The sequence below is a fragment of the Vitis vinifera genome, chromosome 7 (assembly GCF_030704535.1).
Source record: "Vitis vinifera cultivar Pinot Noir 40024 chromosome 7, ASM3070453v1".
NCBI lineage: Eukaryota > Viridiplantae > Streptophyta > Magnoliopsida > Vitales > Vitaceae > Vitis > Vitis vinifera.
Genome location: NC_081811.1, coordinates 29159844 through 29223656, shown reverse-complemented (window position 1 = coordinate 29223656; position 63813 = coordinate 29159844). Strand labels below are relative to the sequence as shown.

At 34.7% G+C, this 63813-nt stretch overlaps 4 protein-coding genes, 1 long non-coding RNA gene and 1 pseudogene across 14 annotated transcripts; 2 read left to right on the top strand and 4 right to left on the bottom strand.

Annotated features, from left to right (window-relative positions):
* Positions 1–6027: 6027 nt before the first annotated feature.
* Positions 6028–16229, bottom strand: LOC100262918 (F-box protein At5g39450). Of its 6 annotated transcripts, none has more exons than XM_059738729.1 (4): positions 15715–16167; positions 15582–15625; positions 13503–15435; positions 6028–6408 (listed from the first exon to the last, which is right to left on the bottom strand). In XM_059738729.1, the coding sequence occupies exons 3-4, from the start codon at positions 15359–15361 to the stop codon at positions 6393–6395; spliced, it is 1875 nt and encodes a 624-aa protein (XP_059594712.1). In that variant the 5' UTR covers positions 15362–15435; positions 15582–15625; positions 15715–16167; the 3' UTR covers positions 6028–6392. The 6 variants fall into 6 exon arrangements, with proteins under 6 accessions (XP_059594712.1, XP_010652920.1, XP_010652921.1 ...); XM_010654619.3 differs by lacking the exon at positions 15582–15625 and adding an exon at positions 9068–9121 and having other exon boundaries at positions 6347–6408; positions 15715–16229; XM_010654617.3 differs by lacking the exon at positions 6028–6408 and adding an exon at positions 12470–13249 and having other exon boundaries at positions 15715–16168.
* A 7073-nt stretch (positions 16230–23302) lies between these two features.
* LOC100245853 (psbP domain-containing protein 2, chloroplastic) lies at positions 23303–28751 on the top strand. Of its 3 annotated transcripts, XR_009466272.1 has the most exons (4): positions 23303–23625; positions 23725–23880; positions 27651–27994; positions 28428–28751. XR_009466272.1 is itself a non-coding variant. In XM_059738727.1 (3 exons), exons 1-3 carry the CDS (start codon positions 23314–23316, stop codon positions 27909–27911), a joined length of 729 nt encoding a protein of 242 aa, XP_059594710.1. In that variant the 5' UTR covers positions 23308–23313; the 3' UTR covers positions 27912–28751. The 3 variants fall into 3 exon arrangements, 1 of the variants encoding a protein (XP_059594710.1); XR_009466271.1 differs by having other exon boundaries at positions 23308–23880; XM_059738727.1 differs by having other exon boundaries at positions 23308–23625; positions 27651–28751.
* Positions 28752–33854: 5103 nt separating this feature from the next.
* On the top strand, positions 33855–37527 carry LOC100267875 (amino-acid permease BAT1 homolog). Of its 2 annotated transcripts, none has more exons than XM_002274726.4 (7): positions 33855–34334; positions 34675–34857; positions 35002–35121; positions 35207–35398; positions 35787–36092; positions 36587–36769; positions 36952–37527. In XM_002274726.4, exons 1-7 carry the CDS (start codon positions 34242–34244, stop codon positions 37441–37443), a joined length of 1569 nt encoding a protein of 522 aa, XP_002274762.2. In that variant the 5' UTR covers positions 33855–34241; the 3' UTR covers positions 37444–37527. The 2 variants fall into 2 exon arrangements, with proteins under 2 accessions (XP_002274762.2, XP_059594709.1); XM_059738726.1 differs by having other exon boundaries at positions 34233–34334; positions 34727–34857.
* Positions 37528–37725: 198 nt separating this feature from the next.
* Positions 37726–44508, bottom strand: LOC100257796 (lipase-like PAD4). 2 transcript variants are annotated; one of them, XM_002275601.5, is made up of 4 exons: positions 42152–44508; positions 41697–42030; positions 38761–39459; positions 37726–38638 (listed from the first exon to the last, which is right to left on the bottom strand). In XM_002275601.5, the coding sequence occupies exons 1-4, from the start codon at positions 42169–42171 to the stop codon at positions 37832–37834; spliced, it is 1860 nt and encodes a 619-aa protein (XP_002275637.1). In that variant the 5' UTR covers positions 42172–44508; the 3' UTR covers positions 37726–37831. The 2 variants fall into 2 exon arrangements, with proteins under 2 accessions (XP_002275637.1, XP_010652916.1); XM_010654614.3 differs by having other exon boundaries at positions 41697–42072; positions 42152–42375.
* A 748-nt stretch (positions 44509–45256) lies between these two features.
* Positions 45257–47455, bottom strand: LOC132252584 (auxilin-related protein 2-like; annotated as a pseudogene).
* A 5132-nt stretch (positions 47456–52587) lies between these two features.
* LOC104879934 (uncharacterized) lies at positions 52588–57020 on the bottom strand. Its single transcript, XR_009466274.1, has 5 exons — positions 56329–57020; positions 55976–56018; positions 55242–55658; positions 54889–54952; positions 52588–54311 (listed from the first exon to the last, which is right to left on the bottom strand). It is a non-coding gene; the product is annotated as an uncharacterized LOC104879934 (long non-coding RNA).
* Between the last annotated feature and the right edge of the window lie 6793 nt (positions 57021–63813).

Here is a 63813-nt window from a genome sequence, read left to right as displayed (position 1 = left end):
CATTGCAGTCACTACCAACATTATTTCAAGTTTGTATAATTCCCTGCTCCATTTAGACTTGTCATCATGACTCCTCGATTTTTTTTATTGCCTTTCACCTGGTTTTCACTCTCTAATTTCTCGCCTATCATCTATTTTTTTGCTTTGAAGCAATAAAAAAACAGATATTTAGCCCTATGGGGTGTGTGAGAAATAATATTAAGGGTTTGAATGTTCCCAAACCCAAATCCTTACGTAGAAGAGATCTCAATATTTGTCGATCTTCTCCTTAATGGCTCCTTCTTTAGTCCTTGGCACATGTGTAGAGTGGATACACACCTTGAGAAGAAAGAAAGGAGGCACCTAGGAATTTGAAAGACTGATAATATGAAAAATTAGAATCTAATTTTAAACCATAGGGTTTATATTGATTGTCTTATGAGTTTAAGTGACTTTGGCCCAATATGAGTTTGAGTCACTTAATCTAAACCATATGGTTTTAATTAATTAATTAACCTTAATGTGTTTTATTTAATTAATTAAACCAATCAAGATAAACAAAAACAATTAATCATAAATCCTATGCAATGTTGCATTTTTACCAAAATGCTCTTATGCACATAAATGATTAATTCTCCATACTTTCTTAACCTTTGTACCAACAAAGAATATGAGCTCAAGTGGGAACACTAGGACCTATAAGAAAATACGAGTTCTCTCATAATCTAATTCTAAAATTAACTCAAAATTCCATTAAAGAGAGTTAAATGAACTCTAGTATTCTATTTCATTACATCAAGCTAAGAATTGATTAAATTTAATTTAATCAATTCCCCCAATGTTGACCTACTATCCATTGCATGTAGACTTCTCATGAACTAATGTCTGTAATTTAATGAGGTAGAGACTATCAACCTCTCAAGATTATCTTTATAATTCTTGAGTCTCAGATCCTCCTATTATATGATCTATTAATATACCCTAACTCACTAAAAGCATATATCAAATTCCTCTAAAGAAATTACTATAGTGCTATAGATTTCAGATCACAAGTCCTTAGGATTACTCAAAGGGACACTATCTCAAAACCATAAGATGTCATGGTATCTATCTTGAGAATACTTATTGTCACTAACCTTAATCAATAGTGACCCGATCTATAAGGAATATATGACAACATTAGGGTCTTACCCTTTGGTCAAAGTCATTATAGACTTCATCATGAGCTCAATATTCTCTCAAGGTTGAGAGTCCTTACAGTATAATAGCTTGAGGAAGTCATGACTGCTTTATAGCCAATGTCATGACCCAACGTAGATCTCATCTAATGTGTAACCATATACAGTGATGCACTTACTATAGGAAACTTATCTCAATAACCAAAAAAATCATCCCTCCAATAATAGGAGATAATCTACTATAGCCTCAAATGGATTACCTAAGTCCATAAACCGATTGTGAATAAATCATCAACTTGTAAAGAACCCATGACTTGAATATTCTATACAATTTATAATGCATCTAAGTCATGTACAATGCAAATGATGCAAAACTAAATATTCAAATAACTAGTAATGCAATTAAGGATAAAATAGTGGAAACTCAAGTCTAATTTTGTCACATCATATCTTGTTTTTAAAGGTTTTATCCTAACAAACACTTACTAGTCCTAAAAGTATACTAAGCACCATAGAAAGAATTTGCTCCATAGTTATGTCACATCTTTCAACTATCTAAAAAAATAAGTAATACTTCCTCTCTATGTGTTTTCCCTTTTTGTGATTCTTTAATTCTTTAGACTATGTCATCGTTCTACTATTATCATAAAATATGATCATGGATGATACAACCAAAGGAACTACTCTTGGTCTCATAAGGAACATCCTAAGCCAAACATTTGTTGCTTCACAAACAACAAAAACTACTTAGAGTGTACACATACCCTAGAAATAGACCTGCAAGAGTCCTCATCAAACAAAAAGTTTAAACCTTTGTACCTAAGGAGTACCAACTCATCGCAAAGACACATAAGCATATATTTTATCATTCTCGTAAGATACTTTAGTATATGTATGACATAAGTCCAATGCTCTGGTCTTGGATTGGATTGAAATCTACTCACCACCTCTACAACAAAGCAAATATCTAGTTTAACACATAGCATCGCATGCATAAGGTTACTCATTGTAGAGGCATAGGGTATTGCCTTAATGTAATCTTTCTCCTCAAATTTCTAAGAACACCAATCTTGAGAAAGGGGAACTTCATACCTAAAGGGTAGCAAACCCTCCTTAGAGTCTTGCATCATGCACTTAATCAAAAGCTTGTCAATATAGGTGGCTTTGTATGGCACATTTTCCTCATTCTTGCAATCTTTAAGTACTTTAATCTTAAGAATATATCGAGGCTTATAGATTTTTATCTAGAACTGAATAGACAACTAGATTTTGATTGATGACAATAACCTTACAACATTTTCAATGAGTAGATTATCATCTACATAAAAGATCAAGATACCATCATGCTTCCCTACGCCTTCTTTGTAAGCGTTACTAAACTAAATTTTGATGGACGTTTTATGGACTATATAAAGAAACTAAAAACTAGAGAAATGATCACAAATCATCTTGGAACACTAGTATAAGCATTCTTGAAACATGTTGGAGTAAGGCTAGCTATTGACACAAAGACTTCAACCATGTTTAAAGGCTTAAATCTAGCCAAAGTTGAGGGTCTCTTCAATCTTCTACTAGAGAGGAGATTCAACAATATCATGGATGAAAAAGAAAGAAAGAAGCTAATGGAAGTAGGATGAGTGTCACGCCCCAAAACCCACTCCAAGAGCATGACGGTGATTTCACACCTCAAGCCCAAAGGCTTAGAGTGGAAACAATACAAACAATCATATTTTAACTGGAAATTTACTAATTACCAAATTCCTGTTCAGAGTAGTAGAACAAAAATTCTAAAATCTCCAAATAACAATTTTTGAAACTAACACATCAAACCAAGTGTTATTGTCCAAATAACTCCAAACTCAAATAATTCCAATGGAAAATAAATTTTAACATCTAACAATGCTCAAAATAAAGAAAGTTTTGACAAAAGTCCTAACAAGCCAATTTCCCCTCCTAACCATCACTCCTCATCGGAACTGAGGATACCTGAAAATTATCAATGAAGGGGAATGAGCTCAAAGCCTAATAAGGAATATTAATACAATTTCATAGATCAACTAGTTTCAATCTTGCTTGTAAATATGAGATATAACATATACTTATTTTCATAAAAACTTTTGAGTTCAAAATACTAATACATTCAAACTTTTCAATAAAACTTTCTCATATCCATTTCAAAATAATTTCTCATCAAATGCATTCAAAATATTTTTACTCTGGTTATCAAATAACAAATGGTGCCCAATTAGGTGGGACTTTACAAATGAGTGACTAGTTCCAAATTTGTTCTAGTTAAGGTGAACAAAACCAAATATCAACAATTATAATCCGTTGACTAGGGCCATAAAGTCAACTATTATAACCCGTTAACTAGGGTCATATAATATCAACTATTATAACCCGTTAATTAGGGCCAAATAGGTCAACAATTATAACCCGTTGATTAAGGTCACAAAAACCAGAGTCAAACACTTTATTTCATTAATTCAAACTTGTAAAACAAAATATCATATCTCCAAAACTTTTCACTTTTCATAAATAAACAAAGAAAATTATAAAAAAAAATATATTTTTCATACAAAACACATATTTGATCCATGCGAAAAGATAAAAATAATATTTTTACACATTTCAAAATACAATATAAAAAGAAAATTATTTTCTTTTATAAAAATTTGCATTAATTTCCCTTACCTTGAAGAAGCGCTAAAAAACTTGAAGTATTTAGCTTGACGAATTTACTCCTCACCTAACATAATATCATACACAATTATTTAAAGGTAAAAATTTGACAATCTTAAAAATATTTTATTTAATATTAGGGATCCTAATTAATTTTCTCATATTAATATTATTACCATTCAATATTATTTTCAACTTCCTAAATAATAATTTTTTTTTTCTAACTTATCTAAATTAAATCTTTTAAGAATATTTATTTGCATTAAACTATTATTACTATTATTTAAGTTTCCTACTGAAACTTAACAAATACCCCATGTAGTTTTTTCTTTTTTTCAACATGCCAAATCCTTCCTATGCATCTTTCAACATTTTTATTTATTATTTTTTTTTTCTCTAAAGTCAAAACTTTTAACCTCCATACTTACAAATTTTATGTTATTTTCACATCTGAAACTATATAATTTTTTTACTTTTTTTTTTTATCTAGATCTATTCATTTGGGTAATCAAAATTTATCGATCTCCATTAATAAATCAAACTATGTTAATAAATTTTTAATCTTTTTTACCTATAAATTAATTAAACGAACTCTAATCAAAATTGAGATATTCTAAAGAATATCTAAAGTGTTCAAAAGTAATTAACCAATATAAAATATTAACTAGGGTTAGAATCTTACCTGAAAAAATCTAAACTTCAAACTCACCTCCAAACCTTTAGTCTTACGTTATCAAATTCTATGAATTTTGGTTAATAGAGTTTTCTGAATATGGAAGATAAGAGGAAAATCTAATTTATACCTAGGATTTTTAATTGTAAAAGGACTTTTTTACTTTTAATGAGTTTAATTAATTAATTAATTAATTAATTTTTAATTTATTATTTTGCCCCTCAAGTTTATTTTGGGGTGTTACAATGAGAGGTTTCAACAAATTTTTAATATTGTTTCAAAGTTGGAGTGCTCCTTCAATTGGATTCATTAATTAATCAAGTGGTAGATTCGTTAACACAAAGTCAAACATTTGATCTTCTACCACCATGAGGAATTGATATTATAGTTGTAATCATTGCCTTGCTTTTGATCAAGTCGAGATGAAATGTTTGTTTCTATTAAAAATAAATAAATAAAAATCTTTGAATCATCTTTAACTAACTTGACTTATTTTTGCAACCAAATTAGTGGACATTTGATAAAACTTAATACTTATTATTTAATGATTTAAATTGACTTTAAGTTAAATTATTCTTAAGTTGTTAACTTAAAATTAATTATTTATTTTTTACTTTAAGCATTAAATTTCTTTGATAAAATTAACTTAAAATCTATTTTAAATTATTAAATTGACATATTCACCTCATTAATTGTAATTAATATTTATTATTAAAAATTCTAACTAATATTTATTTTTATTAATTTTAAGCAATAAATTTTTTCATTAAACATTCATACTTAAAGTATTATAGATTTATAAGATAACCTTAAAATATTTACTACAAAAAATGAGTCATGAATTTGGAGTTATGATTATTAAATATATTTTTATTAGGTGAGGATAAATAAGAAAAAAAAAAAAGGATATTTTAACTTAATACTTAAAATAATTTTTAACTTTTAAGTTAAGACATTAAATTGTTTTACCAAACATTCCCAATATACTTAATAACTTAAATTAAATAATTAAATTACTTTATATCATTAAGTTGATATACCAAACATATTAGATTAACATATTTTTCAACTAGAAGTCCTAAAACTTCTATTGACTCGAACCAACTTCATCGTTAACCCAAATCAATTACTTTACTGAATCTAATTAAATATTATTTATTTAGACAACGAAAAATGAACTCTTTCAAATTTTTGAGGCAGTGAAATGCCCTTCTGCTCTTTTTTGATTTGCGACTACAAATTGAAATAACAGAACCTTAAGTAACCAGCTGAAGAAAGGTGAAGGATGACCTTCCTAGGACCCATAGTTAGAAATTGCAACAAGGAGAGAATTACAGTCCATTAAATAATGTAAAATTGTGGAATCACAAAGGAATGACTTTAGAACTTCCCGTTTGAATACAAGAAGAGAAAAGTGTATGGAATAGCATTGAGAAAAGGAAAAAAGAAAAAAGAAAAAATTTAGCTGAGAAACAAAATTGAGATAGCACAAACAACCATTCGGTTTGCAGCCAGTTTCTCTGATCCAAGTGCAAGAACCTTTATTAAGATTCAATCCTATAAATTTAACTCATTTGTAAGACACTAAATTGGGTTATACATGTCAACCGGGATGCAATTATCTAATGTTTATTTCCACAATAATTGAAATCTCACATCTCCAATCAGTTACATAGAATATCACCTCAACCCTTAGACCAGCTAGAAGAAAGAAGTTCCATGGAATTTTGAGAGAATATGATCATTGATGTGCAGCTGCAAAGACAAAGCTGAATTCCATCAAACAATCAGCAGCAATGAAGGAGCTTTGAGCTTTAGGTATTAATCAAAGCAATGGTGGCACACCACCGTCAATTCTCTTAACTCTTAAAAGACCCATCCTATAAATAATTCTGCCTGTCAAAGAGGAACATAGGTTTTCAAATTAGAGGAGCATCATCATCAATTCAACAACTTAGACAAAAGCAAATGACAAGATAAAGGAAACTAGCAATGCATTCAAGTTTAACAATGTTTAGTCCAATTAAGAACCAGGGAGAAGACTTGAACACAGATGAGTGACTCAAAAAAACTCTCTAGTTCTGACATTTATTTCAAATTTATTGTTCGACTCCATTTTCTTTTTCAGGTCTGTCACTGAAATGTTTACATATAATTATGAGATGAAAGAACCGGGGCAGTCAAGACTTTGCCCCTTAAAGAGGCCTCCGAAAAAGGTTTTTCTTTGAAGGCTATCTTTATTGCATGAGAAAACTTTTACTTCAATTTTTTTTTTTTTTTTTTAAATAATGGCTTCAAATAAAACAAACAGAGCCATGCATTAGTTTGATTCACAAGTTAATGACAGAAACAAGTCATGGTCAAAGCTTCAAGAAAACTCAAGATTAACACAGGACACAATGTAGGCATCCCTGCAAACAAAGAATGTGCAGAGGCTCAATTTTGACTTGTGAACCTTCTGTTGTGCTTATAAAATGTTCATCTATGAGATATCATCACCTTAACTAGTGTCATTTCCCAAGTAGAAAATTGACTGTTTCGGAATTAAAAAGCTGTTCTAAACAATTCTATTATCAACTGCATGGTGGACCAAATAATATCAAACATTTTGCATTTGCCCTAGGATTAAAAGAAATTTCTTTTTGAAGGAGCCAAGGAAAAAGGTTCTGTAATAATTCTACCACAAAACCGTCTATGGGTTTAGCACTCCGTATGGGTCCCTTGCAGCGCCCTGGAAAGGCTGAAATCATAAAGGGCAGTAGCATTTTTGTAGAGGCAATACTGGAAATTTTTCACCATGTAAGAAATTCATACAATCATATAGAAGAAGAGCTACTAAAAAGAGTCAAAGGGCTAGAAAACCAAAAATTGTAGGTTATCGATTAATGGAGTTTGGAAGGGGTGTGGGCTCTAGAATCAATTCAATAGGAACTTTCTGATAGGGAATCAGAGGCTGTGATCTCTTTTATGGCAAGGAGGCGGGGGGTAGGGTATGCTTCACTATGAAAGTTGACTATAGGGGGCTCATTTCCTAGTAGTCTTTCTTGTAGGCGAATCAAAGTTTTGTTTATTTTTCATGTGAAACGCAACTCAGAGCAAGATCTTTACTATTGATCAGTTGATGAGAAGAGGGAGAAGTGTTGTTCTTGTGTTGCGAGGACAAGGAGTTTACTAGCCATATCCTCCTTCATTGAACAGTTGCTCAAGCATTACATGTGTTGCTTTTCACTATCTTCAGGATATTCTGGCTTTTTTCTTGTTTTGCAAAGGATTCACATGTTAATTGGCAAAGTGGATCTGCTAGCAGGAAGATGAAATTTAGAAAGCTTTCCCCCTATGCCTGTTCTCATAACATTATTTCTGTGATCCAGGGCTTCTCTACGGGAAGAAAATTTGCCTCTTTTGGAATTTTTGGATGGTATAGTATCGGTTTGATTTGCTCATGTGGCTATTTCATCCCTATTCATTTTCCTCCTCTTGGTTTTTTGGTGCTCCTTGTACACCTCATTTGTACAAGGGGTGCCCCAATTTGGAGCCCTTCTTTACATATATTTGCTCATCAGAACAAGGGGGGCAAGCAAAACAAGAACAAGGTTGATTTCCTTTTAAGAAGAATAAATTTAGTGTTTGCTCACTAGCTCTCTTTCCTTTTTTTCTCTAAGCTGAATGGCTTTGACAGGTGTTGGTTAATGCCAGACCTTTTCCTCTTTTTGCTTTGTTGCTAGCCTCAGAGGGTGGCTGACTGGCTCTGCTTATAGTTCCTTTTTAGTATGAAATCTTTACCAGTACTCAAAGACTTAATAAATGGCTTGATGTGGCTTCACCATTTGAAAATTTCAAAGGTGTGTACTGAGCACCAAGCATAAAAAGCTCATGAGCCTGTTGAACAACTACCAAACTGAAGGGTTTTCTCTCTTTGGAGTGTCTTGGGTTCTCTCCTCTTCAATTAAGGAGACACTCCTTGGGTGGCATGGGTCCTTTGTGGGTAAAGCTTGCAAAAAGTCTTGGAAGCGGCCCCATTATGTATTTTTTGGACTCTGTGAAAGGAAAGGAACATGCTAGCTTTTGATAATGCAGAGTTTTCAATCCAAAGGATGAAAAATTCTTTTGTAGATGTGGACCCTCTTTCTCTTTTTAGCTTTATAGATTGGCTAAACTCTAAGTGAGGACAAGTGACGTTTCTTGTTTCTCTCCCTCCCCCACTTGGTTCAGCCTTTGGGTGGCCAGTGCATATTTCCGGTGTACTTTGGGATGCTGTTTTAGCATTTCCCTTTTTATATATATACTCTCTGTTTTTACCTATCCAAAAAAAAAAAAAAAAATCACACCAAACTGAGCTTGAACTTGAGTCTAAAGGCTTGATACAAGCTCACACCTAATTTGAAGAAGCTTTATTTCAACATAGCCAAGCTAGCTCAAACAGTCTAATAGTGAACTCAGTTTAGCCCATTTGCAGCCCTAAGCACATTAATTTATATTGGTTCTTGAATTGACTACCATCACAGAACAAAAGTTGAATTGCAACTGAGTCAATGCAAAGCCCAAGAGTCTTAACTGAACAGCTCAAGTTTATACAGTTTGATACACCATCTCCCCTCATCCAACCAGGCTGTTTAAATAAAAATAAAAATAAAAAGATAAACGAAAGAGAGAAAATTAATATAATGCCAAGTATATTAAATTATTACATAGCAATTAGCATGTCTACAGCCAAATGTAAGAGAATTACTGTGTTAAAACTAAAAGATCTTATAGCATGAATTCTGAGGTCTCATGATAAGAATCATTTCTTATACATATAAATTTAAAGGGGAGATTTATTCACACTATTCCAACATTAACAAATCACCAACATGTAAAATGAGTGGTCAATCTCCAGAAAGATACAAGAACTACTTGGTAAAGTCCCCACATGAAGGTTTCACACATGCCAGGGCCATAGATTATTTTTCTATTATTTGCCTGGTTAACATCTATGGACAAGGATGAAAAAATCAACACCATTGATGCCAATATTTCGTAATTTCGGTGTATGGATGTGGAAAGAGGGGGATAAATGGAAATTTGCAAAATTTCCTCAAAATATCGATATCACCATACAAGGAAAATTTAACATTAAATGTGACAAAATATTGTAAATATGTTGGAGATATTTCCAGAAAATATCGACATCACAGCTGAAGCCTCCATTTTACTATTTCAACAGTAAATTTAAACCTCTAGCAGCTAAATAGATTCCAAATTCCTTTAAATAAGCCCCTTCTCTCATTTTGCTTTCATTTATCCTCATTTCTCATTTTTCTCTCATTTGACTTTCCTTTCTCATAATCATAATTGATTGACATGAGTTTATAACTAAAGTATTTGTTTTGATAGTTTGCTTACTTCAATTTAATTGCATGATAGTCTAGTTATTTTACAATGTCACAGGTTTTATTAAGATGCAGTATTCTTATGAGTTATAGTTATTTAATATACGAACTTTGAATATTGTTTTATTTAAATGCAATCATGTAGTTTATAATTTATGTACATTAGTTTCTTAAGAAAATTTATATACATTTTTTTAATTTTTATGCAAAATATTAATTAAAAATTATGTAATTTAGTGCATTTGGATACATGTCATATTTTAAAAAATAATAATAATAAAGAAAGTACATACTTTGTGTATTTGAAAACACTTTTTTAAAATCTAAGTATAAAATTTTCTCTTCCACAAATTTTTTAAATTTTGAAAAGAGTTTTAAAGAATACAAGGTAAGTTTCTGCATTTTGTATGAAAGTTCTTATATTTTCTAGAAAAGTTTCTATTTTTAAAAATAAAAAATACGTTTATCCAAACACCACCGTAGTTGTTACTTGTAGTATACTATTCAATGTATTCACTTTCAATGTCATATTTCATTATATTATTGAGAAATGACACTAATTTTATCATTATTTCTTATTTTATGAAGTAAATTACTTTAATTTGTGAATTATTGATTATTTTATTATTTCAAAAAGTTTCATACAAAATTTTCATATTTTGAAGTCAATTTTCATCATTTCTTTTATTTTTACCCATATTGATCTCGGTGAACCACTGATATTTCCACTGAAATCAACATTTTCATCTTTGTCCACTAACATAAGAAATCCAAACCATGCATATGAAAGCACATAAACATGCACATAGAGTTGTCACTCTCATTTAATGGTTCATCTAACCTATCATTTAGTGTTTAACATTGATTTGACCTAATACTTTAAGCTTCTAAAGCAAGATAGGAAGCATCAAACATTGTGTTTGGTTTTTCAAAATCCAAGCTAGTGAAACTAGGAATTACTAGCCAATAGCCACTGCTGAAGGAAGACAATTTTCTCTAATTCGAGGCTGACCATGGCCTGAGCATGGAGGATAAGGTTTGGTTTATTGGAGGATTAGAAGCCTCAACTCAATGGATGAGACATTGTTATACATGGATATTATGTTCTTGTTTAGGTGAAAGAGAGGAGATGAGGCTTCATGGAATATCCTTACCTCATAAATGAAGTGATGAATCACTCCTTATTGATGGGGGAGATGTAAAATGGCACCATAGATCAATGGTCAAGGAAGTGAACTTCCTAACTAAGAGGAAAGCTTCCATTCTAATTCCTTTGAGGGAACATTTTTATCCTCAAGAGTTTAACTTTGGCTTTCAGTTTGTTAACTGGATCTTTATCAATGTTTTCAAATTTAGATCGGACCGACTCAACTACCAACTAATCTATTTCCGGTTAGAGTCACCTTTTTAACTCTTTTTTCTATTGAACTGGTTTCAGATGGTCTAACCTAGCGCTTAAACCGCCAAACTAGACTAAATGAGCAATTTTTGGAAAATCATCCGATTTTTATTTTGGCCTAAAATATTGTTGGACTGGAACAAATTTGAGCCGAACATACTTTCTAGGCAACTGTCTTAACAACTTCATATGCACCAATGTGTTGCAAGAGTTTTAAAGACCCCGTGAGTTTTATATTTTCTCGATGTGGGATAGTTAAAAAGATTATTGAGATGGAGTGCATTTGGGCAAAACCTTCTCTTTAGGCCACTATCCTAGCAACTTCATACTTATCAGGTTTATTATAACAGTTTTAAAGACTATGAGTTTTGTATCTTTCCAATGTGGGATTGTTAGAAAAGTAAGATTTAAAAAAATATTATTGTAGTGGAGAGGGGTTCGAGCCTTGGTCTCCAAAGAATATAAACCAAAAGATGACTGCTTGGCTACTCATCCATTTATTAGTAATGTTGCATAAAAATATATAATGTCAGATTTTTTAAATTTCCATTACTTAATATAGACATAAATATTTTATAATAATAAGTATGAAAATAATATACATTAAACAACGTAATAATTTTTAAAATTATAAAATAATAAGATATATATAACTTTTAAAATGTAAATAAAATTAAATAATATAATTTTCCTTCCATATTGAATGTATTTTCAAACTTAAATATTATACCTGTTTTATTTCATAAAATTAAAAATGTTAATATATTTATATTTATCCTTATCATGATTTAATTTGATAATGTTAGAGATACAAAATGAAATATTATTAAGTTTTTTAATTATTTAGATATATTCTTAATTTTTATCATTAATTTAAATTTTAATAATATATAAATTACATATTTATGAAGTCATATTGACATAAAAGTTTGATTATAGTTTGAACCATTGGTTTGACTAGTGAATTGTGACCCAATAACTTTTCAAATTCAATGACTGGTTTGGTTATGAAAACCTTGATCATTATGGCTCTATATTTTTTGGTTTTTTTTTTTTTTCTCCTAAAAGTCCATCATGGGCACCATCTTTCATTTTGTACTTTCTTTAATGATTCTTTAATAAACACTTTTGTTTCTTATTAGAACCATCAAAACGGTGTCATGCAGCCTATCACTACTAGAAAAAGTTTGGTTTTTATTCAAAATATATTACAAGAGAAAAATTAGCATTTGAAAAGATTTGAAATAACTTTTGTTATTGAATTTCAATTTGTAATTACATTCAATATCAAATTTGTTAATTGAAAAAATCATGAAAGAATTATTTTCGTATTTTACTATAGGCAAAATCAAGGATTTTGGTTAGAAACCAATATTTTCTACTACTTTAATATATTTTCATTTTAGTTTTATTTTTTTATTTTTTCAATCTTTATTTGCATATTTTATTATTCATAGAATGATGAATTTTGAGCACAAACCAATATTTTGTTCAATTTTATTTCATTTTTTATTTTCTATTTTTTGTTCTTATATTTTACTATTATTATTCAACACCAGTTACTTGTGCTCCAGCATACATAGCAACAAACATGAAATTTGTCATAACTCAATCCAACTCAATACAAAGTGCTATACAATCATCATTGGGTTTTTGACATATGAACTAAATAAACTTGTAAAATAAGTCTCTTCAATTCTAAAATGAAATTCATATACACAGACAGATATGTGAGTTTCAGTAAACATGCATGTCAAATAATGTCAAACAGTTAGGTTATTTACCGATAATGCAGAAAGTACAGCAAAACTTTGGTGATGAAAAAATAACCAACCAAATGCTACATATATCAAATACCCAAAAAAGGAAGAGAAACTCACTTTTAGGGGGCAAGAAGCCCTTAGAGAGAGAAAGAAGGCAACATTACAGAACGTAAGTCAACTAATGTGTGGCAAGCAATGAGTATCTAACACATGAGAAATTAAGTTAGAAGTAACCAACTATAGCTCCAAGAATAACCAGTCATGAAAGACCACCAAAACAGTATTCATTGTCACCAACTTTATGGAACAATTTTCAAGCATAATTCATGGAGTAATTTCATTAAATTACAAACATTAAATGAAGCAAGAAGATAACCAAGCGCACTATATTATTTATCTTTATACTGATGATAAAGACTACGTAAGCACTTAGTTGAGAGGTAGTAAAAGACAAACCTGGGTGAAGCCAAACAATTTGTGGTGTTTGCACAGCCAGCAAAAACATTTGAGTAGGACTTGGTCAAATATGAAAAATTGGCAATTGGAGGTAAAGCAGGCACACGTTCACCTTTCTTCAGAAGCTCTTGCAAGTTAAGTCTCTGCAAGGTCAGGATAGCCCTGGATTCCTTCCACATGAAGGCAAGGAGTCCACCCTGAATGACATACAATGATCCAGGCTTGGAACCAGGATATCTGAAACCATACCCATTTGCAATCCCATCCCCCACAAAAGCATGCTTAACAGCCACAGGAAGGGAATCTGCGTCTGTCTCCCAAGGGAATGGATCTATTGAAGGCTCATTGATTTTCACTATAAACATTGCTGACCCATTTGGATGCAGAACATAGTGGGTGCCTTCTAATATTTTGGTTGCAATTAGATGTCGTTGCTCATCAATCTCTTCATAAGACAGCAAAAGAAAGAACAGAGCCTTTCCAGGCTTGTCTTCAGAAGGCCGGCCTGGAGGCCAACCAAAAGTTCCTCCCCATAAACCCGCATATTCTTGGCCAGCTGTTGAGACCCGCATGGGCAACTTGTAAAGGGCAAATCGACTATCATGCATGTTTGGCCATGCTCGATAAGAAGATAATTTCACATTTGAAGCATGTAGAGTGAGTCCTATTGTATCACCTGACTTCAGAAAGTCATGAAGCTGTACATGCTTATTCTCACTGCTTGAAGAGCCATTCTTTGAGCTTGGACGACTACCATTCATAGAGCCAGACTTCCCTAAGATCTGTTTAAAACCATCCCTAAAATACCCACCAATAGTTTTCCTCTTAGCAACTTGTGTGCAGCCATCATCCCCACTGACAGAACCACGAAAAGCACTTGAATGATCAAGACTCTTCCTGATCTCGCTCACTTCCAACAGCGTAGGATCAGAAGGAAGCTCAGGGGCTGCCTTCAAATCAATGTTTCCTCCACCCAGCTTATACTTTTGCATTAAAATTGATCTCCTCTCAAATAATAGCATCATATCTTTTCGAAAGTTCTCCTCATCATTCCTTGAATGAGGAAACAGTGGACCCTTTGCTGAACTGGGTTCCGTCAATCGGACTTGGTTTGTAACAATCTCAAGCAGCCTCCTTCTGTCACCAAAAGCCAATCGACTAAAAGGGACCATTGGTCCACTCTGTTCGACAAGCCTCTGTGACCTTGAAAGCCCGCTATCTGACCTACAGACCTTTCTTTGTTCCTTATCTGAATGATCAATAAAGCTTCTAGCATGAACCAATTTACCCCCACTTGTTTGTTCCCTAGGCTCAACCTCAAGCAATAGCACGTTGCAGTTCTTCTCAATCCCCTTGACCGAACCAGGATAAAAATGGTCATTTTCCCTTTCCCTTCCATGCAGGAAAAATGCTGTGGAACCATCAAAATCACCAATAATTTCAAACACAGGTGCCCATAAAATCGGACCCTCTTCAATTCCTAATGGGCCAAGCTCTTGTGGAATGATCCGGCACCCAACAACAGAAACAAAACCAGGCATAACATACACTACATTGCCAAGTTCTGGGTTTTGGTGAACCCAAATTCCAAGTAAAGGCTTAACACTAATTAGGAACCGGCAAAGTGCTTTATAAGATGAGATACCCTTTCGCCACTCTATGAGGTCTCCATAGGACACAACTCCTACCATTTCGCATTGAGTGAGCCAGACCTTCTCAGAGGCGACCAGTGTAGATAGGCTCCGGCAACCTAGACTGAGATTGCAGAGGTCCCTTGGAGATAGGGACCGGGACACCATAGCAAACAAATCATCCGGCAGAGCAAGAAGCAAGCTCGAACCACAGGGATCAGACCCCATAACAGTCAAACAGACGAGTGATTATTGATGAGATATTATCAGGAACGCTTAAATTTGAGCTACAATGTGGTAAGCTGCACAATTCATTACAATTCAAGAAAATCCTGAATCAATAACATAAACAAAGCCAAAATTACAATCAACTGCTGAAAAAGCTCAACCAAAAAGCCCTTTAAAACCCTTCTTTCATTTAATAATAGCGAAATGAATAGATTCAAACCTGGAGCTAAAATGGGCCTATTTCAGATGCTTCAATTCCCGCATCTATGAATCATACATGAAAAAAGTTCACCCAAAAACCCTTAAATACCCCTCTTTTCTTCTCAGTAAGGAAAAATTGAATAGATTCGCACCTGTAATTGAAATGGGTTCGTTCCAGATTCTTCACATCCTGCATCTATGAAGCATGCATGAAAAAAGGGCCACCCAAAACCCCTGAGACCCCTTCTTTTTCAACTCAATAATAGAAAAGTAGCAGATTCAGACCTGGAATCAACATAGGTTTGTTTAAGATTCTTCAATTCCAGTATCCATGAATCAATCCATGAAATGAGTTTGTTCCGAAGTCTCCAATTCATGCATCTCGTAAAGACTAACATGTACGAGTCTCAAATAAGGGCGAAAAAGTAGGATCGGGTGAGCAAGATCATGGCCATTGATTCAAAGTAAACCCGGTTGTTCTAAAGGGGAAATGATGAAGAAGAAAGAAGACGAAGAAGAAGAAGCAGAGGACCAATTGAGCTTTGGTATTATCACAGTCCTTATGGGGGGTTCTGTGGTGCTCGTGTGACAGCCAACCAATATGGAAATTGGAATAGAGTCCAAAGTCCATAGCCCTAAGTGAAGCGAAAGTCCCAAAAAGTCCAAAGCCACTCCAACAGAAGGCCACGCCAAAAGCACTAGGCCGAAGGGACTAAAAAGTCCAACCACATGACACTATCATGGCTCCAAAGTCTACCGCATGGGTCCAACCCCACTTTTTCCACTGTTGGGGGACTATCACACTTGCTTCGTTCCAGTGGGCCATACGCCATACGCCATTACTAGATATTCATTGCACAAATTTGATGGATTTGGTCGTCGCTAGTCGCTGCTTCCAAGTTCCAACCATCCCACACTTTACGTGTACTAGGCTACCGATTGTCTAGCCCGTTCTATAAGTTAATTTCATTTCTCCAATGATTTACACATACAAAATTCCGTAATTTCATTTCCTACCCACAGAAATTATGAACTCTTACCTTCCCCTAATCAAAAAATTATTAGAAAGTCAAGCACGATTCGGCTCCCTTTCTAGCGGAACAAAATGCATTTTAAATTAATTGCATTTTTAAATATGTTGAAATAATATTTATTATAATAAGATATTTTATACCACAAAATAAATAAAAAATGTGAATAAGCAAGTGAAATGCTCAATGTGATGGAAGTTGTGCTTTAGGAAAGCAATTTCTAAAATGAAAATTGTGTTTTTTAAAACGTTCTTTAAATAAACGAATTATGTTTTGAAAGCAAGATATTAGAAAAATATCAAAAACTATTTGAAATATAAATTATTTTGTCCTCCTTTAAGTGAAGTCAAACTAGGCCTTGTATTCCTCCTCTAAAGTAAAAGAAGGATAGTGGGGTAAGAAATGGGTAGAGCCATTCAAGCCAATTCCTCTATGACAATAAATAGTAATAGATATATCAAAGTGTGGATAAACATAGAAAAGATACCTTGTTTTTATTAGGATTAAACCCCTAAAAGTAAAACATGATGTAATAAAATTAGACTTCTCTTTCCCTTTTGTTATCCCGTTTATACATTGATATTGGTTTGATCATCTTGCATTGTACATGATTTAGGTGTGTTAGGAGTTGTATAGAGTATACAAGTCATGGATTTCTTGCAAGATGATAAGTTGTTCACAATCGGTTTATGGATCTAGGTAATCCAGTAAAAACTGTCTTGGCCATCAAGATGAGTTTCCTATGATGAGTGCACTATTATGTATAATTACACATGGATATAACCAATGGTGAATCATGACATAAAACTATCTGTAGACCCTCCATTTTTTTCTAGTAGCACATATAATTCTTTGTGTCTTCCTTCATTTCTCGTTGCCTTATAGTTGTCCCATGATGATCTATTGTCACTCATTTGGTATGATTTTTTAGTCACATTTACATATTCATTATGGATGGATTTTTTATGGATCCCAAATGTGACCTTAGTTGCACCTTGGTTTAGTTCACTTGGTTGCATTTTAAGTTTAGGTTACTTAGTTGCATTCTAGGTTTAACTCACTTAGTTGCACTTTAACTTTGCTGACCTAGTAGCACCTTAGTTTAGCTCACATATAGCTCATGTATAGCTCACGTAGTTGTACTTTAGCTTAGCTCACTTAGTGGCACCTTAGTTTAGTTCACTTGGTTGTACTTTAACTTAGTTTACTTAAATGCACTTTAGTTTAGCACACTTAAATGCACTTTAGTTTAGCACACTTAGATGCACTTTAGTTTAGCTCACTTGATTCACTTAGTCTAGCTCACTCAATTACATTTTAGGAATTTTCTTAGTTACATCTTAATTTAGTTTTCATTACACTTTAAATGACTTTATCTATGTGCATTTTTAGGATAGTTTATCTAGATGCATTTTAGGATGCTGTTTAGGTTTATTTTAGGACAATATTTCATATCATCTTACATGGCATGTGCATGAGGGTTTATTTGGGAAGACAAGGAAGACATTAAGACATTAAGACATTGATATTTTGGATTGAGTTTGGGATGGAAAGGATTCTCCAAGAATGATCAAGACATTGAATTTGACATTAAGGAAAGGACTCTTGTTGATCACATTATCAAGGTTTAAAAAAAAAAAAAAAAAAAAAGATTCTCATTGGAAGGTGATGACATTGGAAAGTTTGATAGAAGATAAACTCTTTTGGAGATTCTTTGAGTTTTTTAGGAAGGAAAGAATCCACTTTAGATTGGAACACAACTGCCATTGGAATTTTAAATGGAGTAGAACTCTGAAAAGAGAAGGAGATTGTGTAGACTTGCAACATTGCCTTATGAAAATTGTAAGATTCATAACATAAAAGGAATTTGAAGAAAAGAAAACTCTCATGGTGATGGATGACAAGGGGAACTTTAGATATGGAAAGAATTTTTATTATTTTTTATGAGATTTTATTAAGGAGGATTCTTTGAGGCCATGGAGATATGATTCACGCCACATGGAAATTTTGAAGAAAAAAGGATTTTTGAAATTAGCAGCTACCATTGAGAGAGCATGAGAGATTATAAAAGGCATAAAGAAAGGATAACCTTTTTTTAGAAGTTGAGTTAGAAAATGATCTCTTTGGAAGGGATTCACGACCATGGAGGGGATTTGGAAGGTATGATTCATGCATAAGGAGATTTGGAAGATATGTGGGCTGCCACTTGGTATACACGGCCGCCACTTACCATATGAGAGAAGATTTTTAAGGAAATGTGGACTCTTGGAGATAGGGGCTACCATAAACATTCTTGACTAATCATTCACGACATTATGGAGAGATTAGAAAAGGAGGAGGACACCATTAAGGATTTTTTGTTTTTTTTTTTTTGGCGAGTAAGGTTGCCATAGGAGATTAAGAAAGAGTAGGAGAACTTTCTAGTCATATGTTGAATAAGCTTTAGTATTTTGTCATAACTTTTGCTATGGATATCCAAATAAGTTGATTTTTGAGGCTATGGAAATCTAACAAAAAGGATTATAATTCATTTGTTGACCAATTTTCTTGAATTAATAGTTATTAAGGGGTAAATTTTGTGACAAGGTTTGGGGGAGCTTTCTCAACATATGTTGAACATGTTTTAGTATTTTAGGTATAACTTTCGCTATATCTATCGAAAATTAGCTTAAGGAGAAGATCACGACCATTGAGAGATTTTAGGAGAGGTAGGCTACCACCCACGACCACAAGGAGAGATATTTTGGAGAGATGGATTGCCATTGGAGACTTGGAGAAAGAGGATGATGCCATAAAGGGGTTGCATATCAGAGTTTTGGAGACTCACACACGCATAGGAGAGAGTGTAAAGTTTTGAGAGCTTTTTGGAGGAAGAAAGAGACATCCACTACTTGGCCATTGTGAGATGGACTTCGGGCTGACACCAACTTTTGAATTTTATTATTTATTTCATAAACTTCCAGTTCACTTTTATTTATCCTATTTTCATATATTATACCTTGTAAACACTATAGTCCGCATATTTTACATTGTACGTGAAGATAAAAATATTGGTAATCATAGATATATCAGTACTTCGATTTTACGGATATATCGAAAATATATTGATGGATATTTTGACACAAAATATTAATAAGCTAAAAATTGATCAAAAGTCATGAAAATAAAATAAAAATAAAATAAAAACTCTTAAAAATAAATTTAGAAGTATAATAAACATTTTAAAGTTGTTTTGTTGAAGAAATTGATATATGTATATATGATTTGCTATATTAAACTTATACTAATTACCTAATTTAAATGGGATTAAGTACGTACCAGATACTTTAAAGTAATTGATCGACTTTAATTTAGAGTTAATGCATCACTTCAACACCAAATTCCCAAATTTATAAAATTTTGAGAATAATCATAAATAAAATTTGAGCAATATGGAACCAAGATACTTTCAATTGAATTGAGGATGAAATGGTTGGAGAATGAAGTATTTATAGAAGAAAAAAAATGGGCCAAAATAGTCGTTAGATGGTCATTTCAACATTATAATTCATTTCTGACCGTTTGATCAAAATTTGGATGAAATCTGACCATTAGATCTTCAAATAACCGTTGGAATTACTTCCCAACCATTGGATCAAGGCCAAATTTAATCTTGGCCCTTGGATTTGGCAGCTGACCGTTGGGATCAGCTTTAAAAAATGGCTTTGTTTTTTGCCATTAGATCAAGGTCATATTTAATTTGAGCCATTTAATAAACCCTTTTAACCATTCAACCACTTCAATATACATGGCTATAATTCTGGCTATTAGATAAGCCAAATTAAATCTCAAAGGTAAGTAAATTAAAACTAACGATTTTTAATTCATAAATGCTCTTAAGCATCTCAATATATAGGTGAGTAACTTAAAAACCCTATAACCCATCATTTGGGTTGAATTGGTAGCGTAATCAATTTGATCGATTCACTAGCCATTAAGCATTAAATACATTGGCATGTGATTGTTAGGGTTTTAGACCCCAATTAGTTTAACAACCAATTCAACCGGTACTCTACTAATTGGGGCTTTGGTAGGGAATCTTGGATCTCTTCGTTCCCTATCCTAGGACCAGCTTAGGTGCATAAAAACTCCCTAAGGCTTCTACATCTTAAGTTACCAAAAAAAAAAAAAAAAAAAAAACTTTTTAACAAGTATTAGATCTAGATGTGTGTATTAGAAAACTTTGCTTTTGATTTGGATGTTCCTAAATCAATTCCTTTCGATGAAAATGCAAATCGAAATAATCAAAAGCCTTATAAGCCATGATCTTTTGTTCGGTGACTCAACCTCAAACCTTGGTACTCAAACGATGAACTGTTTGGGAGGGTGGAGGTCAAAGCTCTCTCTACTCTTTGAATGGTGGAAGGCGACTTAATTAAAACCTTAATCCTTAAGAGTGTATTTATAAGGTTCCCTATTGGGCTTAAGTGACTTGAGCCCATTAAGGACTTAGGTCACTTAATTTAACTAAAAATGATTCTAATTGATTAATTAACTCCATAGGGTTGTCCAATTAATCAATTAGCCTAATTTAGAGATATAGTTCACTAACACCTATACAACCTTATGCAATTACCAAAACATCCTTATACATATAAGTGAACCTAGAGTTTATCCAATCATAAACTATACCATCGAGGTATATGAGCTTGAATGAGGACCACTCAAAACCCATAGGACAATATTGAATCCTTTATAATCCAATTCTAAAGTTGATTTAACATCCCATGAGAAAGAATCAACTACATTCTAGTACTCATTGTAAATAATAACGAAATGAAGTTCAAGTCCATGACCTGCTATCCACTATATGCAAACTCCCCATGAACTTGTGTTTATAATCTAACAAGGTAGTGTTATCACCTATCAAGATTGTCTCTCTAGTCCTTAAGTTATAAATCCCGCACATTATGCAATCAATTGACATATTCTAATTCCAAGGAACATATAACTATAGTCTTCTAGATCACATGTCCTTTAAATCACCAAATTGGACATATTGTCTCAATCTTATGAGATATCATAGTGCCTCTATTAAAAATGCCTATTACCACCAACCTCTATCAATAGTGACTCAATCTATAAGGATTTGTGACTGTCTTAGGGTTCACCCATAGGTTAAAACCTCCTATGAATTTTATCATAGACTCAATATCTTCTCAAGGTTGAAAGTTCATACAATATAATAGCTTGGTGAATTATGACAATTGATAGTCTCATGTCACGATTCACCATAGGTCTTGTCCAATATGTAACCGTACACACTAGTGCACTCATCATAGGAAACTCATCTTGATGGCTAAGACAAGTCATCCTTTCAATTAGGAGGTAGCGCACTACAATCTCTATTGGATTGCCTAAATCCATGAACTGATTGTGAACAACTTATCAACTTACAAGAAACTCATAATTTGTATCTTTTATGCAACTCTTAATACACCCGAATCATGTACAATGTAATTGATATGAAAGTGTATGCTCAGATGACCAATTAATGTATATGGGATAGCAAAAGGAAACCATAAGAAATATAAATGAAAATAAATTTAAAATAAATGTCAATCTATTACATCATGTCATGCTTTTTAAGGCTCAATCTCAATAATTTTTCTTCCGATCGATTAAAACATGCTACTAGAAGTTTAGGGTGCACAAAATGCATCTTGACTGGTCAAACCCATTCGATTCAACCTGTTCCATCTTGCCTTAATTGTATAATTATTGAAATTTTGTTGAATAAAGGTTGGGAACCTTCGCAAAATTTTACGTTGATACCAAATAAACCTTTAAAACACATGTTAAAAGTAGTAAGGGCAAGGTTTGATCAAAAACCTTAAATCATTCAATTTTATGAAGATGTGATCAATTTCAAGTTAAGAAATGATGATTTTTAAAAGTTTAAAGTGCATGAAAAATATTAATGCCTCAAGTATACCAATAAATGTAACCTTGCATTGGTACCTAAGTTTTTTCATTTAATTTGCTTGAACTTCCTTTCAATTCCAAGAAAAACTTCAAACGATTAACTTGACCGAGCCATAGTAAATTAATTTTATTTTGTTATCATCAAAACTTAATTACAAAAGCCTTTGAGCTTTTACAAGTATAATAAATAATTACTTGTCTTCTCTCATTTGTTTACATAATATTAATACTTTTTTTATATATAAAAAGAATTAATAAATTCATATTTATGTACCTTTTATAATAATTAATTAATGATAAATTCGTATTCATAGTAATAAATAAATTGATAATAAAATAATATTCATTACATTGTACTAATAATGTTTGTTTGATATAATAAAAATCCAAATTTATTGTTAGATTTTTTAGGTATAAAATGTTGCCCCATTATGCATTCAATGATTTCGAATATCGAACCAAGTTTTAAAATATTCCTTTTTGTTTACTCTTATAAATTGGGATAGGATATTTACAGAGGATCATATTTTATCTATGATGCACTTTATAGAATGGTTTTATGTTTAGATAGGGGAAATGTTTTTTTGTCTTCTTTACCTAGTTTTTTTGGGCTTCTATTTGTATATTTGTATACTCGTGTGTACTGTTTTCGCTGCTTAGAAGCGCTTCTAATACAAATTCTATTTATCTATCAAAAATATATAAATATAAAATGTATATATATATATATATATATATATATCAAGGGCATAGGAGATGATAATGAGTTTAGTAACGGTGATGGGCTTGTGGGGAGCGTGCAATCTGTTGAAACCGTCAAGTCCTCCAAAAACCCTCTTCCCAATTCCAATTCCCAAAGCTCTGAAACCCAAAACACAACCCAAATGGAAGCCATTAGAGTGTTGTTTGAGCAAGAGGGACCTCAATCTCTCAATTGTTTCATTGCTTTTGGCGGCTGCTTTACCAAACACCGTTTTCAAAGTAGTGGCTCAAGAGCTGGAAGAGTTTCAGAGGTACACTGACTCAGTGGAGGGTTTCACACTCCTCATACCCTCTTCTTGGATTAAGGTCTCTCTTCCAAACTTCCTGTGGTATAATCTTTGCTGTCTCTCTGGAAATGGATTGAAATGGATGTTGTTGCTTTTGAGTGTGTTGTTACTGTTGCAGGTCGATAAAGGGGGTGCCACTGTGCTGTTTGAAGAGGAAAACAAAGGAGTCAATAATGTGGGGGTTGTGGTGAGCCCAGTTCGGCTCGAAAGCCTCAAGCAATTTGGGAGTCCTCAGTTTGTAGCAGACAAGGTTATACAAGCAGAAAAGCGAAAGGTAACTGTTCTATGGGCACTTGTTGGCTGTGGAATTTGTATGTTTGAATGTAGTTGTTGGTGGATTTGGTCAATTCTTAATATGACTTATTAAAGCAATGAGGAGGGTAGTGGCAAGCAAGGATTGAGATATCTGTAGTTTGGGCCAAACCACCCCAGATTTAGAGATTCAGCGAATCCCAATATGAAACACCAAGAACATGCCAAAAAGTTGAGATACCACTATCTACCACGATAATGTAATACTCACTCAATCTTTCTAATTCACAATGGATTTCCAGAATTTTAGATCCCTAAGAAATGTGGAGCACCTAAGGATTTCATACCAATTAGCTCAGCTAGGGGCTATACAAGCTATTGACAAAAGTTTTGGCCAATAGGCTCAAAAAGGTAGTGAGTAAGGTGGTTTCAATTACCAACATGCTTTTGTTGTCGAGGGTAGACAAATTTTGAAGATAACCCTAATCACTAATGTGGCTCTTGATTAAAGGTTAAAGAGTCCCACTAGTGGGTTTATTTGTAAGCTAGACATTAAAAAGGCATATGCCATAAACTGGGATTTTTTTATAAGGGTTTTTGAAAAAAAAAAATGGGTTGTGGGCATAAGTGAGTGAGGTGGATTAAAGGGTGTATTCCTATGGCAAAATTCTATGTTCTAGGAAACGGAGTCTCATTCGATTTCTCTGAGAGCTTTAAGGGTTTGATGTAGGGGGACCCTTTCTCCAGTCTCCCCTTTCCTCTTTGAAAAACCTATGTTCCAGTGACGTAACACCCTATTTTAATATAAGAATTAAATTTTTTTAATCCAATTAAACTTTTGAGAATTATTTATTATTTTTTAACATAATTAAACCTTGTAAGAAATTAAAAGTGATCAATAACAATCTAACACATAAGAGACAAAAGAATTTTAACATGGAAAACCCTCACACTAACTGTGGAGATAGAAAACTACAAAGTCTAACACCTCAGATAAAAAATCCTCTATATTGATACACAGTTTTACTTTGTTGTTTACTCAAAGACTAACTCTTCAGTACCTATATCACGATCCACATCCACAACATAGCTCCTTGAATGCTCCAATGGATTCACCTTAACTTGTGAGGGGATGCAGGTCTCTCTAACAACACAGAATTTGTTCAAAGGACCTTTAAGAGCTTATTGGCAATGATAAAGGCAAGTTTGGGTGTTTTTTGAATGAGAGCATCCAACCCTAAAACACATTTAGGTAAGGTATATACAAGCCTAAGAACCTAAAGGGTTGAAAATGGAATTTTCTTTTAAAAAAAATTTCAACTTTCCAAAAATTAATTAAGACATTTTAGCTCAATTTTAAAGCTTTCGATCCAACCCTTATTAAAAAAACTAACTTGTTTTTACTCAAACCTTTTCAAACTTACTTGTGACGGTTTAGCTAATTAAATGAGAACTTGAAATCTTCAATGAAGAGTAAGTCATTATCTAAAAAGATTCTATTGTAGAATGAAAATGAACAAAATTGCCAACAAAAAACAAAACAAAACATTGTGTCCTAACACTCTTCATTTTAGCAATGGAGGTTCTCAGTCCAGTTCTGATGAGAGCTAGAGAGGAGGCCTTCATTTTGGGCTTCAAAATGGGAGGGGTGTGTAGGAAGGGGATAGAAGTGTCTCATTTGTTATTCACAGTTGATACCTTAGTTTTTTGCAATTCTAATCAAGAGCATATGGAGCATCTTAGTTGGGCCTTCATGTAGTTGAGGCAATATCTAGCTTAAAAATAAACATGGAGAATAGCGAATTAATTCCTATTAGGGAAATAGAAAATGTAGAGGGTCTTGCTTCAGTGTTAGGGTATAAGGTTGGGAAGTTGCCTGCTACATATAATCAAGGGTTGTCACTTTGCCTAATTATTATATGTTTCTTTTTGCTATTCCTGAAAGGTGAGCTTGAGGTTAGAGCAGATTTAGAAGGATTTCCCATGGAGTGGGGTGAAGCTTAGGAAAGGCCCCATCTAGTTAACTTGTCTACTACTTGTTTTGTTTTGATAAGGGGAGGGGATGTCTTCACATTAGGTATTTACAAACTCTTAACAAGGCTCTACTTGGTAAATGAAGTTGGAGATTTGCTATTGAAAGGGAGATCCTTTGGAAGCAAGTAATAACAAGAAAATTTGGAGATGATGAGGGGGTTGGTGTTCAAGGATTGTGACCGATAGCTATGGTATAGGTTTTTGGAAGGCTATCAAGTTTGAATGGGAGACTTTTAAAAATAGAACTTGCTTCAATGTGGGTAATGGTAGAAGAGTAAAATTCCAGAAAGATAAATGGTGCGTTAAAAATTCATTAGAAGTCTCTTTTCCGAAGTTATTTTCTATCGTAGCTACAAAAGAGACTTGGGTAGTAAAGATGTGGGAGTAGGAGGGAGAGGACGACTGTTAGATTCTTTACTTTTATAAGCAGTTCTATGATTGGGAGTTGGAAGGAGTAAGGCCTTTTTTCGAAGGTTGTATTCATGCTTAGTTAGAAGGGATGAGGAAGGCAGATTGCAATGAAAGAAATCCAAGAGTGGCAAGTTTATTGTTAAATCCTTCTATACTTTCTTATTTCAGGGAACTATCAAGCCTCTCCTGCAAGCATAGTTTCGAATCCATGGGTGTTAACAACAGTGAGTTTCTTTGCTTGGGAAGCTGCTTGGGGAAGGGTGTTAACACATCATCAATTAAGGAGGGGTTGAAGTATGCCCATTAGATGTTATACATGTAAAGGGTAAGAAGAGTTGGTTGATCAGATGCTCCTTCATTGTTCCACAGCGAGAATTTTGTGGCAGTTGGCTTTTTCCCTATTGAGTGGTTATACTCTACTGAGTTGACATAACTCTTTTGTGGGGAAAAAGTGGAAGACAATTTGGAGAGTCGTTCCTTTAGGCCTTTTTTGAACGCTATGGATGGAAAGAAACAAGAGAGCTTTTGAAGATGCAGAACAATTGGAACAAGCAATCAAGTCCTCCTTTGTTTGCATCTTTTGGATTGGGTTTGGATGTACATAGATGATACTTCTATGACTGTGATAGGCTTTCTTGATTGGTTGAATTTTAACTAATGACAGAGCTGTTGTTTTGTGTTGTCTCTCTTTCTTTGTGTTTGCCTGATGCACATTTTGTCTAAATCATGTGTATTTTAGTGCACCCTTTCTTAGGTGTTTTTAATTCATATCCTCGTTTTGCTTGTCAAATATATATATACGTCAAAGCTGAAACAAGTGATATATCTAGCTTGTAGTGTGGTGGACATGATGTAAAATTAGAAATCTAACCTAAAAATGGATTGTTTTCCTGGTTGTTTTACAATGATCTCTCTATGGGCTAGTTTGGAAGTGATTCTTGTAAAACATGTAGGGCTTCTATAAGTAGTATTTCTATCAGAATTACTTTTATGGAGCATCTGTTAGTATTCAATATAAATAAATAAATAAATAAAAGTGTTTTATATGTATTTTTATAATGAGATACATAACGAAAAAGTGAATTTTGGAATATGCACCTATCAAGTGCTAGTCTAAGAATCACTTCAAGTGATCAGCTAGGATCTTAAAAGTGAGAGTGATTTTTGAACTTTGCCAATCACATAATTTTCATTTGCTGGGTGTGGAATTGTCTCTGTTGTCACATTTTCCTTTGTGGAGAAATAACACTGGATTTGTCTTGTTGCAACTCTTTTTGTGTCAGTTCTCTTGTAGTATGTTGGCAAGCACTATGCCAGTTTTGCTTTACAAATTCAAATATTGTGTAGGAAAGCACAAAGGATGCTGAGTTGATTGGAGTTGCAGAGAGGTCAGGCCAGGGAGGCTTACAAGTTTATGAGTTTGAGTATATAGTCGATAGCACCAGGGGGGGAATGAAGAGGATCTTTTCAGCTGCATTTGTGAACTCTAAGAAGCTCTACCTCCTAAATATTGCCCACATAGATAAACCAGAGAGTCCTCTGGACTCGCACACAAGAACAATGCTGGAACAAGTTCTTCATTCCTTTGATGCGGCACCTTCGACATAAAACAACATTGCTGTGCATTCTTTTAACACAGGGACAGTGGACTTCATATTCTATGGCTCTGCTCAATTTTTATAAAGCCCGAGGTAATCCTACTCAGTTATCTCATGTTAAACTATTCCTAAGGGAAGGTATTGGATAGTTTTTTCAATCAGAATATTGTAGGAGCATTTGCATCCTATATGGGAAGAAATAAACCCGGTTTCTTTTTTTATATATCATTTGATGGCTTAAATTCTTCTCTAAATGGGATCATCAGCAAAACTTGACTGGAAATGAAAACTGTTTTCGAAAGGGGGAATCCTGAAATACTTAAATAATTTGTATAGGCCGACCCATGACATTATTGTGCCATGGACTGTGTACAAAAATTAGAGTGTCAAACTTGGACACAAATCCATCATGGGTTTCAAGTAGTTGAAGCCCATGGGACTATAAGTACTAGGATCATGAATTACAATATTGGTTTGTCCTATTGTTTTGAGTCTCTCTCACCATATACAATCATCTTATATGCAGGTAGCAGCCATGGAAAAAGGGTGGTAACTCATGAGGGAATCCAAATGGGAGAGAATCATCCTTAAATATTCCTCTCAAAGCTAATGTATTTGTGTAAGATTACAAAGAATTTATTCCAGTTTTTTCTTGGAATACAATAATGTCGGGAATCAGTGTTAGGATGGTGGTGGCTGATGGTAGCTGGTGGTAGCAGAGCTGCCATATCCCAACTGCTACTTGGTGTCGGAGTTGCTTTTTCCTGCTGAAATTTGAAATAACAATGGCAGTAGGATGTATAAGCAGATCAATTGGTATATTTATGGAGCCCTTCACAGCTTCCAGCTCTCCACTTGTGTACTCTATTAATATTAATATAGAAAGTAGGATTTGGTCTGCAAAATCATATAAAGGTCCGGATCATGCAAACACCAAGTAAATCGGAATGTTGAGATGGTGAAGAAAAATCTCCATTGGCTGCAAATACGAGTGTGGTAATCACCTTGATTAGAAAAAAAGAATGAGAAGTTTCAATGCCACCCCCATTGATGGAGTCTGGCGGAATGGGGGGTGCGCTGCTTTGGAAGGAGGCAGTACGACGGGCATGGTGGCAGGGTATAGCGGGTCCCCCTACCTTGATAGGGTCTTGCGGCAGGAAAGTGTCAGTCCCACTGCTCTGACGGGCGTTGGGGAACAAAGGAGCCGCCAGCGTTATGCCATGTTTTAACCCCACTAACTCTTCTTACACACTTGGCCAAAAAGATTCTCTCTGAAAATTGGAGGGTCACCGGGTCTCCATTCCTGGCGGTTCCCTGTTTGCAGATGACTCGAGGACATTGAGGTGCTGTCTGGCCGACTAAGGAGAGTGGTGTCCATACAGCCTTCAATCCTCATCGATGACGTGAGAAAGGGCAAACAAGTACATTAAGTCAATATTTTTCGAAGTTATCATGCTATGAGCTTAGACCAAGCAAGATTCTTCCTAGCAGCACACCAAAGTGTGAGTTGCTTCTTCCTTAAGAATGATTCTTATTTCAGCCATGTTACCCTAATAAATAAATAAATGAACGAGCTTCTTTATTAGTATAGTGTTAACTAATTGAGAAAACAAGACCCAAGTCAATTTCTAAATAAAAAGATTAGGGTATGTTTGGAACTGTTTTTAAGGATAGTTTTCTATTTTCTGTTCTTAAGAACATAAAATATGATGTTTCTTGAAAACATATTTTAGGTGTTTTATATTGTTTTGACTTGCTTTTTGAGGATTGTTTTAAGAAATAATTATATAAATATGTAGAATGATTAAAAATAAAACACTAAATATAAAAATTATTTTTAAAACATATTTAAAAATATTAAAAACATTTTAAGTTTTCAAACAAATTTTTGTTTTACAAAAAACTATTCTAAAAAATTATTTTTTAAAATTGTTTTTGAAAATAATTATCAAATACACCCTTAATGTCTTGATTGATGAAACCATTTAGAGGGGGGTGGATAGGCAATTAAGCAATCAAATTGTCGTCATATTAAAACAAAATTTAAACTTAATTATACCATTTCAAAGTAGTTTTTGTTTGATTAAAAGAAATTTTGTTAGAAAAACTATAATAATATAGTGATTCTAGGTATGATCCATTAGGATGGTGAATATGTTCAATAAGCAAGAGAAAAGGAGAGTGGATTAAGGTATTGATGATCAAATAATGAGAAAGTGAATATCATATATGAGAGTTTAGAAAACCTGATTTTCGATGAAAAAGTAAAATCAATCAAAATTAGAATAAAATGAAAAAGCTCTCAAATTCATAATTTACTCAAAATCAATATTTATTCAGAAAATGTCATTAATATCAATTATTCATCGAATTATGTTAAAGGCCTTCAAATCTTTTCTAAACTAATGTTAATTTAACGTTGAGTTTAGATCAATTAAATTCTCAAATCCTAATTATATTGATTAATAATCATAATTAAGCTCAATTTATTTGTAATTACCTTCTAATAGATCGCATTATGAAACTACATGATCTCAATGAATTTAACATTAATCATTCGGTAAATTGATTTAGAGATATTCCTTATTCAAGACAATTAAAAGAAAATATTTTCTCAAATTTATTAATTAATTAATTCAATCAAAATTATTTTTGTTATTAGTTTCAAGAAAATAAAGGAAAATGAAAGAAAAAGTATTCTAATAGATGGCATTGTGAACTACATGATCTCAATGAATTTAACATTAACCATTCGATAAATTGATTTAGAGATATTCCTTATTCAAGACAATTAATAATAATAATTGAAAGTATTTTGATAGAAAAAAAACATATATAATAATAATAATAATAAATAAATAAATAATAATAAATTATTCAAAATGAAAAATAAAAATAAATAATATATTATAAATTAAGAAAATAAAAACTTTTAAAAATGAATAATTTAGTAAAGAAATATGAAACTGAATGATGCAATGTTTCTCAAATAGTTGAAGAATGAATTCGATGGATTTCTCCAATTAATGGAAAATTCAAATTAAATTTTAATGGTTTAAATATAGAGAATAAAAGTATTTCAATATGGGTAATTAGAGATTCTAATGACACTATAAAAATGGTCGTAAGTAGACATATAAGTAATACTTCAATAATCATGGCTTTAAGAGATGACATGTTAACTGTCAAGAACAATAAGTTCTTAAACCTAGAGATTAATAATGACTTGAGAATAGTTATAGATTATTATAATAAAAAGAATAATATTTACAATTTTATTATGTTATTAATAGATGATATTGAAAGTTATCTTAAGATCTAAATATTTATGATTGTTGTCATATTTATATTTATAGGAAAGTAAAGATTACTTAGCTAAAAAATATATTTGTAATTTAGAATTAATCATTTGGTGGTTAAATTTCCCTAAAGATGTTAGAAAGTTTAGTTTTAAAGATTACAGTGACTCATCTTTCAATCACATTTATAGATATTCTACTTTGTAGTCTCCTTTTATATATATATATATATATATATATAATAAAAATAAAAAACTTTCAAATGAAATTTCCTAAATGCTTTCAAAGTATGACAACCATCAATTTTTATTTTTGATTTTAGAGAGATGTTCGTTTGACTATTTGTGATTTTCAGATGCAATTATGAAGTACAAATAACTTCAAATTTGGGGAAACACTTGTTTTTCTTTTTATTTCAATCTTGTTTCTTCATTTAATAAGTGACTCATTAATTTTTTTTAACAAGTTTGAGGGGCAAAGTATAGTTCTTTAATAAGTTTGGAATGTAAAATGTTGAATTTTGAATGTGAAGGAACAATATGTAAAGCATGCTAAAGGTTGACGAGGTAGAGTGCATTTAACATATGACTATTTATGATTTTCACATGCGATTAAGAAGTGTAATAACTTTGAATTAGGAGAACATGTGTTTTTCTTTTTATTTCAACCTTGTTTCTTCACTTAAGTTACGAAGTGATTTTTTAATAAGTCTGAACCGCTAAATATTGGATTTTGAATATGAGGGGATAAAATATAAAAACAAGGGGATAAAGTGTATTTAAACACACACAACCATTGAAAACTCAATTTTAGAAATCTAACTCTTCATCCTTTTTTTACCACATTTTAATTAAAAAAGTTTTTATTCTTTTATGGTAAAAATAACTCTTTTTTTTTAAACTTACATGTAAATACTTGAAATAGTTAAGAACATTTATGTCAAAAATAAGTTGATTTTCAAGAAAAAACATGAAAGATGCTAAAATCACAAATATAAGGATTATTTAATCTCTTTTAACTAATTAATTCTATAAATTTCATATAAAAAATATTTTCACTAGTATAATAAGAAAAAAAAGTCCTTAGAAAGATTATATTCTAAGGGGAAATTGTAATTATAAATTCCATATAAGAAATTAATTATTATTATTATTATTATTATTATTATTATTATTATTATTTAATGTTTCTTTATTAAAGAAATGTGGAAAGAGAAGATTTTTAATATGTGGAAATAGAAGAATAAGTAAATGAAATTATTTAAAAAAATTTAAAGGAATAAAAAAATAATTAAATGTTTAGAGGAATTAATAAATGAATAAATTAAATTCTTTATAGAAAATATGATATTAAGAAAATAGAAAAGAGAAATTTAAAAGTTCTTGTAAAAAGAAGTAATATATATTGAAGAAATATGACAAAAAAAAAAAGGTTAAGACAATCTTGAAAATAACTACTGTTTTTTTAGAAAAAAAAAAAACTTTTGTCTTTTTTTACTTAATTCTAAATATAATTTAAGATTAAATAGTATTTAACGTGTTAAGTATTAATTTTAATATTTTATTCTTATTAAGTACTAAGAAATAAAGAAAAAAACAATGGGTTAATTCTATTATTTAGAAGAAAAAAAGTCAAATATTTTAATTTTTTTCATTTAATTAAAAATTTTAAGAAATAGGTTATAAGTCAATAAAAAGTAAAAAAAATAAACTATCTAAAATATAAAACCAAATCACTTTCAACAAAAAGTTCTAAAAACAAACAACATCGTTAATCTTAAAAAGTAGAAACTATTCATGCTAGCTTTGAACAAGGATACACATATATAAGTGTACATTTATTATTAAGTTACACTATATATTTTGTTACCATAATATATTAATATTATGATAATATGTCTAATTTTAAAATATATTTAATATCAAAATTATAATCCATTTTAATTTAAATGTATTAAATAACATCAAATAAATAATAATATATGTATAATTTTTTTAATATTTATATTTTTTTTTATATTTAATAAGCATATGGATTATATAAAAAAAAGACGTATTAAGAAAATTATGTTTCTCTATTTTTGGTAATAAATTAAATCAAATGTAAAAATAAAATAATTAGAATTAATTTATTTAATAATAGAAAAAAATAGAAAATCAATAAAAATATAGATAAAATTGAAAAAAAAAAATATCGATAAAATATACAAAAATATCGATAAAATATGAAAGTATCTATATCTTTTCAAATTTCATATTGGGATCCTTAGATATATCGGGATATATGAGATATTTTAAACCTTGGGGTAGAATAAGATGCCATAAAATGCATAAATATTTTTGGTTTTTGACATTTTGCCTTTATCCAAAATAATAATAATTGTTGTAATTATGAACTATTATATCCATATATTCCAAAAACCAAAAGCTGGTTGAGCATATTTTCAAAATATGAAATAGATAGCAAATGAGGTTGAATTTTCAGTGTGCAAGATACCATCCTTTCAAAACGGTCAAAAACTCAGAATCTCCTCATCAATATGAAAAGTGAAAACATCTCCACAGACTTTCTCATCCAACAAAAGTCAGACTTAAACTGTCCATATATGACTAAATCAAATCCACACTCAAATTTTGTTCACATGTAAGTCAACTCTCAATACTACCCATCTGATTTCACATCATATTCTAACCGAGAAAGGTGGTCTACGCATTCCACGGATCGGGCAGGAGAAGATGATGATGATACTCATGGAGCTGCAACATACGGAATCACAAATCTTTTCGCCCCGTTAGGCTCTTACCTGTCCATGAAGCAAGTGGGAAGGAAAACAAATGTGGGAAGTAGACCATGAAAAATCGCCGTTTTCCACCGGAGGGAACCAATAACCACAATCCAAACTTCAACTTTCCACGAAATATCCCATATAACAGAATCATTATAAATATAATCTCTCTGTCTCCCTCTTCTCTCTCAGATGTCCTTGGATTCTTTTGAGGATCTTGGTTCCTGAACTGGTTTCCCAAGAAGCTCCTAATTCAATGGCTCACGGCCAACCGAGAGTCGGAGTCATGGATTCAGGGGAGAAGAGGCTGAATGAGCTGGGGTACAAGCAAGAACTCAGAAGAGAAATGGTTATTTTTGTGTTCTTTTTTCTCCTCCTTTTCTTCTTGTTTGATTAGCTCTTACACTTCTTTTTTTTTTCTTTTTTAATCCTGAGACGTACTGATTTGGGTTTAGGGTGGGTGGAAATATTAGAAACTAAAAAACATGGGACGTCTCATAGTTCTTTTACCTGTGTTCCCTTTCCTCCTTTGGTTGAATCAAATCAAGTATGTGTTTTTTTTGTGTGTGGAGTTTGGATTTTATTTATGGTAACTGTTAAGGGGCAAGGCTTCTGTAATAAGACTTGCTCCTCTATGACTATGACAAGAGTATTGATTTGGGGTGGCTTACTTTATTATTCATTTGCAGACTTTGTTCAAAACTCTTGCTATATCGTTTTCAACTATGACACTTTTCACAGGGATAACTCCCTTGTATGGTTCAAGCCTGCTATATGCAGGGCCCGCCACTCTCGTCTGGGGGTGGATTGTAGTGACATTCTTCACCTGGTTTGTTGGAGTAGCCATGGCCGAAATCTGCTCATCTTTTCCGGTTTGTACCATTTCCTTGCTTCTTTCTTCTTCTTCTTCTTCGTCTTCTTCATATTTGCCTTAATTCTTTTAGTCGAATTAAAATGAGTCAAAATGGTCATGAAATTGAGTGAAGTGATGTATTTTGGCGGTTCTAAATATCCAGACGACAGGTTCTCTATACTTCTGGGCTGCTCATTTGGCTGGCCCCAAATGGGGTCCATTTGCATCATGGTGCTGCGCTTGGCTGGAGACAATTGGGCTTATTGCTGGTATAGGCACACAGGTAGTTGCTCTTCATCATACATAATCTGTGGGCACTTGGCACTTGGATTCTGACTGCTGACAACTCTCTGTGCTTCATGTCACAGGCTTATGCTGGATCTCAGACACTGCAGAGTATCATTTTATTATGCACTGGAACAAATAAAGATGGCGGGTACTATGCTCCTCGATGGTTATTCTTATGTATGTACATGGGTCTTACGATTATATGGGCTGTGCTCAACACCTTTGCATTAGAAGTCATTGCCTTCATTGACATTATTTCAATATGGTGGCAGGTAAATTTTATGAGCACAAGCCTCTTTTTCATGCTCACAATGCCATAAAATCACTCCAAAGTTATTCAATAATGTTGTGTTTGGTTTCTAAGAAAACCAAGCAATCATGCAACAAATGGTTCAACATCAGATATTAAGTTTCCAATTTTCTTTTCTTGTCTATCTTCAACCAAACAGAGCTTCTTAAGTCTTAGCTCATTATCTTTTTCACACACACACTTGTAATGTGGAAAACATGCATATCCAAGTACTCTTAGTTCCATTTTGCTCACTTTGTAATTCCAACTTGTTCTTCAAAGCTTTGTTTTTTCCCCTTATCAACTACTATGTTGGGCAAATTAGGGGAAATTAATGGTGATAAATTATACATTGTAATTATCTTTTGCAGGTCATTGGAGGGTTAGCTATTGTTATTATGCTTCCCCTGGTAGCACTGACTACACAATCCGCTTCATATGTTTTCACTCATTTTGAAACAGCATCTGAATCAACCGGGATATCAAATGTAGTTTATGCAGCCATTCTATCTGTTCTTGTCAGTCAATATTCACTATATGGATATGATGCTGCAGCACATCTAACTGAAGAAACAAAAGGTGCCGATAAGAATGGTCCAATTGCCATCCTTTCTAGTATAGGGATCATTTCCATATTCGGGTGGGCTTACATCTTGGCTCTTACTTTCAGCATTCAGGTATACCTTTATTTCAACAGAAAATAAGCTTTCAAATTGAGTCAAGATGAACTTTTCAGCAACTTGTGCTAATATCTTCTAGCAAAATATAATAGCAACATCATGTCAAGTAAAAACTTGGATTATGTGATTGAGAAATATCAGTGGGAAGTAGGGAAAAGATTTCCTGTGCCACACCTTTCCTACTTTAAACCGAAGACTTGGACTGTCTAGGATTATGTTTACAAAACCATCCTGCATCTGTTTAGTCAGAGCCTAAGGCTCAATTTGGTTGCCAAGGGAGAGTCCAGCCAAAATTGCTGCAGGTGAAATGTTTTTGTTCTGTTTCATCACTCTTATTGGCAACAAAATGGAGCATACAGAAAAAAGTAAAAGGCTACAGGATTGAACTTTCAAAAGCTTTCACTGGAAAGTAGGCAGTACCTCCCTCTTGTAGAGCCCATGCATGAGTGGTAGTATAAATTCTGAAGTTTTGATTGCAACTTGTCATGCAGGACCCCAGCTACCTGTATGACCCAACCAATGAGACTGCTGGAGCATTTGTGCCAGCCCAAATACTTTATGATGCATTCCATGGACGGTATCACAATGCTACTGGAGCAATCATCTTGCTTTTTATCATATGGGGATCTTTCTTCTTTGGTGGACTTTCAATCACGACCAGTGCAGCTAGAGTGGTAAGTAAAGTAACATGGTTTTTCTTACAAATTTATAGATGGCATTTGGGGAAAATGAACTTGATATTTTGACCTTCCACCTTTAAAAGGCCTTCTCAGTTGTGTCAGTAAATGTACAATTTTTGTTGGTAAATTTTCTCCTTGCACTTGACCAGACCAATGTTTCCATCTGCATGGTTCAGGTATATGCTCTGTCAAGAGATGAAGGGATTCCTTTTTCATCCATATGGCGAAAAGTCCACCCAAAGCATAAGGTTCCTTCAAATGCAGTGTGGCTTTGTGCAGTCATCTGCATTCTTCTTGGGCTCCCAATCTTGAAAGTCAATGTGGTCTTTACTGCTATAACTTCAATATGTACAATTGGATGGGTGGGTGGTTATGCAGTTCCCATCTTTGCAAGAATGGTGATGGCTGAGAAGAACTTCAAACCAGGGCCATTTTATTTGGGCAAAGCAAGAAGACCAGTTTGCTTGGTAGCCTTTCTATGGATTTGTTACACATGCTGTGTCTTCCTTTTGCCTACTTTTTACCCGATTACTTGGGATACTTTCAATTATGCCCCAGTGGCATTAGGTGTGGGTTTAGGCCTCATAATGCTTTGGTGGATGTTGGATGCAAGGAAATGGTTTAAGGGACCTGTAAGGAACATTGATATTCAGAATGGGAAGGTTTAGCCCTCTCCCATAAATTGAAATACTATGTATGTTGTTGAAATTCTTTTGAAATTAAGGTCACATTCTTCAATTAGCTCTTGGATACATACATGCCTTCCCTTGCATCTTCTCGGTTCATCTATTTCAGCAGGCATCGTCATGCTACCTAGGAATTAAATGTGAAGCCATTTTGGTTAGCCATTCTGATTGTTGTGGCTTTTCATGACAGGTAATCAAAGGCTTGTTATCATCTGCAGAGGCTTTTACTTATCAAAAAAAAAAAAAAAAATCATCTGTAGAGGCTTTGTGATACAAAACCTTTTTCATAAATTATGATAACAGTCATATATATACATGCAACACTAAAATCACAGCACTGGTGTATTACAAAGCTTTTAGAAGATGAATTTTAAGGAACCATCTCTTCATTCCAAAAGGCTGGAAACTGAGGTGGGAATTGCTGGGTTTTTTTTTTGAAATCTTGCAGTTCTTCCATCAACAAAGTAAAGCTTGAATTCTTTGCCAGGACATCTATGGAAACTTCCTTGTTCTCAACCAATCTTGTAGCATAACTTTCAAACCTGTCAATATCTTGCCATAACATATCTGACCTCCCCGTATCGCTCTCACTCCTAACCTGGTCTAACCAGTCCTTGGCTTCCTCTACTCTTGCCCAGAAGCATGAATCTTGTGTCAAACTCGCATAAGAAGTCCTCTTGTTATTTTCTTCATCCCCAGCCTCTCTCCCTTTCCACCATCTATCAAAAATCTCATACCTTTTCTCTCGACCATTCTTCAAGTAATGTCCCTGGGTGCGGTGCTTCCCAGTCCTATAGTACTCTGCAATGTCCAGCGGCTCCACCAGGAGTTTATAAAATTGAGAGGCATTCACCCATTTCGCCCTCTTATTAAAATCGTGAGGTAGTTGGTTGCTTTCGAGCATATAGATGACATTATCCCAAAACCCTGCAAGCAGGCACCGGTTCATGTTGATCTTAGCACCTTTCTTTGAGGCTCCTCTTAGTTTGAAGGAGTCGTAGTAGCCCATTTGATCATCCGACTTGTCGCATGATGCTTTGAACCACTCTATCTGGGCTCTGTATGGGACGTTTTTGGACAGGGTTATGGCAAGGTTAGCGCTATTCAGGTGTGGCGGTAACGGATTCACCCTCTTGGCCATCTTTAGGCAATCTTTGGCTGGTCCGGCAATTGACTCCTGTAGGGTAGGTCCAAAGAAAACATCGGTTAGAAAGTGATATAATATCACTTGTGCGAGATGTATATCAAAAGGTCATTTGTAAGGTGTAGAGAACTACAGAACGAAAAAACACTACCCACCTGCCCAGCTAGCCCACAGGACTGCACAGCCAAAGCAACCCCTGCTTCATAGCTCGACTCCGGAGGTTCTCCTTGGGTGAAGCTTTTCCTCATCAACAACTGCCAAGAAGCTTTCCCAACATAATCCCCATACTTGAGATGATCCTCAATGCTAGAACCAGGTGACGCTGTTGTAAACATCAACTCTAGCATCTTAACAGCAGCTGCAGCATCATTGACACATACAGCTCCCTCTTCAGAAAAAAACAAGTAGTTCCCAAACGGGCTGAACGGACTTTTAACCCATCCTTCTCCTGTGGTGGCCGCCGATGCCTGAACGAAAGGCAACACAGAACGAAATAACTGGATTGTCTCTGAAACTGATTGCAGAGAAGTCATCAACAAGTGCCAGAATTGTCGGACAAAATGTGGCTGCTGGGTAGACAAGGAAGGTAAAGGAGCCAAGAAGAGTCTTGGCACGAAGTCGTGGTTTGAAACAACATGGCAGAAGTTTCCAGCCCATCTTTCTCGGAGAATTGCTCGTGAAAGGGCCTCATTGCCTAGCAGTGGGGAGCCAAATGTGATGCACAGGACTGGAAGGGCAGAAGAAGTGGATTGGAGATGGGAGAGGAGCCAAAGTGCTGAAAGAGAGGCAACTGCACCTCCCATGGAGTGGCCTGTCATCACAACTGCCTTGCTTTTCTCTATTACTGTCAAAATCTGCATATCACATATGATCATTATTATTGTTACTTTCATTTCACCATGCAAAAAGAATATTTCACTAGTTGATCAAAATTTGGAAAATTAAGAATTTTTTCAGAATGATTGGCAAGAATGTAAGCATTTTCCATTTACTTTTGGATTTAGTGACTAGATTTGATCACCTTCACCATCATTTTCCTGGTTTATTTCATTAATATCCCAAGTGGGTTCATATTAAAAATCGAGTTCTTGTGAAGGACATTTTTGTATACAGAGTATTCCATTACAAGATGTGGATTTCCAGGTTGTTTGAATGAAACAAGGAGGAAGGAAAAGAAAAGAAAAGAAAAGAAAAAATTTCCAATCTTATTGGAACCGCAGTTGGGTTTGGAATGGTTATGTAAGATTTCATTGTTTTTCCATCTTCTCCTCCCCATCTGGGTAATCAAAATTTCTCCTCAACATTCTAAATTTTGTGATAATAGTTCTAGATGGTCAATTGCTGCAGTTAGCATATGACTGAGGTCAATTTTTCTCGTTCTCTTGCGTTTGCTAAGAAAATACAAGGAAAAAAGCTCCAACGTCATTACCATTTAGGTTTGAAGTGTTCAAACTAAGATTTTAAAAATAAGTATATGTCGATCATTTCAACTGTCAAGAATTTCAAATGTACACACCAGGGTATATTAAATCCTCATAAAAGTTTTGATAATATTTTATGGAGTTTGATCAAGTCAAGGTCCAATATGAAGTTTGACCAAGATTCAATGGTTTGACCAAAGAATTAGGCACATGAATGCTTTTCTTAACATTGTAGGTCCTATCAGAGTGAAACAGCTAATCTGATTCGCTAAACCCAGACAGTAACATATTCTAGAGGCAACATTATTGTGGGATCCCTAGAGTGGTTGCAGGGTGCCTTTTTTTGACCCAAAAGATGGGAAGGAAAAGTAGTCAAACATTTGAATTCAGACTCTATATGCATTCAAATTACTGTCATCAGCTTTTTAATTATGGTTTATTAGATTCTTTTTTTATTCATCACATTTTTATCTATTAATTTAATATTTAAAAAAAGAAATTAATGACATAAATCATACAGAACCCCATAAGCCTTAAAACTTGAATATAAGAAGTGCCTATTTTACATTCCTATAATTAAAAATTTTTAAGGTGGTATTTGAAATATTGGAATAGAAAATGAAACCGAGAAATCAATTCTATTAATACGTCCTAATTATTTTTTGGAATGAAAATAATAATAAAAAGTTAGTAATTATGAAAACCAAATCTTGCACCTCAGTATGATTACATTCTTTTCTTTTATATAATACCAGTAGAAGAGAGAAATCGAGATCCTAGAAAAAAATACAATTTGATTTGCATAACAATAATGTTTTTAATCCTTTTCTTATTACAAAAACTAATCCAAAGATATTAATAAATGAGAAATAAAATTGATTTTTGTTTTATATGTCAGCATTCTAAATAGAAATAAACATGAATGGGCGTTTTGGGAATCAAAATTTTTGCTTGCTGTTGTTATTTTTGTGTGGGGCGGTGGGAAGGCGTGTGGGAGAGGAGAGGGGGTCAACACGGCCAAAATACAGGCCCATTGTGGCAATAGACCCACGCAAGTCTTTTTAGACTCCAATCCCAATTCCCACCGACGATCTTGCTTTATGGGCACATAGCTAACTTATTGTCCAAAGGGTATTAATCTCTCAAGTCTGATAATCAAATGGAATAAAATCATTGTACGTCTCTCTAAAATGGCCGACCCTATCTGACAACTTAATGCACACAACTGCTTGAATTAGGTAAGAATGGTGGTTGGGAACCTGTGTAACCCCGTTTGGCTTGATGGAATAGAAAGAAAAAGGAAAAAGGGAAAAGGAGAAAGGAGAAAGATCCACACAAATCCCAAACGAATATACACACTGCATATTCGCTCGCCCCCACGACTTGTAGCATTTAAAAAATGCATTCAGTCACAAGCAAGTCTTCTGCTGAATGAATCAACTAACCGCGTTTTGGATATTAATTATTAATTAGTAACCAAACAGATCATTAGTTTTCATGGATTCAATTCCTATTCTGCATCGGCATCAAGTAATCAATCAATTTCAATCAAAGAGAAGCAGGTGAGAATCAATGCAAGTATGCACACTAATGACCGGAAAAAAGAAGTCTCTTAGCAACCAAACAGATACATGGGAAGGTAAGGTAAGGTAAGGTAGGCAGAAACAAACCTGATTAAGAAAGGCCGGTGAGGTGTACAAGGAGAGGAAGTGATGTAAAATGGCAGCATGAAGCATAGGAGGGTCTTCGTGCTGATGCTGAGCATGGCGCTGCTGCAACGGTGGAAAAAGGCCATCAGGGGGGCGGTCCAAAGCCTCCAAGTTAGCGCAGCTGGGGTCTGCAAGAGGGGGCATAATGGTCCCCGAGAAGGCCACGTAAGCGATGCCTCGAACTTGATCGGTAACGACACTCGCAGAGGTGTTTGCGAGGCTGCAAAGCCTCCATGAATCTTGTAGCACAGGCGTTGAAGATATGAAAGTCGCCAGCATCTCACTGCTCTCAAACCTGACAATAGTTTTTATAGGATGTTGATCAGATTACACCAATCTGGAAATGAGAAATGAGAAATGAGAAATTCCATAGTCAAGGTGGGATGATATGGAAAAGTAGCGAAAGGGTAACTTACAATGAAGTTTCTGCATCCATTCAATCTTCCGGGCTTTTCGTCGTTTTTTTCTTATTTCTTGTCTTTCACTTCGGAGAATTAGTGGGAATTCCAAGTTTTTTTCTCGCCTAGCACTTTCGAGTGTTGGGAGGAAATTTGGAAGGAGAGTGTGGGGACTGTGGAGATGTGGACTGCGATAAGATGAGTGATGAATGATGCCCAATGCCCATCCGGTGACCAAATTTGACCCCCTAAAAAAAGAGAACCAAAAAAAAGGCCATGGGGACGTGAGACTAAACGCGTTACGCGGCCGATACGTCTTGGACGGGATCTACTGTCAACTGCACTGCACGCGGTGTTTGGACGACCATCAACGCTGCGTTTTGGGGAGAATCATGCGTTGAAAATGTCCTTATAACTTGTACAAGTGATAAAAATGATATCAAATACCCATTAAAATATATACAATACAAATTTAATAATAATTAAGTGATGATATTTTATATTATTAAAATATATAATTTATAATAAATAAAAATAATGTATTGTCTATTTTATTTTTATTTTTATATCAATATTATTTAAAAGTATATAATAATAGTTTTTAGTTTGTTATCAACCATTTAATAAAAAAATTATTTCTTATGAATTAAGGAAGTTGGGTCTATTTTGAATTCTAATTTTATTATATTAAATAACTAAAATTTAAGAAAAACCAATTTCAATATCCATCAATTAAAAATATTTTTTGATTTAATGTAATCCTTATATAAATAAATTGAAGTAGATTTTTTTTATTTAAAATATTTGTTTATTACATGAAATAAATATGGATAAAAAAATTAATTTAAAAAGATCAATTTCACAATAAAATTATTTAACAACAAAATCTTTATTTTATAAATTGGATAAATATGAAATAAAAAAGTTATAAAAATTTTAAGAAGTATATGAGAGAAAGGCAAGGTAAATAAAGAGAGTGAAAGAGAGAATGGTTAGTTTTTTTAATTTAACTGTCAATAGTTTTTTGGGGATTTTTGAAAAGTAATATCATTCACTTCAATTTCTACTATATCATTAAGTTTTGAGTTAAAATACGGGTGATAAGACGATCTTGAGCCAATTATTAGTCCCAACTAACCTCAAAGCACAATTCTCCTATAATGGTTTTAAATATTCCATTTTTTAACCCAAACATCGAGATGCTAATCACCCTACAAATACCAGTATGGGGTAAATTTAGGGTATTATCAGTGATATAATTCAAACTCAGACCATGTATCACTTATTGAGACCACACTTCTCAGTGTTTGCCTTAACTAATTGGGTTATCCTAACGTGTTCTTTAGGGTTTGATGATAGTTTTATTTGTTTAATAATTTGTTCTTTTTTTCAATATTTCTCATGAAATAATTTTAGAGAATAGTTATAAAAAATAATTTTTAATTTCTTTGAGGAAAAAATTTCTATTTAAAATTGAAGTTTTTCATTTATTTTTTAAAAGTATTATATACTTATAATATAAAAGTTTCTAAAGTAGATTTCATATTTATATTTATTTTTCATAATATATATATATATATAATACCTAGATACATTAAATTTGTCTTGATTTTTTTTAGAATAAATTCTCAAAAATGGTCTTAAAAAAAAATCAAATATTTTTTTTGCACAAAATCCCTTGCCACGTGGCAAAATGCCTATCTCCATATGATGATTGTCATGATGCCATTACAAGGCCCACCCTCTACCACATAAATGTAATTAGACCATAACCATCTCACTCTATAATTAAGGTTCAATCTCACATCACAAGACGTCGAATGCAACCATCAATACCATCATAAATAGGACAACCCGAATGCGACCATCGTAGGTAGGATTTTACCCTGTTAGGATTACAATTCGACGAATTAGGTAGGGTTAATAGCTAACCCAAGTTCAACCCTCATTAACAAAAACAATCGATTTTAACCCAACCTCTAATTCAAGGTTCTTAATCAAAGCCAAACTTGAACTCGGGTTGTTTGGATTAGATTCTGGTTTATTGGGTTGGTCAAGTTATATGATTCAAATTCCACTCATAATGTCTTTAAAAATCGGATCGGACCAGCCAGTGAACTTTTCGATTTGATCCATCTCAATGAACCGATCAAACCAACATTGAACCATTCAAACCCGCCAAACCTTTTTTTTTTATTCTACAAATACTTTTTACATTAAGAGGCTGATTATCCATTGAACCCATTCCACACCTAATCCTTTTAAAACATAAACTAATTATGAGCCCTTATTTGGTTCAAGCCACTAGGCCCAATCCAATAAATAAATAACTTATAAATCTTTCCCTTGGGTCATGCTTCTAGGCCCAATTTGCTGGCTTGTTTAGCTTGCAAGGCATGTTACAAGGTATTTATAGAGCACTTGAAGCACATGGAATTCATATGCTTCCAATGTGGGACTGGGAATAGGACTAACATTACCTCTTTGAGGGCTGGACGCATGAGGGCTGGACTCTTTGAACCATTGAGAAGTCTTATTATATATATATATATATATATATATATATAATAAGACTTAAGATTAATTCAAATTTTTATCATATAAAATCTTTAAAGAAATGTAAATATTTAAATTCCTATTTATTTTTATAATAATAATTATAAAAAATAATATAAATCAATTAATAGAATAATTTTAAAACAATAAAATACAAAGACAAAAAGATAAAATTAAATATTATAAATTTTTTTATCTTAAATATATCTTCATTCTTAAATATTACATATTTCTATTTAATAAAATTTAAAATATTAAACTTTATCATTTAATTTAATATACCAAATATAAAAATCAAACATTATTAAAATTTATAATTTTATATATTTTTAATTTTTATCATTTTTTTAATTTTATATAATATATAAATTATATATTTATTACATCACCGGTTTGATCGCCAATTCGACCAGAACTAATAATATTTTCGGTTTAATGACCGACCTAGTTCTGAAAACATTGTTTATATATATATATGCCAAAATTAAATAGTAAATGAGATATAGTTTTACCATATCTTCAGCCTCCTTAACAAGAAGAGCTCCTTGAGGGACATGCACGTGTGTGTGTGTGTGTGTGTGTGTGAGAGAGAGAGAGAGAGAGAGAGATTGCCAACCAGTAAACTACCTCCAAAACTTGAAGTAAAAGCATCAACAACATTTGTGGTTGAAGATGCTTTCCTCATGGAGGATGAGGATCCAAGAGATGTCCTCCTTGCTCCTTCAGGCCCAGGCCTGTTCTGAGAGTGAGTTTCAAACAAAGGATCCTGAAAAACATAATCAGAAATTAACCATGGAACATTCAACACAAAAATATAGCTCCACATGTTTCAGGCTCAAATTCTCACTGAAGAGCTAGCCCTAGGTCTTGGTTCCCTACTTGGTCGATTACTCATACTGAAAAAGGATTCAAAATCATTTTCATTTTTTCGCTGGTTCACCCTTGCAGTTGCAGCAGTCCTTTCTCGAGCCTCTGCAGCAGCATTCTCCCATGCTTCCTTCTCCTTTGCTTGTACACTAGCCCTTTCCCTTGCATCTGCAACAGCTTTTTCTGCTCTTTCCTTTGCCTCTGCTGCTGCTCTTTCAGGAGCTTCAGCTTGTGCTCTCTGAACTGCAGCCCTTTCTGCATGTTCTCGAGCTTCAGCATTTGCCTTCTCCACAGCAGCCCTCCAAGCCTTTAAGCAAAACTCAGAAGCCGCTGTTTCATGTGCTTCCCTAGTAGCCCTTTCTACAGCTCGTCTTGCCTTTTCCCTTTCTTTCTCAATCTCTCTAGTTCTCTCCCTCTCTTTTTCAAGTCTCCTTTGTTCTCTGTCCTCTTTACATTCCCTCTCCCTCTGTTCCTCATGTCTCTGTTGTTCTCTCTCTTGCTCTTCCTTTTCCCTGTGTTGATGCTCATGTCCTAATCTGTCCTGCTTTTCTCTGAGTATTCTCTCCTGAGCATCTTCCATAGATTTCTCATCTTTCTCCAATCTCACATCTTCTCTACCTCTAGCAGCGTTTTTATTTTCACTCTCCCTAGCTACCTCAGCATGCCTGAATTTAGCCTCAGCTCTACCCCTAGCCTCCTTCATAACAGCAGCAGCTGAGTTCGTCTCCATTTCTCCACAAGAAAGAACATCCTCATGTTCAATATTATTTTGAGTCCTACCCATGATAAAACGCTCAAACCCATCAATTCGTGTGAGCTTCTCACTGCACCAGGGACTGACTTGCAACTCTGGAAATGCTGAGAGGAATAATGGAAGGAAGAGAACTCGCTAGCCTTTTTTCTAGGATTTGTGGAACCAAGAGAACCTGTTTCTGGCTTTGAAACCAGAGCTGGTCTTGGAGGAGGGGGTCTTGAAGGTGGTGGAGCACATGTTGGTTGTGTAAAGAGACGAATTTCTGATACAATTAACCATACATTATCCAACAAATCCAAATTTTTTTCAGATCTTATAGAGACATCTACTTGGGAATTTGTCTCATTAGGGCCAGCATTTGGATACGAAAGAGTAGAAGCAGTTTGACTAACAAATTTATGAGAATTGGTTGAATCCGTTGGCATGTCAAACAGATTTTCTCCAGATTCCCTATAATTGTTAACCATCTTCCTGTGTGTGGTTCTCAGGAATTTTCACAAAATATTTTTTATTTTGCAATATACAATTAGTGTTAATCTCTCCTGTGCTTGGCCCAGTTCTTAAAGGGCTCATATCCTTCCCCCTTTTATTCATCTCAGATGAAAATGCAGCCACAGATTTTCCAAGGCTGCTCAGGGGATCATCACCAAACATCTTCCCATTAGCAGCAGATGAACCACCGACTTTTTTGCCTCCAGAGCTACTGAGTTTATTAATCTCTCCCAGTGGGTCAGTAAACACCCCTGGGGATAAAACCACATGGGTTGAAGTTGATTCTAAAACTACAAAGGGGTCTTCCATCTTGGAGATTGTTTCAGTTGAATTAACAGTTGGTCTCGGCACCCAAGGAGCCTCTGAAGTTAGCCTATTTAAAAAGCGAAATGGGACTCAGATGTAAATCAACCGATATTTGATACATTTGAGTGACTATATAAATATAACAGAGAAGAATGATTTAATAGTGTGAAATGGGAGATGATAGGCACTACAGAGTAAACTTACATGAGAAGTCTTTCCCGATTTACTTCTCTTGCTGTCGAGAAACCTGAAAAATTCTCATATATGCTTACCAATGGTGGGGAAAAAACCAAGAGTAGATGTAAAGACAACAATGGGAAAATAACCTCTTCAGAAACAATGTAGTTGGAAGGTGTTAGCTGTATATATCTGTACATACCATAATTTGGTTGTTTCCTTAGGGATAATACCTTCCTAATTCAGGACTCTCAATTGTATATATAAACAAGTATTATTCATCTAATAAAGACACAAGGAATTGAGAAATACCTTGATTCGGTTACATGGTATCAGAGCCACGTTTGGTTCAAGGGAATTTTCTGGGTTTTGGGTTTTGTTCCTAACAATCTGGAACAGTAACCTGTTACGTTTTTTGTTAGTCTGGATTGCGTCACCGCCGACCCAGGGAGGAGCGCATTCTTGTTTCCGGAGCGTGGGAGCGCTTGAGGCCGCCGTTTCTTCACCGATTTGACTTTCCGACGTTTCTCATCCGGTGTTCGATCAACTGTTGAGAGGAACATCTCCTTAGCAGTTTACAATTTACGTCGATCGAGGGATCGCAAAGATTCATCGACGACTGCGGAATCGCTGTCGCTAGTCCGGCGAACCCTGCCCCTCGATTCACCTTCCTGAGACGCCTTCTTCTCAGATCCCGCCACCCTCTCACGCCTTCTCTCCGCCGCCGAAGCAACGTCGTCGTCCGAGATCATTGAAAGCCCCGGCCTCCACTCTTCTCGGGCCCGACACACGACCCCCGTTTGTTAGCAGCTCTGACGAGACCTCTGTCTCAGGCTCGTGCTGCCGAGCTCCATCGCCGGATCCGATCCAGTTGAACTGCTCCTCTTAGCAACCGGACCGATCTGAGTTTCTTCGCCCACCTTGGTCTTGGTCGCCACGACTCACAACTTTCAGGGTGAGAAAGAGAGGGAGTCAAGGGTTTGACGCACGCTTTTGACCCTTTGACGCTTTTGACACCTTGTAAGAGAGGTACTTGTCTCTTTCTTCTTGCAGTGGTAAATTGCAATTTCTGGTCTGGCTGATTACTTTGGAGATTAAATTTTATTATCATGGAAGAGAGTAAGAATTCTGTTGCTGATATAGTGCCTATTGTGTCAAAAATAACTGAACACAAATTAAATGGGTCTAATTATATTGAATGGAGCAAGACTATCAAAATTTATTTGAGAAGTGTTGCTAAAGATGACCACTTGACTGAGGAACCTCCTAATGATCACACTAGAAAACTTTGGATGCAAGATGATGCACGGTTATTTCTGCAGATGAAAAACTCTATTAATAGTGATATTGTTGGTATGCTGAGTCATTGTGAATTTGTTAAAGAGCTAATGGATTATCTTGATTTTCTGTACTCTGGAAAAGGAAATGTATCTCGGATGTATGGTGTATGGAATGCCTTTCATTGTCCTGAGAAGGGAGCTAAATCTCTCACTGCATATTTTATGGACTTCAAGAAGGTATATGAGGAATTGAATGCACTTATGCCTTTCAGTCCGGATGTTAGAGTACAACAAGCTCAAAGGGAACAGATGGTTGTTATGAGTTTCTTATCCGGTCTCCCATCTGAGTTTGAGACTGCAAAATCTCAGATTCTTTCTGGTTTTGGCATTGGTTCCCTTCAGGAAGTTTTCAGTAGAGTTCTACGAACTGAGAATGTCTCATCTTCTCAGCACACCAATGTTCTTGTTGCAAAAGGAGAAAATGCAGAAAATGCAAGAAGGGTGAATAACAGGGGCAGAAACAGGGCATTTGAAAATCGTGGCAATGATTCAAGTACAATTGTGTGTTTTTACTGCCATGAGGCTGGCCATACCAAGAAGAACTACAGGAAATTGCAAAATCGAAATCGGAGAATTCAAACTGCCAATGTTGCTACATCTGATACTGCTACATTTTCAGACTCCTCAGACAAGATCGTCACAATGACAGTAGAAGAGTTTTCTAAATATTCACAGTATCAAGACGCACTGAAAGCATCTACTCCTGTTAGTGCTCTGGCAGAGTCAGGTAAAACATGTCTTGTCTCCTCCTCAAACAAATGGATAATTGATTCAGGTGCCACAGATCATATGACAGGTAATCATAAAACTTTCTCTACCTTCAGAACACATTCTGCTCCTCCTGTTATTGTTGCTGATGGTTCTACCTATGAGATTAAAGGGTCTGGGACTGTGAAACCAACATCTTCTATTACGTTATCTTCTGTGTTAAACTTACCAAATTTGGCCTTTAACCTAATCTCTGTCAGTAAACTTACCAAAAATCTGAATTGTAGTGTCTCATTTTTCCCTGATCATTGTGTGTTTCAGGATCTTATGACGAAACGGACATTTGGTAAAGGACATGTATCTGATGGGCTCTATATTCTTGACGAGTGGGTGCCTCGACCAGTTGCGTGTGTCAGTATTGCCTCTCCTGTTGAAGCTCATTGTCGGTTAGGACATCCTTCTCTACCGGTGTTGAAGAAATTATGTCCTCAGTTGGATACTTTACCTTCATTAGATTGTGAGTCGTGTCATTTTGCGAAGCATCATCGTAGTTCTTTAGGCCCAAGGCTTAATAAACGGGCTGAGTCTTTGTTTGAGTTAGTACATTCTGATGTTTGGGGTCCGTGTCCTGTTACTTCTCAAACTGGGTTTCGATATTTTGTTACCTTTGTGGATGATTTTTCTATAATGACTTGGATTTATTTTATGAAGAATCGTTCAGAAGTATTTTCTCATTTTTGTGCCTTCTCTGCTGAGATTAAAACCCAATATGATGTGTCTGTGAAAATATTAAGAAGCGATAATGGAAAAGAATATGTGTCTAACTCATTTCAGAATTACATGAGTCACAATGGGATTCTTCATCAAACATCTTGTGTTGATACTCCTTCTCAAAATGGGGTTGCTGAAAGAAAAAACAGGCATTTACTTGAGACAGCTCGTGCCCTCATGTTCCAGATGAAGGTTCCGAAACAATTTTGGGCTGATGCAGTTTCCACAGCTTGCTTTCTGATCAACCATATGCCCACTGTAGTGCTTAAAGGTGATATTCCATACAAAGTAATACATCCACAGAAATCCCTTTTTCCACTTGAACCAAGAATTTTTGGATATACATGCTATGTTAGAGATACAAGGCCTTTTGTTACTAAACTTGATCCTAAGGCGTTACAGTGTGTTTTCTTGGGGTACTCAAGACTGCAAAAGGGCTATAGATGTTTCTCGCCTGATCTCAATAAGTATCTAGTATCAACGGATGTTGTGTTTTCAAAAGACACATCATTTTTCTCTTCACCCACAAGTTCTGCAAGTGAGGAGGATGAAGAATGGCTTGTGTATCAAGTGGTTAATTCAAGACCAACTATTGGGCAATCAAGTGTGGTTGATTCTGATGCATCTCTTGCTCATTTGGGTCCTGTTGTTAATATTCCTCCTGCTCCAGACAAACCACCAATTGTTCAGGTGTACTCTTGGCGCCCAGTGACAACCGATACATGTCCTGCACCAGCTCCTTCGTCATCTAATCCTTCCAGTGATCTCGACCTTCCTATTAGCCTTCGGAAAGGTAAACGACACTGCAAATCTATCTATTCCATTGCTAACTTTGTGTCTTATGATCACTTGTCATCTTCCTCAAGTGTCCTTGTAGCCTCTATAGATTCTATTTCGGTACCTAAAACTGTTACAGAGACCCTGAATCATCCTGGTTGGAAGAATGCAATGCTTGAAGAAATCTATGCATTGGAGGATAATCATACATGGAAACTTGTTGATTTGCCTCAAGGAAAGAAAGTTGTTGGCTGCAAGTGGGTCTTTGCGGTAAAAGTTAATCCTGATGGCTCTGTGGCACGACTGAAAGTCAGGCTTGTAGCTAGAGGATATGCTCAGACATATGGAGTAGACTATTCTGATACTTTCTCTCCAGTTGCCAAACTCAATTCAGTTCGACTATTTATTTCTATTGCTGCTTCCCAACAGTGGATGATACATCAGTTAGACATCAAGAATGCTTTTCTTCATGGTGATCTAGAGGAAGAGGTCTATCTGGAGCAACCTCCTGGGTTTGTTGCTCAGGAGGAGTATGGGAAGGTTTGTCGTCTGAAAAAAGCTCTCTATGGATTGAAGCAGAGTCCCCGTGCTTGGTTTGGAAAATTCAGTAAGGAGATTCAAGCATTTGGCATGAACAAGAGCGAGAAAGATCACTCCGTTTTCTACAAGAAATCAGTTGCTGGTATCATACTTCTTGTGGTCTATGTCGATGATATAGTTATTACAGGAAATGATCATGCAGGAATCTCTGATCTTAAGACATTCATGCATTCCAAGTTTCATACAAAGGACTTGGGTGAACTGAAGTATTTCCTGGGAATAGAAGTATCAAGGAGCAAGAAAGGGATGTTCTTATCACAGAGGAAGTATGTGCTTGATCTGCTTAAAGAGACCGGTAAGATAGAAGCAAAGCCATGTACTACCCCGATGGTTCCTAATGTACAACTTATGCCAGATGATGGAGATCCCTTCTACAACCCTGAAAGGTATCGGAGAGTGGTTGGGAAGCTGAATTATCTCACCGTGACGCGACCAGATATTGCATATGCAGTAAGTGTTGTTAGTCAGTTCACATCTGCGCCTACAATAAAGCATTGGGCAGCTTTAGAGCAAATTTTGTGCTATCTAAAGAAGGCTCCTGGTCTAGGCATACTATATAATAGTCAGGGACACACTCGCATTGAGTGTTTTTCTGATGCGGATTGGGCAGGTTCTAAGTTTGATAGAAGATCCACTACAGGTTATTGTGTGTTCTTTGGCGGGAATCTAGTGGCTTGGAAAAGTAAGAAGCAGAGTGTTGTATCCCGTTCGAGTGCAGAATCTGAGTATAGGGCCATGGCACAAGCTACTTGTGAAATCATATGGATACATCAACTCTTATGTGAAGTGGGAATGAAGTGCACAATGCCAGCAAAGCTTTGGTGTGACAATCAAGCCGCTCTTCATATTGTTGCGAACCCAGTCTATCATGAAAGAACCAAACACATTGAGGTCGATTGTCACTTCATTCGTGAAAAGATTGAGGAAAATCTAGTCTTTACTGGCTATGTGAAGACTGGAGAGCAACTTGGGGATATTTTTACAAAAGCTCTAAATGGAACTCGAGTTGAGTACTTTTGTAACAAGCTAGGCATGATCAACATCTATGCTCCAGCTTGAGGGGGAGTGTTAGCTGTATATATCTGTACGGTTACAGAAGGAAATCAATTTATTCCCATACCAAAAAAAAAAAAATAGACATCCCAGCATCAACCTCAGAAACAAACATAGAAATCAACAAATTCAAAATGAATTCTATAACACATACATCCAGTCAACAAATAATACCCAAACGTAATAGAGATAATAAACAATTCAATATGGGAGAAAACAGGGAATACAGAGTAAGCTTACCTAAGAAGTATTTCCTAATACAATTCTCTTGCTCCTGAGAAACCTGAAAAACATCCTTATATGCTTATAAATAGAGGGAAAAGAAACCAAGATCAGATGAAAAGATGAGAAAAGGAAAATAACATCCTATGGCATAATGCAATTAAAAGGAAATCAAATTATTCTCATACACAACCAAAGAAATGAAAAATAAACAAGCAAACATCAAGATCACAAACAAACACAACAATCAACAAATTTAAAATAAATTCTCTAGTATATACATGCAGTCAACAAATAACACCATAACATAACAAAGAAGAATGATGAACAATGTGAAATGAGAGAGAATAGAGAATACCGAGTAAATTTAGATGATAAGTATTTCAAGATTTATACTTCTCTTGCTCTAAGGAAACCCGAAAAATTTCCATATTTGCTTACTAATGGTGGGGAAGAAAATCGAGATTAGATGTAAAGACGAGAATAGGAAAATAAACTCTTCAGGAACAATGTAGTTGGAAGGAAATAAATTTATTCTCATACTAGAAAAAATAAAAAAATAAAAACAGAAATAGACATCCCTACATCAACCTCATAAACAAACATAGAAATCAACACATTAAAAATTAATTCTATAACGCATACAACAAGTTAACAAATAATACCTAAACATAACCGAGATAATGAACAATATGATACGAGAGAGAATAGGGAATATGGAGTAAACTTACCTAAAAAGTATTTTCTCATACAATTCTTCTCTTGCTACCGAGAAACCTGAAAAATCCCCTAATATGCTTATAAATGGGTGGGGGAAGAAACTGAGATTAGATGAAAAGACGAGAAAAGGAAAATAACTTCCTATGGCAATATGCAATTAAAAGGAAATCAAATTATACTCATGAAAAACCAAAGAAATGAGAAATAAACAACCAAACAACAAGGTTGCAAACAAACATAGCAATCAACGGATTTAAAATAAAATCTTTAGTACATACATGTAGTCAACAAAGAACACCAAAACATAACAGAGAAGAATGATGACTAGTGCAAAAATGAGAGAGAACATGGAATACCAAGGAAACTTACATGAGAAGTATTTTCAAGCTTACATCTCTTTCTCCGGAAAACCTGAAAAACTCTCATATTTGCTTAACGATGGTGGGGAAAGAAATAGAGATTAGATGTAAAGAAGAGAATAGGAAAATAACATCTTCAGACATAATGTAGTTGGAATGAGATCAATTTATTCTCGGACCAAACTAAAAAAAAAAAAAAATAGACATCCCAGCATCAAGCTCACAAACAAACATAGCAACGGATTCAAAATGAATTATATAACACATACATCTAGTCAACAAATAACATCCAAACATAACATAGATAATAAACAATGAGATATGGGAGAAAGAGGAAATACGAAGTAAACTTACATGAGAAGTATTTCCCAATTTACTTCTTTTGCTCCTAGGAAACCTGAAAAATTACCATCTATGCTTGCCGATGGTGGGGAAAGAGCCGAGATTAAATGTAAAGACGAGAATAGGAAAATAACCTGGCACAATGTAATTGGAAGGAAATCAATTTATTATCATACGAAACAAACTTAAAAAAAAAAAAATAGACATCCCGGCATTAACCTCACGAACAAATATGGAAATCAACATATTCAAAATGAATTCTCTAACGTATACATCAAGTCAACAATTAATACCCAAACATAACAAAGATAATGAACAATGCGATATGGGAGAGAACAGGGACTATGGGGTAAACATACCTAAGAGGTATTTCCTCATACACTTCTCTTGCTCCTGAGAAATCTAAAAAATCCCCTTATATGCATATAAATGGTGGGAAAATAAACGAGATCAAATGAAAAGACGAGAAAAGGAAAATAAAATCCTATGGCACAATGTAGTTAAAAGGAAATCAAATTCTTCTCATACACAGCCAATGAAATGACAAACAAACAACCAAACATCAAACTCACAAACAAACATAGCAATCAACATATTTAAAATAAATTCTCTAGCACATACATGCAATCAACAAATAACACCTTAATATAACTAAGAAGAATGATGAACAGTGCGAAACAGGAGAGAACAAAGAATACAGATTACACTTACATGAGAAGTATTTCCTGATTTCCTTCTCTTGCTTCCGGGAAGCCTGAAAAACTCCCATCTATGCCTGCCAATGGTAGGGAAAGAAACCGAGATTAGATGTAAAGACGAGAATAGGAAAATAACCTCTTAAGGCACAATATAGTTGGAAGGAAATCAATTTATTCTCATATCGAACAAACAAAAAATAAAAAAAATAGACATCCCAGCATCAACCTAACAAACAAATATAGAAATAAACAGATTCAAAATGAATTTTATAATGCATACATCAAGTCAACAATTAATACCCAAACATAATAGAGATAATGAACAATGCGATATGGGAGAGAACAGGGAATACAGAGTAAACTTACCTAAGAGGCATTTTCTTATACACTTCTCTTGCTCCCGAGAAACTTGAAAAATCCCCTTATATGCTTATAAATGGTGGGGAAAGAAATCGAGATCATATCAAAAGATGAGAAAATAAAAATAACATCCTATGGCACAATGTAGTTAAAAGGAACCAAATTCTTTTCATACATAGCCAATGAAATGACAAACAAACAACCAAACATCAAACTCACAAACTAACATAACAATCAACAGATTTAAAAATAAATTCTCTAGTACATACATGCAGTCAACAAATAACACATTAATATAACAAAGAAGAATGATGAATAGTGCGAAACAGGAAAGAACAAGGAATACGGATTACACTTGCATGAGTAGTATTTCCCGATTTCCTTCTCTTCCTCTTGAGAAGCCTAAAAAACTCCCATATATGTCTACAAATGGTGGGGAAAGAAACCGAAATTAGATGTAAAGACGAAAATAAGAAATAACCTCTTCAGGCACAATGTAGTTGGAAGGAAATCAATTTACTCTCATACCAAATAATATATATATATATATATATATATATATATATATATATATATATATATAGGGATCCTAGCATCAAGCTCACAAAGAAACATAGAAATCAACGGATTCAAAATGAATTATATAACACATACATCTAGTCAACAAATAATACTCAAACATAAAAAATATAATAAAAAATGCAATATGGGAGAGAACAGGGAATATGAAGTAAGCTTACTTAAGAAGTATTTCCCAATACACTTCTCTTGCTTCCGAGAAACCTAAAAAATCCCCTTACATGCATATAAATGGAAAGGAAAGAAACCAAAATCAAATGACAATACAAGAAATGGAAAATAACATCCTATGGCACAATGCAGTGAAATGGAAATCAAATTCTTCTCATACATAACATAAGAAATGAGAAACAAACAACCAAACATCAGGCTTGCAAACAAACATAGCAATCAATAGATTTCAAATAAATTATCTAGTACATACATGCAGTCAAATGATGACACCTTAATATAACAAAAAAGAATGATGAACAATGCGAAACGGCACAGAACAGGGAATACGGAGTAAACTTACATGAGAAGTATTTCCCGATTTCCTTCTCTTGCTCCTAAGAAGCCTGAAAAATTCCCATATATGCTTGCCAATGGTGGGGAAAGAAACCGAGATTAGATGTAGAGATGAGAATAGGAAAATAACCTCTAAAGACACAATGTAGTTGGAAGAAAATCAATTTATTCTCATTCCAAAAAAAAATAAAAAAAAATAGACATCCCAACATCAACCTCACAAACAAATATAGAAATCAACATATTCAAAATGAATTCTATAACGGATACATCAAGTCAACAATTAATACCAAAATACAATAGAGATAATGAACAATGCGATATGGGAAAGAACAGGAAATACAGAGTAAACTTACCTAAGAGGTATTTCCTCATACACTTCTCTTGCTCTCGAAAAACCTGAAAAATCCCCTTATATGCTTATAAATGGTTGGGAAATAAACTGAGATCAGATAAAAAGACAAGAAAATGAAAATAACATCCTATGGCACAATGTAGTTAAAAGGAAATCAAATTCTTCTCATACACAACCAATGAAATGAGAAATAAACAACCAAACATAGCAATCAAAAGATTTAAAATAAATTCTCTAGTACATACATGCAGTCAACAAATAACACCTTAATATAATAAAAAATAACGATGAACAGTACGAAATGGGAAGGAACAGGGAATACGAAGTAAACTTACATCAAAAGTATTTCCTGATTTCCTTCTCTTGCTGCCGGAAACTTGAGAAATTCTCATATATGTTTGCCCATGGTAGGAAAAGAAATTGAGATTAGATGTAAAGACGAGAAAAGGAAAATAACCTTTTAAGGCACAACGTAGTTGAAAGGAAATCAATTTATTCTCATACCAAACAAACAAAAAAAAAAATTGACATTCTAGCATCAACCTCACAAACAAACATAGAAATCAACAGATTCAAAATGAATTCTATAACGCATACATCAAGTCAACAAATAATACATAAATATAACAGAGATAATGAACAATGAGATATGGGAAAGAATAGGGAATACGGAGTGAACTTACCTAAGAAGTATTCCCTCGTACAATTCTCTTGTTCCCGAGAAACCTGAAAAAATCCCCTTATATGCTTATAAATGGTGGGAAAAGAAACCGAGATAGATGAAAAGACGAGAAAAGGAAAACAACATCCTATGGCACAATGCAGTGAAAAGGAAATCAAATTCTACTTATACACAACCAATGAAATGGGAAATAAACAACCAAACATCAAGCTCACAAACAAACATAGCAATCGACAAATTTAAAATACATCCTCTAGTACACACATGCAGTCAACAAATAACACCTTAATATAACAAAGAAGAATGATGAACAGTGCGAAACGGGAGAGAACAGGGAATAAGGAGTAAACTTACATGAGAAGTATTCCTCGATTTCCTTCTCTTGCTCTCGGAAAACTTGAAAAATTCCCATTTATGCTTGCCTATGGTGGGGAAAGAAACGAAGCTTAGATGTAAAGACGAGAATAGGAAAATAACTTCTTAAGGAATAATGTAGTTGGAAGGAAATCAATTTATTCTCATACCAAACAAACAAAAATAAATAAACATCCTAGCATCAACTTCACAAACAGACATAGAAATCTGTTGAGAGAGAGAGAGAAAGGAGAAAAACCTTAATTCTCATTCATGTAATCTCTATTTACAATTGAGAGAGAGATATATATATATATATATATACAAGGCTAGGAGTCCTAACTACCATACATGTGACCTATATTAACAAGGAGAGATAATATACTACAAATACATTATATTCAACACTCCCCCTCAAGTTGGAGCATATACGTCATATGCACCAAGCTTGTTACAAATATATTTAATCCTAGGACCTCTGAGAGATTTAGTGAAGATGTCCGCTAGTTGATCATTTGAATTAACAAAACTTGTAGCAACACATCCTGATGCGATCTTCTCTCTAATGAAATGACGGTCAACTTCAATATGCTTGGTCCTTTCATGAAAGACTGGATTAGATGCAATATGTAATGCGGCCTGGTTATCACAGATGAGTTTCATCTGTTCATCCTTTCCAAATCTCAACTCCCGAAGAAGATGTCTCAATCATATGAGTTCACATGTTGCCAAAGCCATAGCTCGATACTCAGCTTCAACGCTAGATCTGGCCACTACATCTTGTTTCTTACTCTTCCAAGATATTAGATTACCTCCAATAAAAACACAGTACCCTGAAGTGGAACGTCTATCTATGGGTGAGCCAGCCCAATCTGCATCTGTGTAACCAACAACCTGAGTATGACCTCTGTTCTCGTACAATACACCTTGGCCTGGTGTACTTTTGATATATCAAAGAATGCGGATTACGGCATCCCAATGGCTATCACATGGTGACTGTAGGAATTGACTAACAACACTCACAGGAAAAGAAATGTCTGGACGAGTAATGGTGAGATAGTTCAATTTACCTACGAGCCGTCGATATCTCCCGGGGTCTCCTAAAGGCTCCCCCTGTCCTGGTACAAGTTTGACATTCGGATCCATAGGTGTGTCTACCGGTTTACAGTCTAACATACCGGTTTCTTCCAGGATGTCTAAAGCATACTTCCTTTGGGAAAGGACCACACCAGAATTGGATTGAGCTATCTCAATTCCCAAGAAATACTTGAGTTTCCCCAAGTCTTTGGTCTGAAAGTGGGTAAAAAGATGTTGCTTTAGTTTCTGAATACCATCCTGATCACTGCCTGTAATGACAATGTCGTCCACATAAACAACCAGATAAATACACTGTCCCAAGGAGTTATGATGATAGAAAACTGAATGGTCTGCTGTACTGCGAAGCATGCCAAACTCTTGAACAACAGAACTAAAACGGCTAAACCATGCTCGAGGAGATTGTTTCAAGCCATATAGAAAACGGCGTAACCTGCACACTAAACCAGACTCCCCCTAAGCAACAAAACCAGGAGGTTGCTCCATATAAACTTCCTCGACAAGATCACCATGAAGGAAGGCATTTTTAATATCCAACTGATAAAGAAGCCAAGAACACATAGCAGTCATGGAGAGAAGCAGACGGACAGAAGCAATCTTGGCAACAGGGGAGAATGTGTCACCATAATCAGAACCATAAACCTGAGTATAGCCTTTAGCAACTAAGCAGGCCTTAAGGCGATCAACCTGACCATCAGGACCAACCTTAACTGCGTAGACCCAACGACAGCCAACTGTAGATTTACCAGAGGGTAAAACAACAAGATCCCAAGTGCCAGTAGAGTGCAGAGCAGCCATTTCATCCACCATTGCCTGTCGCCAGCCTGGATGAGAAAGAGCTTCATGGGTGCTCTTTGGAAGAGAAACAGAGGATATAGCAGAAACAAAAGCAGAATAGGGTGAAGATAATCGATGATAACTCAAAAAATTGTAAATAGGATGAGGATTACGAGTAAAGCGAGTACCTTTCCGAATAGCAATGGGTAAATCATCAGGAGAAGGCAGAGCCGGGGCAGGAGAAGCCGAAGGGGTAGGAAATGAGTCAGCAGGTGCCTCAGCAAAAGGGAGAGGAGCAGCGACACGAGGGCGACGATGATAAACCTGAAGTGGTCGAGGAGGCATAGCATCAGGTGGGGAGACAATGGGAATGGGCAAGACTTCAGAAATAGGAAGAGACTCAGAAGTGGTGGAAAAGAATGGTGAGTCCTCAAAGAAGGTGACATCAGCGGAGATAAAGTATCGATGAGTCTCAAGGGAATAACAACGATAACCCTTTTGAAGTCTAGAATATCCCAAGAAAAGGCACTTCATGGCTTTGGCGGAAAGCTTGTCCTGTCCAGGAGTGAGAATATGAACAAAGCAAGTACAACCAAAGACACGAGGAGGAAGGAAATAAAGTGGTTGGTCAGGGAAGAGAAGAGAGTGAGGAATCTGATCGTGTAAGACAGAGGAGGGCATACGATTAATCAAATAACAAGCGGTAAGAACAGCGTCCCCCCAAAAACGAAAAGGAACATTACTATGGAGGAGGATAGTACGAGCTGTCTCAACAAGATGTCGATTCTTGCGTTCAGCTACCCCATTTTGTTGAGGAGTATGAGCACAAGAAGACTGATGAAGAATCCCATGATGAGACATAAACAAAGTAAATGGGGCTGAAAAATATTCCCTAGCATTGTCACTGCGTAACACACGAATAGAAATATTGAACTGGGTTTGGATTTCAGTATAAAATTTCTGGAAAATAGAGAATAACTCAGCTCGATTTTTCATTAAAAATAACCAAGTACATCGAGAATAGTCATCAATGAAAGTGACAAAATACTGAAATCCTAAAGTAGACGCAGTCCGACAAGGACCCCAAACATCAGTGTGGACAAGCTCAAAAGGAGACTTTGCCCGATTATTCAAACGCTTTGGGAATGAGACACGAGTATGTTTCCCAAGCTGACATGACTCACACGGAAGCGACGACAAAGTGGAAAAACGAGGGACCATCTTCTGGAACTTGGAGAGACTAGGATGACCCAGACGATTGTGAATGAGGAGAGGAGCATCAGTGGAAATGCAAACTGCAGCAGATGAATCCGAGGTGAGGTGATAGAGGCCTTGAGACTCACGTCTTATGCCAATCGTCTTCCCCGTACTCCGGTCCTACAAGGTCACAAATTTATCAGAAAAGGTAATAGAGCAATTAAGAGTACGAGTGAGTTTGCTGATGGAAATAAGATTAAAAGGACATTCAGGAGTATAAAGGACAGAAGTGAAAGGTAGAGAAGGCAAAGGAAGGGCTAAACCAATACCTTTAGCCACAGTTTGAGAACCATTAGTTAAGGTAACAGTAGGTAAAGCAGAGGTAGTAGTAATGGAGGAGAAAAGATCCTTATTACCAGATAGGTGATCAGAAGCTCCAGAATCTAAAATCCAGGGTCCAAGAGAAGATGTGTGGGTAAGGCAGGCTGAGGCATTACCAGGCTGGGCAACAGAGGCAATAGAAGCCTGAGATGTCTGAGATGCGGAGGAGCTCGGAGGCTGAGGCAGCGGAGAATCAGAGGACTGGGCCATATGGGCAGTGCGAGGAGGCCGTCCATGTAACTGATAGCAACGATCGCGAGTTTTAGTAGCCATATCCACTTATCTGGAGAATGAAGTATGTTTGGATCGAAGAGAGCCTTAATACGGCTTCAGATTGCGGCGTGGCACCACCAAAAAAGGGAGACGACCTCAGATCGCGGCGTGGTACCACCAGAAAGGTGGAAGAACACTTCCCAAGGCACGTGCAGGGATTGGGGTGGAGAAAAAATAGTCGGAGCTTCGCCGGAAAGACTGTTTGGAGGGCCGACGGAGACAAAAATCCCCAAAAGAGGTACGTGTAGGGCTCGAATGGGAGAACCAAGGATGTAGGGAGGCTGGTCGGCGTCAGGCGAAGCTGGAGGAGGAGGCGCGTCATCGGAAAAGGCCTCACGCGCCCTCACGCGCCGGCACGTGAGATTCAGTCGCCGACCGGAAAGTTGCACGTGGCCGGCGCGTGGATAAGATTTTGGTTCCGGTGCCTTCACAAAAGTTGGAGATCTCCTCCAGGCGCTCCTTCTGGTATGGTTGGTGTCGGAAAAAGACGTCACCGGAAAGTTCGCCGGAAAAGTTCGCCGGAAAATTTTGTCGGCGGTGAGTGTTTTCTGACGACGATCCGACTGACCGGAAAGTATTGGGAGATGAGGAAGGTGACCGGAATGAAACACGGTCACCGGAAGGTTTCCGGGAGTTGATGACACGGGAAACTAGAAAGAATTAGGTTTTCTCCCTTGGCTCTGATACCATGTTGAGAGAGAGAGAGAAAAGAGAAAAACCTTAATTCTCATTCATGTAATCTCTATTTACAATTAAGAGATATATATATATATATATATATATATATATATATATATATATATATATATATACAAGGCTAGGAGTCCTAACTACCATACATGTGACCTATATTAACAAAGAGAGATAATATACTATAAATACATTATATTCAACAAAATCAATAGATTAAAAAATTAATTCTATAATGCATACATCAAGTCAACAAATAATACCCAAACATAACAGAGATAACGAACAATGAGATATGGGAGAGAATAGGGAATACAGAGTAAACTTACCTAGAAAGTATTTCCTCATACACTCTTGCTCCCGAAAAACCTAAAAAATTCCCTTATATACTTATAAATGGTGGGGAAAGAAACCGAGATCAGATGAAAAGACGAGAAAAGGAAAATAATATTCTATACCACGATCCAGTGAAAAGGAAATCAAATTCTTCTCATACACAACCAATGAAATGAAAAATAAACAATCAAATATCAAGCTCACAAACAAACATAGCAATTAACAAATTTAAAATAAATTCTCTAGTACATACATGCAGCAAAAAAATAACACCTTAATATAACAAAGAAGAATGATGAACAATGCGAAACAGGAAAGAAACCGAGAAGTGTTTCCAAATTTACTTCTCTTGCTCCCGGGAAACATGAAAAATTCCCATATATGCACGCCAATGGTGGGGAAAGAAACCGAGATTAGATGTAAAGATGAGAATAGGAAAATAACCTGTTAAAGCACAATGTAGTTGAAAATATATCAATTTATTCTAATTCCAAAAAAAAAAAAAACTGAAATAGACATCCTAGCATAACCCTCACAAACAAACATAGAAATCAACCGATTCAAAATGAATTTTATAACCCGTACATCAAGTCAACAAAAAATACCCAAACATAACAGAGATAATAAACAATGCGATATAGGAGAGAACAAGGAATACCAAGTCTACTTACCTAAGAAGTATTTCCTTATACACTTCTCTTGATCCCAAGATACCTGAGAAATCCCCTTATATGCTTATCAATATGAAAAGACGAGAAAAGGAAAATAACTTCCTATGGCAAAATGCAGTTAAAAGGAAATCAAATTATTCTCATACAATAGCAAAGAAATGAGAAATAAACAACCAAACAACAAGCACATAAAGAAACATAGCAATCAACGGATTTAAAATAAATTATCTAGTACATACATGCATTCAACAAATAACACCCTAACATAATAGCGAAGAATGATGAGCAGTGCGAAAATGAGAGACAACAGGGAATACTGAGTAAACTTACATGAGAAGTATTTCTAGATTTACTTCCCTTGCTCCCGAGAAACCTGAAAAATTCCCATATTTGTTTACTGATGGCAGGAAAGAAACCGATATTAGATGTAAAGACAAGAATAGGAAAATAACATCTTCAAGCACAATATAGTTAGAAGGAGATCAATTTATTCTCATACCAAAAAAAAAAATGAAAAAAAAATAGACGTTCTAGCATCAACCTCACAAAGAAACATAGAAATCAACGAATTCAAAATGAATTCTATAACGCATGCATCCAGTCAACAAATAATACCCAAACATAAAAGAGGTAATGAATGATGCAATATGGGAAAAAACTGGGAATACGGAGTAAGCTTAC

Coding starts and splice junctions, on each gene's coding strand:
- LOC100262918 (XM_059738728.1), bottom strand. CDS start 15,361: ATGGGGTCTGATCCCTGTGGTTCGAGCTTGCTTCTTGCTCTGCCGGAT.
- LOC100245853 (XM_059738727.1), top strand. CDS start 23,314: ATGATAATGAGTTTAGTAACGGTGATGGGCTTGTGGGGAGCGTGCAAT. Junction 23,626..23,724: donor TACCCTCTTCTTGGATTAAG/GTCTCTCTTCCA, acceptor TTACTGTTGCAG/GTCGATAAAGGGGGTGCCAC. Junction 23,881..27,650: donor TACAAGCAGAAAAGCGAAAG/GTAACTGTTCTA, acceptor AATATTGTGTAG/GAAAGCACAAAGGATGCTGA.
- LOC100267875 (XM_002274726.4), top strand. CDS start 34,242: ATGGCTCACGGCCAACCGAGAGTCGGAGTCATGGATTCAGGGGAGAAG. Junction 34,858..35,001: donor AAATCTGCTCATCTTTTCCG/GTTTGTACCATT, acceptor CTAAATATCCAG/ACGACAGGTTCTCTATACTT. Junction 35,399..35,786: donor TTATTTCAATATGGTGGCAG/GTAAATTTTATG, acceptor TATCTTTTGCAG/GTCATTGGAGGGTTAGCTAT.
- LOC100257796 (XM_002275601.5), bottom strand. CDS start 42,171: ATGGATGCAGAAACTTCATT. Junction 42,031..42,151: donor ATGGATGCAGAAACTTCATT/GTAAGTTACCCT, acceptor AACTATTGTCAG/GTTTGAGAGCAGTGAGATGC. Junction 38,639..38,760: donor CCTGTGGGCTAGCTGGGCAG/GTGGGTAGTGTT, acceptor CCTACCCTACAG/GAGTCAATTGCCGGACCAGC.